Source organism: Clytia hemisphaerica, unplaced genomic scaffold, assembly GCF_902728285.1.
Source record: "Clytia hemisphaerica strain Z4C2 unplaced genomic scaffold, Clytia hemisphaerica genome assembly, whole genome shotgun sequence".
NCBI classification, from domain to species: domain Eukaryota; kingdom Metazoa; phylum Cnidaria; class Hydrozoa; order Leptothecata; family Clytiidae; genus Clytia; species Clytia hemisphaerica.
In genome coordinates this window covers 831,846-903,640 of record NW_027104293.1, presented here as the reverse complement: position 1 = coordinate 903,640, position 71,795 = coordinate 831,846, and the positions used below count along the sequence as shown (strand labels likewise).

At 36.1% G+C, this 71,795-nt stretch overlaps 6 protein-coding genes across 6 annotated transcripts; 4 read left to right on the top strand and 2 right to left on the bottom strand.

Annotated features, from left to right (window-relative positions):
• Window positions 1-24,378: 24,378 nt before the first annotated feature.
• LOC136817162 (zinc metalloproteinase nas-14-like) lies at window positions 24,379-27,812 on the top strand. Its single transcript, XM_067073501.1, has 4 exons — window positions 24,379-24,673; window positions 26,125-26,215; window positions 26,912-27,049; window positions 27,204-27,812. The coding sequence occupies exons 1-4, from the start codon at window positions 24,544-24,546 to the stop codon at window positions 27,646-27,648; spliced, it is 804 nt and encodes a 267-aa protein (XP_066929602.1). The 5' UTR covers window positions 24,379-24,543; the 3' UTR covers window positions 27,649-27,812.
• Window positions 27,813-29,276: 1,464 nt separating this feature from the next.
• LOC136817161 (uncharacterized) lies at window positions 29,277-39,295 on the top strand. The gene is made up of 2 exons (XM_067073500.1): window positions 29,277-29,575; window positions 36,744-39,295. The coding sequence occupies exon 2, from the start codon at window positions 36,753-36,755 to the stop codon at window positions 39,150-39,152; it is 2,400 nt and encodes a 799-aa protein (XP_066929601.1). The 5' UTR covers window positions 29,277-29,575; window positions 36,744-36,752; the 3' UTR covers window positions 39,153-39,295.
• A 7,152-nt stretch (window positions 39,296-46,447) lies between these two features.
• On the bottom strand, window positions 46,448-52,775 carry LOC136817180 (cell adhesion molecule-related/down-regulated by oncogenes-like). Its single transcript, XM_067073515.1, has 6 exons — window positions 52,709-52,775; window positions 51,992-52,336; window positions 50,658-50,957; window positions 49,135-49,461; window positions 47,929-48,225; window positions 46,448-46,866 (listed from the first exon to the last, which is right to left on the bottom strand). Exons 1-6 carry the CDS (start codon window positions 52,773-52,775, stop codon window positions 46,625-46,627), a joined length of 1,578 nt encoding a protein of 525 aa, XP_066929616.1. The 3' UTR covers window positions 46,448-46,624.
• Window positions 52,776-53,564: 789 nt separating this feature from the next.
• Window positions 53,565-57,064, bottom strand: LOC136817160 (uncharacterized). The gene is made up of 5 exons (XM_067073499.1): window positions 56,903-57,064; window positions 55,441-55,753; window positions 54,557-54,747; window positions 54,197-54,326; window positions 53,565-53,898 (listed from the first exon to the last, which is right to left on the bottom strand). Exons 1-5 carry the CDS (start codon window positions 56,931-56,933, stop codon window positions 53,853-53,855), a joined length of 711 nt encoding a protein of 236 aa, XP_066929600.1. The 5' UTR covers window positions 56,934-57,064; the 3' UTR covers window positions 53,565-53,852.
• A 10,061-nt stretch (window positions 57,065-67,125) lies between these two features.
• On the top strand, window positions 67,126-68,238 carry LOC136817179 (ATP-dependent DNA helicase PIF1-like). Its single transcript, XM_067073514.1, has one exon. It carries the CDS (start codon window positions 67,126-67,128, stop codon window positions 68,236-68,238), a length of 1,113 nt encoding a protein of 370 aa, XP_066929615.1.
• Window positions 68,239-68,946: 708 nt separating this feature from the next.
• On the top strand, window positions 68,947-71,255 carry LOC136817159 (uncharacterized). Its single transcript, XM_067073498.1, has 2 exons — window positions 68,947-68,999; window positions 69,790-71,255. The coding sequence occupies exon 2, from the start codon at window positions 69,797-69,799 to the stop codon at window positions 70,841-70,843; it is 1,047 nt and encodes a 348-aa protein (XP_066929599.1). The 5' UTR covers window positions 68,947-68,999; window positions 69,790-69,796; the 3' UTR covers window positions 70,844-71,255.
• The last annotated feature ends 540 nt before the right edge of the window (window positions 71,256-71,795 follow it).

The window sequence follows — 71,795 nt, the reverse complement described above, 5'->3', positions numbered from 1 at the left end:
ACTACTCTTCAATGCTCAATTGTAGGGGGGTCGAATAAGCAGGAGGGTCGACATTCCGATAGAAAATCATAAAATGGGGGGTCATAATTAAGGAAAATTGGAGTGATTTTGGTGATTTTGGGGGATCATAATAAAATTATTTTGGGGTTGAAAAAATCGAGAAAATGGAAAATGACCTCCCCCTACAATTAAGCACAGAGGAGTACCCTAAAGGGCGGCACATGCCGTAGGTCGGACCATATGAGTGCCACCCCTGCTTCAATCTGGATACAAAAGGTTGCCCCTCTGCACACTATGTATGTGTTTGATTGTGATATACTCCAGACCTTTAAAACTAAATTGGATCTTATTGGTGAAAACGATTTTGAATTTGTTCAATGTAATAAAAGAACGATCACAATACCAGAGCACCTGGAATGAAATGGAGTGCTGCTAATTTAAAGGAGCTTGTAGGTCAATGCAAATTATACTGTAGGCTGAAACACATTCCAGCCGACGCCTTAAAATCTCAAAATGTCTACATTCCAGATGATCAGCTGGAACTGGGGGAATCGCCAAACTCACACTTGATCAAATTACCTTCAATCAGCTCAATGGTCTCATCTGCCACAAGTGCATCATCAATCAATACTGTCCTACCTTCAATCAGCTCAATGGTCTCATCTGCCACAAGTACATCATCAATCAATACTGTCCTACCTTCAATCAGCTCATCAATGGTCTCTTCTGCCACAAGTACAGCATTAATCAATACTGTCCTACCTTCAATCAGCTCATCAATGGTTTCTTCTGCCACAAGTGTTCCATCAGCACAACCTAATCAAGTGAGATTTTTTATTGCCAGAACAGGGGGTCAAGCAGCGAATGCAGGGGGAGGGGGTCAGCCAAAAAGTGAACAAAAACGAACAACAGGAGGGGGTCAAGTCCGTCAAATGTACGTTCGCTTTTGGAGAGAGGGGGTGTCTAGCTTCAATATTGCTTTGGTATCGTAAATAATTCTTTCTTTTCTTTACTGACCACACTTTTATATAAATCACGGATCTGACTGACAATGATTGTTATGATTGGCGATATATTATTCTAAAAACTGACCAATTATCAAGTGTAACATAATATTATTAGAAGTCACCTTGTTTGAGTTTCCAATAATTATCTTCAAGACAACTTTTTAACTCAAAAATCATTTTCAACTTTCAAAATTGGAAGGGGGGGGGGGGTCAGAAATCTAAGATTAAAAACAAACGTACTGAGAGAGGGGCACTTCGAAACGAACAGAGGGGGGGGGTCCGAAAATAGGTGAAAATGGACGAACGTATATTTTGAATGACCCAATGTATTTACTTGTATTGAGGTCAAATTATTATACACCACCCTAAGAATAACTCAAAATACATTTTTCAACATCTTTGATGCTGAAATTGTGTTCCAAATGAAACATATTCCAGAATTTTTCTTTTTAATTTCAAGTTTGAAAATAATTTTTATGAATGTCAAAAGTTGTCTTTTATTTTAAAAAATTGAATTCTTTTCCAGAAATCACTTTTTTTCCCAAAAAGACTTGTTTTTGTTAATACACAAAATTCCTAGAAACTTTTTTGTAAATACGAAGTTTTTTTGAAAATTTACTTACAAATATCGTTTTTCACACAGTTGGTAACAAAATTTGGCAAGGAACCTCCCTTTTTTGCACGACACACCACCACGGGACTAACTGGCATGTTGTCTTGTACTAACTGCTTGACCCTTTGCGGAAATCCCTGTTTTTGTGGATTTTCATAGGACTTTTTCCTTATATGTGACTCCCCAAGCGATTTGTACATAAAAGTCTGTTAGCGGCCTAAAACTTACTATGTGGCTGCTTCACTGTGGCCGCTAGCGGACATTAGCGGTCCTTAGCGGCCATTAGAGGTCATTAGCGGCCCCTAGCTTTGTTTTCCCATTTACTTACATTTTCAACTGAACAAAGAAAGATTTTTTCAGAAATCAAAAAGGGCAAAACAAAAAAAAAAGATAAAAGGGAGGGCGCTCAAAATAAAGAAGGACCTAAGAAGCCATCAAATGTTGTAAAAACAATCAAGAAAGACTCATTCGTCAATAAAATTGATCTTTGAAGCCGGAACTTTCTAACACCGTACTAAGTGTCATGTAAAAGCAGCTTGACTCCCCTGGACTGAACCTTATTAACCTTATTGATATAATTCCCCAACCGAAAAATTTTTGTTTATAATTTCAAAATTATGAACCATGAAATTCTCTGCACATTCCTAAATTTTAAGTGGGGATCTATCTAAAAAGATCCTTCAACAGATGTAAGAATTTTCAATTTTTGGACCTACCCCGATGGAGGTCCTATAAATTAACCTCTGTTCGTTCGTTCGTTCGTTCGTTCGTTCGTTCGTTCGTTCGTTCGTTCGTTCGTTCGTTCGTTCGTTCGTTCGTTCGTTCGTTCGTTCGTTCGTTCGTTCGTTCGTTCGTTCGTTCGTTCGTTCGTTCGTTCGTTCGTTCGTTCGTTCGTTCGTTCGTTCGTTCGTTCGTTCGTTCGTTCGTTCGTTCGTTCGTTCGTTCGTTCGTTCGTTCGTTCGTTCGTTCGTTCGTTCGTTCGTTCGTTCGTTCGTTCGTTCGTTCGTTCGTTCGTTCGTTCGTTCGTTCGTTCGTTCGTTCGTTCGTTCGTTCGTTCGTTCGTTCGTTCGTTCGTTCGTTCGTTCGTTCGTTCGTTCGTTCGTTCGTTCGTTCGTTCGTTCGTTCGTTACCAACTTTTCTCGAGATTGGCTCATTAGTTTTTTCTGATTTTTTGCACAAAGATGTGTAACTATAAACCCTCGAATGTGACGAAGCCCGATTTTCGAAAAAAAAAGTTTTTGGGTAAATTTGGGCCAAAAAACGGCTAAAAAACGGGTTTTTTGGACTTTGTGAAAAATTGGATCATTAATTTTTTCTGATTTTTTGCATGAAAGTAGGGTACCATCATATGTAAAAGATGGCTCAAGCAGATTTTCGCAAAAAAATTTTGTTGGCTCAAAAAACGCATGTTTATCTATAAGAATCACTATTAATAAGCATACATCAATGTTCTTAGTCAAATTACTCAATTTTTTTTATGAGATAGATGTTTTTTTTTGCTCATGAGGGCTTACTTTTGAAGAATATGTGTGTTTAGACATGAAATTTTGGTTGCTTGGCGTGCTTTTATAGAAAAACTGATCAAATTTGATATTTTTTTATAAGCACATTATCAATTACTTATGTATTAGCTTTTCTCGAGATTGGCTCTTTCATTGTTTATGATTTTTTGCACAAAGATGCATAAGTATAAACCCTCTAATGTGACGGAGCTCGATTTTTGAAAAAAAAATTTTGGGGTAAATTTCAGCTAAAAAACGGCCAAAAGAAGAGTTTTTTGGACTTTGAAATTTTGGATCATCTGATTTTTTTGCATGAAAGTAGTTAAAAGATTGCTCAAGCAGATTTTTGTAAAAAAATATTTTTTCAGATCAAAAAACGCATCTTTATCTATAAGAATCACTATTAATAAGCATACATTAATGTTCTTAGCCAAATTACTCAATTTTTTGACGAGATGGATGTTTTTTTGCTCACGAAGTCTTGAATATGAAAGATTATCGTCCACCTCTAAGCAAAACGCACTGTCGAATATTTTTAGATATCCGAAAGCAAAATATCTCTTCTGTAGCAGCGAGCATAAAGGAAATAGTTTTTTTTGATCAAATAATTACTTAAATGTCACATAAATAAAACAGATAAAAGAAAGTTCTTTTTAACAAAAGAGAAAGGAAATTCGAACGTTTTGTAATTAAAGAGAAAAAAAAACAATGTAATTGACATCCTTAAATAAGATAGTAAAACGTTCGGAAACTCAGAAACGTTGGAAAATGTTATAAAAAGAGAGAAAGACTGAATGACAAAATAATGGGATAAAAAGTAAAATACATTTCTGCTAATTGGTGAACGATAAACCATATATTCAACGTGAAAACTTGTCGAATATCTGCTTAATATTTCAAGAGCATGAAATTTTGGTTAATGGTCACGTCACGTAGATATCAATTATATATGTTTTAAATGCACAACCAGGTAGGTCCATAAAAGTATTACTTGTTGAATTCATGATGACTCTAACTTTCGGAAATTATTTCAATGCGTTAAGTTGGTCTTTTCAAAGAATTTTAACAAAAAGCAAAAAAATTAGGAATACTTCAAGTAACCTAATGTTATTTTGATTTTAGAGCTTACTTATTGGAACATCAACAGAGCGGATGCGTATTCAGAATGAAATTGCTTAAGCTTACAATGTAAGCCTTGCTATAGATAAAGAGAAAGCCAGACAACTGGATGAACAAGAAGCCCTTCTTAAATTGAAGCAAGATCGCTCAAAAAGAGTCCTTCCTGAACCAGATTTGAGCCAAGACCATGTTGTTATATTAGTACGACATCCTGACTTAGGTATCCAGAGAAGATTCTTTTAATCACATTCCATTTTTTCAGCTGTGTATGGTTGACTGGGTGACTGGGTTGGTTCTTTGGCTCTCAAACCAGCATACTTTTCTTTAAACGGAGTTGGCGGAGAGACTGTCAAATGCTGGGAGAAAGTGACCAAATATGCGAAAGTTGTGTTGCATTTAGACGAGAGAGTAGAGCCAATGTAGTTTGAAAAAGACGGAGAGGTGTCCGTGAGTGGCTTTAAATCCTTTGCCGAGGAAAGTGATACCTTTGAATATGCTGATGAGGAGGGATTAAACTTTGTTCCAAAAAGAAAAAGTGACAATCATGACACATCTACTGCATTGTGTGACTGTAATCTTGATGAATACCTTCCACAAATGTGGTGGTGGCCCACAGACGTCCATCAACCTTTTGGAGTATAATCTTCAAAAACCACCAAACCTCAGGTTTTACTGAGAATTTCGAGTCATTTGGGCAGGTGAAATGAGTGCCGATCAAGGCGGCCCGTTTCGTGAGTTTCTTCTAAGGTCCATGGAAAATATCGACCTTTTAACCTCGTACTTCTTCGGCAAACCGAAAGAACTATTTTTTAACGCACTGACCCAAGCCATATTAGATGACCACTACACAATACTGGGACAGCTTTCTGCCCTTCCTGGGTGGAACATGTTTTAAAAAAGGAGGCTAAATACAGCAGAATTAGGGCAAAAGCAGGAACTTTCAAAAACATTCTCCCAAAATTTAATAAGCAGGGAGGGGTTGGAAAATATTTGAAAAGTTTATTAGCGGGGGACGCTAATTAGGTACTCGAGTGTAGTTATGAACCTGAAATTCCTGACTTTCACTGGGGACGATATTTATTCATATTATAAAATTGATCTCCATTCGAAATTCCGCCTGTTTATGTGCAAATATTAAAAAACTAACTTTGGAGGAGACATGGTTAATTTGTTAAATTCTGAATCGGCTTTAAGTTTCACTTAAACTATAAACAGTTTCTTTGCATGGTCAGTTTGCTGCATTTCAACATAGCTGTATCGTTCCCTGAAACAAAAAAAACTACCGCGAGTATCAAATGTTTCAAAGAAGTTTCACCGGGGCTGTGAGACAGGGTGTATAGTAACCCTATGCTATTAAAATGTGAACTCGCTAACATGCCACTTTGTTAATAAGAATGGTGTTTATCCATTTCATCATGGACATTCTGAAAATCAAAATCTAAACTTTTCTTACATGGCATTTTTGTAAAAGTTTTAGAAAATTGGAAATTTACAGTTAAAAAGGCTCCAAAATTGGCATTCTTTAAGTTCTACTGCCAAACGATATTCTGTACCAAGAGATATTCTCAGCATATCCTTAATTTTTCGGCCAATTTCATCATGAATATTCCTTTAAAGTGGGTATAAAGTATTCTTATTTAAGAAAAAACGTGTATTTGTTTCAAATTTATCAGCAAAACTTAAAGGTCATCAATTATCTATAATGAATTGCTTTGACGATATTCCTATTATCAGTAATTTCATTGTTAGCTTTATGAAAAGTTTTACTGAAATTAAAAAAATTACATACAGTCATGAGAAGAGGACACACTTTATAATATTTAAAACCAAGTAAAAGCATCAATCTAAAAGTATTTTTAATTTCTAGGAATCCTAGGATACGCTGTGTAAAACTTTGAACTTATCATTTTCGTTTTATTTAAAGCATTAACAAATTGAAATCTATTTTAAATGCTGCAATGATGATATCTACAAACACTTTTTGAACGCTTTTTAAACGATCTCATTTCTTAAGTATTCGGAGGGCGTTCTACAAGAACACTTTATGAACGCCTTCGAAAATACTCTATCTGGAAGCATTCGGAAAACGTTCCAAATGAATACTTTAGGAACGCTTTTAAAGATCTCCTATCTAAAGCATTCTGAAAGTGTTCTTAACGAACACTTTAGGAACGCTTTTAGAGATCTCCTTTCTGAAGCATTCTGAAAGCGTTCTGGGATGAACACTTTAGGAACGTTTTTTATATCTCCTTTCTAAAGTGTTCGAAAGGCGTTCATTTCGAACACTTTAGGAACGCTTTTGAAGATGTTCTTTCTAAAGCATTCTGAAAACGTTCATTACGAATACTTTACGCACGCTTTTATCTGGTCGCCTTATAAAGCGTCCCTTAAGTGTTCGCAAAGAACGCTTTAGAAACTCATTTCGACAAAAATGCATCCAAATGTCCAAATAGAACGCTTTTCCTGATAGTAAGATTCTTATTGATGATACATGGTTTCACAAGTCGACGGTGTTGAAGCAAACATTCATCGGACGCAAAGCCTGCAGAGATCGCTTGAGGAGAGTTCATGGGATGTCAAAACATCTGATCAGCAACCAAAGCAAAACTGTTGATCTAGATGATGTCGTTATGTTAGGAGACCCAGTATTGATTCTTCTTGATAAAGACAAAACTAAACTTGGGTCAATCAAGAAAATTTTTAAAGGTGGCAAACGTGTGAAAATGCTTGCAAAAGGTATGCATGATCTAAATAATGCCAACGTTATGATTTCAGTAAAAGAGTTGAAACTTGTTGATGAAGGACCTTTGCTGAAATGGAGTGGTGGTGAAGCTGAAAGTGAGACCAAGGTAAACGGGGCAAATTGTCACACAATTCAGCCAGAGGTTCGCGTTGAGGAAAAAGGTGCAGTTTATCTTTTCGACAAAAGTTTCATGTTTGATCTTAGCCTGGATATCCAAGCTCAAAATTTTAGAAAAAACAAAATTTACCTCAACATACAAAGTTCTAAAATTATAGAGCTTGGTCTCCCTAGAGAATGAAAGTGAAAACCCATGTTTCCTAGTCAACCCAGGGCAGCAAAACAGAAATTAATCAAAAGCAGTCTTACAAGATCTAAAACTATTTAAAACATCCAAAGATTACACCAAATTCCATAAAAAAGTTTGCATGCATTATCATGACCAACCACGACCAACCATGTTTTCTTGGAAAATGAACTTGCCTCTTGTTTTCTTCTTTTTCATGTTTTCATGTAACAGAAAGCCCTATCTTCACTAGCAACTGGAGGACTATCCTATTTTTGCTTTAGAATTGCTCAACACCGTGTAGATTGGCCCTTACGGTTTTAGCGAAGTGAGCGCATGCAAGCGGACTGCATTCTCTTAAAGAGAATGCAAATCGCTCTAGGGAGACCAGGCTGTAAAGCAGAACATAAATTAATTTCTACGTCAGATGGCCGTAATGTAGAGTTTTTTGATTCAATAATTATCGAATAAAAAAGCAAAGTGGAAACAAGAGAAATAGAGACAAAGTATTGAGTTCTGAAATATTTATTGTCGAAACGAGTTGAATGTAAAATGAAAATGTAATTTAAGTTTTTGCGTTGCTGCGTGGCTGCGTCTTGATGTAGGATTTGGGGTGACGTTGGGGATGTACCATGCAATATAAATGATAACTTAAACGCCTAGGGCTGCGGGACAGCCTCTGAGAAAGCCGCGGACGGCCTGAGGTGCGTAGCGGGTACTGCGTAGCAGTGTAGTGTCCTTAGCTTAATACCGTTGGGACTACGGTATGTCGTGACCTTAAAGTCCCGGGAGGACTTGTCGTGTGTGCCCGAAGGGCAGTGTGTACTTGATCTAAACTAGCCGCTAACTATAAGTGTAAGGGGTTACGAAGTAACCCACACCCCCAAAACCACCGCCAAATCTAACATAGGATCGCCATTACGCATAGAACGTTTATGATCGCTATGGGTCCCGAGACAGGTCTTAGGAGTAGATACGATGATTAGGGTCGTTGCCTAAACCAGAGGTAACGCCAAGGGTGATTAAAAAGAACGCATGATGTTGTAAGACGGCACGAAAAATTGAAAACTTGAGCCGCGGGACGGCATGATAAACTGAATTTGAGTCACGGGACGGGATGAAAATTGAAGAGCTAAGCCGCGGGACGGCATAGTAAAATTGGCAAATTAAGCCGCGGGACGGCATAGTAAAATTGGCAAATTAAGCCGCGGAACGGGATGAAAATTGAAGAGCTAAGCCGCAGGAAGGCATAGTAAAATTGGCAAATTAAGCCGCGGGACGGCTAGACTAGAGTCTACTTTTGGCTGAACTTTGCTTTTTTATAATTTTTTATGACGCTGAGTCCAGTGAAGTAGACTAGGAGCGTTTGGCGAGGTCGCCATTTTGAAAAAAAGTGTTAAAAATCCAAATAACAATAAAACTACTTGGAGTTGAAAGATATAATCGAAATGAGAAAAAAAAAACAGGATTAACAGATTTGCAATCCCTTATTCTCAAATAAAAACATTGCTTCATGCTGTTTTTACCCTCCAAAAACAACTTAAATCTGGCGGACTGTTTTACAGTCCACCTAAGCAAAAGCATATTACCATATACTACCGGGCCACTTATCGCGCCATCCAGTCTATATAAAAAGCTTTAAGTGGACCCCGGGCTACGGGACGGCATGAAAATTAAAGAATTAAGCCGCGGGACGGCATAATAAAATTGAAATTTTGAGCTGCGGGACGGCATGAAAATTGAAGAGCTAAGCTGCGGGACGGCATAATAAAATTTGCAAATTAAGCTGCGGGACGGCATGAGAATTGAAGAGCTAAGCCGCGGGACGGCATAATAATAAAGTTGGCAAGTTGAGCTGCAGGACATCACGATAAAATTAAAATTTTTGGCATGGAAATTGAAAAGATAAGCCGCGGGACGGCATGATAAAGTTGAAAATCTAAGTTGTGGGGCGGCATGAAAATTTTAAAACTTGAGCTGCGAGACGATGTGGTGAAAATGAAAGTTCAAGCCACAGGGTAGCATGATAAAACTGTCAAATGCTAACCGCACTGGCTTAACTTCAGTATCTTTGAAATCATTCGTAGGCCCAATTGTAAACTTAATGGCTTAAGAAAAATTATAGCATTTTGGGGTTTAGCCTCGTTTAGGCTAAAAACCTGTCCCCAGGCCCCAAAAACCAAAATTTTGAAAAAATGAAAAAATAATTCCCAGGGATTTGCCCAAGGATCAAGTGTGCAAAATTTCAACCCAATCGGACCAATCTTGAAGTCTCCAACCTGCCCCAAAGTTTTAACCTCGTTTTGGCGAAAAACTCGTCCCCAGGCCCCAAAATTCAAAATCTTGAAAAAATGAAAAAACTCCCCCAGGGATTTGCCCAAGGATCAAGTGTGCAAAATTTCAACCCAATCGGCCAATCTTTAAGTCTCCAACCTGCCCCAAAGTTTTAGCCTCGTTTTGGCGAAAAACTTGTCCCCAGGCCCCAAAATCAAAATCTTGAAAAAATGAAAAAACTCCCCCAGGGATTTACCCAAGGATCAAGTGTGCAAAATTTCGACCCAATCCGACCAATTTTGAAGTCTCCAACCTGCCCCAAAGTTTTAGCCCCGTTTTGGCGAAAAACTCGTCCCCAGGCCCCAAAATTCAAAATTTTGAAAAAATGAAAAAAGCACCCCCAGGGATTTGCCCAAGGATCAAGTGTGCAAAATTTCAGCCCAATTTTAACCGCGGGACGGCATGAAATTGAAAATTTGAGCTGTGGGACAGCATGACGAAAATGAAAAGTTTTGTGGTAATCAAGTTTATTCATGAATTAGACCCTCGCATAAAAAGGATAGCGACAAAATGTAATATGCCTCTAAACTGACTATGAGCACAGTAATTATCCCCCAATGGACAGTTTTCCCTAGTTAGATTGGAAGTGCTTACAACACCAGCTCAGCTTCGGCATCTTCATAGTCTCCCAGAGGCCAATTGTAAACCCACATGCTAATTAAGACTGAGGAATTACCCAAGGAGCAAATGTGCAAAATTCCAGCCAAATCGACTCACTCTAAAGTATCCTGTAAACTAAGTAAACTGAGTAATGGTGTTATATATTGGCGTTATGGGGTGTGACAACACCCTTGAATCATATCACATTGAAAATGAAGAAAAACTAACCCAGGGATTCACCCAAGGACCATGAATGCAAATTTTTGCCTTTCGAACACTTCAGAGATCCCAAGTATGTCCAAATTTCGACTTAGTTCTCAGCCTTTAATTGGTGACCCTAAAACTAAATTGCAAAACTGAAAAGTGGGGAAACGCCCCAGTGAATTCACCCGAAGCGCAATATGCTCGAAATTGAAGCGGATTCAGACAATTTCGAGGTCTCCAGCCTGCCCACTTTTTGTACCAAGTTTAGGACAAAAACCAGTAACCCCATCCCCAAAATCTAATAGAGTATGAAGCACGCCCAGGGATACACTCAAGAACTTGTGTGCAAAATTCACACCAATCAACCTCTAGGGGGAATAACAAAACACTCCTAGGATTCCAAGGAACAAGCATGCAAAATATTAACTACTTCATAGTATTGACCAAGGAATGCCAGAACCTATGAGTACGTCCCTCCCATCTAAATTCAATTAAAATGAGAGGAATGCCCCAAGGACTTATACCCAAGGGACTTACATGTACAAAACTTTAGCAAAATCAGCCACCCCCCCCCCCCAAAAAAAAAAAAAAAAGAAGAAGAATGCCCCAAGGACTCGCTCAAGGAACTACATGTACAAGACTTTAGCAAAATCAGCCAACTCCCAAGAAGAATGAAGAATGCTCCAAGGACTCACCCAAGGAACTTAAATGTACAAACTTTAACAAAATCAGCCGACCCCCAGGTCCTGAGCATGCATCCAGGTGACGACCAACATCTGCACATGCACCCACGTACACCCACACACTGACAGACACACTTTAATTCTAAATAGCTCAACTGAAGTTGAGGAAGTCTAAATAAAAAACGGGATAGTTGAACCATGTTGAAACTAGTGCAGGGAATCCAGCTAGGGTGAGGTATAATAATAGTCAGTGTGCTATTAGAGACGCATGTGGGAATGCTGGACACGTATAGATGGGACAACAAACTCTAAAAAGGAAACGACTCACCCAGCAAACTTGGAGTTATTGATGGAATCTAGGTCACAACAGGGCAGGACTGGCAGGAAGCACTCCGCTGATTGGTTTGTGGAGGTTGACAGGCAAGCCAAGGCTACGTTACGGCCACAAATGGATTGGGAACAGTCTTGAAAGGTCACCACATTTCGGATTCTCAAATCAACCAGGTCGAATGTAAACACACAAGAAAGGGAAGTTGCAATGTTCAGTATCCCAAAATTTGATTGATACCATGCACGACAGCATGCCAAATAATTTACCAAAGATGGTTCCAACTACGACAGGATCAACGAGTTACAACAGCTTGATTAAAATTACAGAATAAAATTTCCAAGAATCCACATGACTTCACTCATCAAATTCCAAAACATTATGATTTTAAAAGAATGTGTTTCGATTTTCGGTCACGGTTTATAGGCTACAATTCAAGATGGCCACCAAGCGGGCGTATGTTTGATGCGTAAGGGCGTAAGAGCCGTGATGGGCGTAGCGTTAGTCGCTTCCTCGAAATTAACATGAGCTAATGCTTAGCTCTAAATATCAAAAACTAGACTGTGAAATAGTTTACAGCCTGGATATCCAGGCTAGTTTGATCTTGGATTAACAATCTAATCTTGGTGTCTAACCGTGTTTCCTATGTCCTGAGTCCATTCCATCGGAGAAAATGAGAATACATGTTGGAAAGCACATCATTAATGGTCAGTGTGCTTGCGATAGTCCTTGTGGGTATTGTGGTTGAGCTTGTTGTGAAAATAAACTTGGCAAACCAACAAAGTAAGCTTTTTAATTGATTTGAATAGTATATACACTAAAAGTAGTTTTTCTTGTTTTTTTTTTTGTGATTAAACTCTTTAGCCTTTTTATCTTTAAAATATTTGGATATTCATATACATTCATGTATTTAATTTTATGCTTATTTTAGGACCAAAGGCATCCAGTATTATAACAAGGTAATCAGCAACTGTCCGTATTATGTTCATACACAAAGAAAAGTTCATCATTCAGAATCATCCGCCAAATATCCATGTACAAATTATCTACAAAAATGTAGGATCTGCGAAGCTGATATTTGGTTTTACAATTTAGAAAAACATTACACAGACATGCACGAGGATTTCGCTAATTAACCTAAAATTGATGATGCCGAAATTGCTTTTATGAAAAAGTATAAAATTTAATTTTTTCGGACTTTTTTTTTTGACATTCATTGAGATTTGTTAATTTGAGATTCCGTTGCCGTTTTGAATCTAATTGGTCATTAAGAATAGGTCTCTTGAGGGCAATGAGAGCAGCCTCTAAGTTTTTACGTAATCGTGTGTTCCCAAGTGCATTTCATATCATTTTCCATTGGAACTCATGGCCAGGGTGGTTTAACGGGTGTTTGGCTGGTTCAGAGTTATGTTCAATATTGTTATGCTCTGACTTTTCTTTTTGACATTCATTGAGATTTGTTAATTTGAGATTTTTTAATTTGAGATTTGTTGCATTTATATCTGTTTATATTATCAGCATTGATGACACAGAAAAGCAGTGTTTTTCCTTCAATTCCATAGGTTTTCAAAGTATCTTTTGCTCCAATTTTGCTTTACATTTTCTTTTGATCTTTGAGTCAGAAAGTCAGAAAGGTTCAATTCAAAAACTCCAGACTCATCAGTTTCATATAATTACATAATATATAAGCTAAGTTGTCAATTTCAAAGGTTTAACAACATAGATAGACCTGCATAGAGTTTTATTTTGAGGATTTTGAATTTATTAAACAGTTTCACCAAACGGAGCTTTACTTATTTTTGGTTACTTTTTGTGAATCAGAAAGGTTTAAACTCGATGAAAGTTTAGAACCAAGCAGAACCAAGGAAAGGGGTTATCTAATTAGAAATTGAAGAGATTATTTATCATTTGTTGTGTTTATTGTATATCACTAATTGTACTTATTTTACATTAGGATTAGTAATATTTCTAATATAGAAAAACTAGAACTTTAAACTAGCTTTAAATAATTGAGTGTATATACTGGGAGCCTATATATAGGAGTATTAAAAATCAGTTATCATCCCTTATAGGAAATTCTGAGACTAATAAGGGGAAGGTGTTTATGTTTCAAGGGGTTCATTTTGATCACAATGTCTAACTGTGTTAAATTTTCTCTGCCTTCTGATCACCAATTTACAGAAATCCTAAACTTTTATAGCCTGGAGATCCATGCTATGATTTCTTATTCTATATACTGATGGCGAAATATATAGCATGGTATGGGCTGACAGTTTGAATTTCCCATATCCTAATAACGGTTGAAAACACAGCCAATCAAATCTGTTATTGTTTCACTGGTCACACTTTCTTAAAGAAAGGGCAACTTCCGAAATTTGGTTTTTATTTTAGTTAGTGAGGACAGCGCTAAATTCAAATTTCCCACTGTAATTTTTTTGAGGCCAAAATCGGACTCACAGTTCTGACCCGTCAAGTATTCATCAGATTTAAAAAAAATACGCAGACGGGTTCCTGTCTAAAACTTTTATAGCCAATTAAACCAGATTTCACAAGTATTTAACTACCCATGTAGTAAAGTCTTTTCAACATTTAACACATAGATACCACCCATTTTAGTATTTAACTACCCTAGGTAGTAAAGTTGTTTTCGATTTTTCGTCACGCCACCACCGTAGTAAACGTCATTATGTCTGAGATTTTACTACCGACACCTGAAAAGAACAGGGGGAAAGACCTTTTGCAGAACACATTGTTATGTTATGTTGCATAATTAAAAACTCAAGCATCAAAACATATTTGAAAAGAATGTAAGTACAACTTACAGCTGCTTTTGTCTCCAGTCCTTTGCTTTTTCGATATTGACAATCAAACGTAGTGCCATACTGTGATCGATATTGACTACTCAGCTGCCTGACAGTTTCAATTGTCTCTTTCTGTACCTGTTCCCCGGAGGGTCTATACAGACCCCCGTCTATAGCCCTTTGCTCTCCTTTAAAATCCCTGGGATGAAATGGGAAAAGAGACCATGCAGATATTAACTGGTCATCTTTAAGACAAGCTTTACAGTCAAAAATTGAGTGCTCCGCTTTCTTAGCCTCAGAAAGATTTTTCCACTTCAAGGTACAAAACATTTCTAAGACAATCTCTTTGTCAGCAGCTGAAGTTTTGCCAATATCAAAAACTTTTAGTCAGTCACATAGCCATGCTCTGCCCGGAAAAACACTCCAACTTCTGTTTTTTTCGGTTTTCGACAGTTCAACCCTAATAGATTCTCAAGTCATCGACCGATTTTTCAAAATTTTACCCCAAATTGCTTATTTTGGGCATTATTTTTTGGTCCTAAAGTGTACAATTTAGCCTAAAACGAAAGTGCTCGAAAATCGACGATCTTGGGCTTATTCGAAAGATAATTGAAAAAGAAGTAAATTTGAGATATAAACTCGGGTCTGAAAATGTCCCAGTCATGCTGCAGATGAGTTTTAATGATGACGTCAGACTAAAGTACAATTTAGCCTAAATCGAAAGTGCTCGAAATTAAACGATTTTGGGCTCATTCGAAAGATAATTAAAAAACAAGTAAATTTGAGATATAAACTCGGGTCTAAAAATGTCCCGGTCATGCTGCAAATGAGCCTTAATGATGACGTCATTTTAGGTTTATTTTCAAAATTAATTCATATAGTGTCAAAAAACTTGAATTAAACTGAGGAATCGAAGTAACGAAAGTGCCAAATGATTTTCAAATTTTGAAATTTAAAATGAAGTAAAAATTTTCAAATTTCAAAATTTGAAAAATGAAAAATGGAAAATTTTTAGTATTGCTTAAAATTGGACAAAGCTCGTTGTAATAAAAGTGCCAATTAAAGGTTTAAATTTTAAAAATTATATTTGTCACACTTATTTCATTTATCTGAAATTTAAGAAGCAAACTAATAGAATTATCTTTCAAAAAACATATTCGTGAAATTGAAGGGACAAAATATTCACCTGTTTTTGCCTATTGTCTCAGATATTAGGCTATATCAGTCGAAAGTAAACATTGTTCTAAACCCCCATAACGTGGTTTCTTTGCCTTATATGGTAAAGTTGATTACCTAAACGTTCTTAAGGTCAAATTATGATGTTACAGTGTGTGCAAATCACACTTCTGTATACTAGGAACAAAAAGTCTATTGACGGGTCACGTGACGTTAATCAACCAATTAATTCTCTCAAAGATAGAATCACTCGAATTGCAGGGCTTTAGGTGATTATTGCACTTTTAGTGTACCTCCTGTTGACGTCAACACAGATTGCTAACCTTCTAATGGGCTATTCTAAAAAAAATTATACAGGGGTATTGACGAACTTTTTTCACTAGCCCCCCTGGAAATATTGAATAGCAAATTATCCCCTGGAAATTGGGATACAAACCCTCTGGAAAACTAACTAGACTGAGGCTAGACATCATCTAAGGGATCATTTAACAAAAAAAAAATTTTGAAATTTTGCTGACATCAGCACTTTATTGCAAAACTTCGTATTTTGCTGATTTCTGCTGACGACAGCAAAATTTCGAAAAGATCCTTTTAATGATATTCAAGGAAAACGTAAGATACAAACCTCCGAAATGTGATCCTTATCTCTGATCCCGTCTTTCTCTTTTCTGACTGTCTGAGTTTCTGAGTTTCTCATTTCTGACTGAGTTTTCATACCTGTCAATCATTTGACCATTAATTTCGACCTGTCTAATTTTCGCACCGAGTGGGATTCGAACCACCACCAAAGAAAGACCTTCGGATCCGGAAGCCAGCGCTCTATCCCTTTAGCCATCGCCGCACAGCAAAATCACGCAATTCATAACATTTTATACCAAACTGGCAAAATACGGGGGTAATGTTATTATAATATGGGTAAAAGTACCCCTTTTTTAAACCTGACTGAAATTCGAGCCGTTACTAGCAACCCTGCGGGGCCCAAGGCGCCGAGTATGCACCCGGCACAGTGACAAGCCGTTACTAGCAACCCTGACCTAAACAATCCCAAACAGCAAAACCCCCGGAAAATTTAAAATGTCGGAATGAGCAATAGCCGATCACATTTTGGAGGTTTGTCTTTTATGTTTTCCGATATTCAACGGTAGTCCAAATTTCATGTTTCTACCATTAGCCAAACTAGAGACATTTAAAAAACAAGTTTTGCTGACGTCAGCATTTTTTGGTTTTTGCGGTTTTTCGCGAAAATAAGGGCGTAAACAATTAGGTAACACCCCTACAGCGAAACTTCATCATGGTATCCTTCGTTGCAAATCATTGGTTTCCTCATTTTCTGCCGGCTAATGGCCTTCAAAAATTACGGTAATTTTCAGGTTTTTGAGACATGCCATAACTTACCTGAGAAATTTTGTGAAAAAGGGCTGGAAAACAACTGATGTCAGTTTATGAGGGGAGAACCCCCTATAAACCTTGAATAACCCCCTTGGAAAAGCTGAAAAAGGAACAAAAACCCCTTGGAAAATCAAGGCTTAGACCCCCCTTGAAAATTTCGTCAATACCCCTGTACAGTTTAAAAATGGAATAGCCCAATTTATTCATACTTAAAATTTAAAAACCTCTTTTGGCACTTTTATTACGTCGATTGGGGTATAAACAATTTTTTTAATTTCAAAATTTGAAAATCAAGATTTTTTTGTATTTTTCATTTTTCAAATTTTGAAATTTGAAAATATTTACTTCTTTTCAAATTTCAAAATTTGAAATTCATTTGGCACTTTCGTTACTTCGATTCTGAGGTTTTTCTTATTTTTTTTTCGGAGGATAATTAATTAATTAATAACGCACGCCTGACAAAGTCATCTATTGAAAAGGTGTTTTATTTTCATTTTCTTCGTGCGCTGTTACATGTTTATTTATTTCGCTATCAATTGGCAGCTGTACCATCAGAAAATAAACGGAAAACTTTCTGCATGTTTTTATATCTTCTTACATGAAAAAAAAACTAGAAGAAGTTGTTATTTATTAGTTTATGTGTGGATTTAGTGATGATAAGATGGAAAGGAAAGAAGATAAGGAAAATCGAAGTGAAAAAGTTTTTCCGAAACCAGTTTTTAAGACGCGACCATCAATTTATTTAAAGTCTATTCACGATAAGTGTGCACTCTTTTTTCATTTACCTATAACTTTTGAAGGAATTCTTCAATCTTTATAAATTTGGTATCATTGGAAAGATATTAGTAAGTGGATCAATTTGAAATAAAAAAATCTTTAAACAAATTCTAAAAATGAAGATGAAAATGAAGAAGAAAAAAATGAAGATCTTGTAGAAAGGTGCTATAACTATCATTTTCACTGAAGTAAATCCTTGATTATCGAACATCATCACTGTGAAAAAATTTCTCAAAAATAATCATTCAGTCAAAAGATATCAAGCAAAGTTATAAGCTGATTGACGTCTAAAAACGCTGTTTTCTGCTGTTTTCTGCTGTTTTTTGGGGTCAATCACTTATTAACTTTGTATCATAACTTTATATTGAATAAATATTTTAGTGAAATTTCTTCACAGTGATGATTTCCTAAAATCAAAGAATCTCTCCAGTGAAAACGAGAGTTATAGCACTTCTCTACAAAATCTTCATTTTTTTCTTCTTCATTTTCATCTTCGTTTTTAGAACTTTTTTAAAGACTTTTTTATTTCAAATTGTTCCACTCACAAATATCTCTCCAACAATACCAAATTTATAAAGATTGAAGAATTCCTTCAAAAGTTATAGGTAAAAGAAAAAAGAGTGCACACTTATCGTGAACAGACTTTAGGTAGAGTTACCTGTGCTATCTGCTTCGAAAGTTGCTTGAAGAGAAATGCGAAGCGCTGTAACTTTGAAACAGTAAGACATAAGACAAATTTCAGAACGTTTGCTGAAAATTGGACCAAATATGATCACGAATTTAACAAAGTGTTGTCATTGGTTGATTGGGATTCAGATAAAGAACTGATGGCACATAAATCATGCAAGGGTAAATTTTTAAAAGAATCTTTCATGACTTCGCAAAGGAAAGTCTCAAATCAGCCTCCAGATCAACCCGAAAACATCGACAGTGCAATCCCGAGCTCTTTAAACGCGATGCAAATGGAGGAGACAAACGTTAGACGCAGCACACGCCAGTCCTGCTCGTATGCTTCATTTAATGATAACAAGGAGAAGCTATGTATAATATGTAACGAAAATAAAAGAGGAGTAAAAGGAAAAGACCTTCCAGTCATAGAGAAGACTTACAAGAAAGAGAACGAAGAGAGACATCTTACAGAACAAACATTGATCGAATTTTCAAAGCTGCATTTGGAATATTATAATAACGAAGATTATAAGCTTGCTTCTCAAAGAATATTACTAGCAAGTACTGTCAAAAGCTTATTTGAGGCCAATGTTGCTTATCACAAACATTGTTATAATAGCTTTAGGACTCCTTATTGGCGTGCGAAGTATAAAAAAGTGGAAGACTCTAAAAACTCTGAGAAAAGAGACTTAGTTGACTTCGAGGAAGAATTTTCCACACTTATTACACATCATATCATCAAAAGACAGGAAATTTACACGCTCGCTCAGTTGTCGTCTTACTTTTCAGAACTAACACAAAAACCTAAAGTTAGAAGTGTAGACTTAAAACGTAAATTGAAGGAGAAATTTGGAGATAGGCTAATGTTCTTACAAAGAGGCAAAGGTAACGAGTCGGAGTATGTTTTGGCGAAGAGCGATAGAATCGTGTCAGATTGTTTGGAGGCTATGTCTAACTTGACAGGCATTGAAGAATCAATCAGTGTCAAAAATATTGGTAGAATGATTGGCCGATCTATTGGTTCCGCGAACAAAGAAAAGGAAAAGCTTTGGCCCCCAACACCTCAAGATATTATCAACAGCGATCTTTCACCATCCTCTGACCTATTATATAACTTAATTGGTTGGATCCGGGTTGGATTGTCTACCCAGACGCTTCATATGGAAAGGATGGAATCGTAAAACTGCCACCTTCAAAAGTGCCGAAAGTTACAAAATTATGCACAGATATCGAATCTCTAACTCCAAACGCTACACCGTCATTAAATCAAGTACTTTTATCATTATCTGAGTACAGTAAAACAGGTTCCAGCAATGTAGTTACCGATTTATCACGCCTTGGTCACGGCATCACGTATACGGACGCGAAATTCATTGAAGACAAGTGGGCTGAGTGGGTCGACAAAAGCACCAAACTCGTTCCTCCAAATGTCAAAGCAAAGACCACTCCAACTTATGTATTCGATAATATTGACTTTGACAGTAAAAACTTTCACGGAAAACAGACGCACAATACCAATAACATATTGATACAACCGGATGACTTTTATACCAAGCAAGCTGGAGTGGAAGTCGAGGCTGATTATAATTTTGAACGTAAGAACCACAGAGCCTATAAAGGAACAAAGATGGATTTCGATACACAAAAGTTTAGGAGAGCAAACAATTGCAAGAAATTCAAGTATGAAAAGGATAATGACAATACGGAACTTAATAATGTGAAAAGGAAGAGTAGCGAGTGGGCAGTTGCCAGATACGTAGCATCAAAACTTTATGTCGAAGAGGGATTGAGAGTGCCATCGTGGACTGGATTTTTCAAGCTACTTGAAGATGGATCAGATCTAGCAACAAAGGCATCTGTTGGATATTTGCCTCCGTTTACATCTCCACCGACGGAAATGGGGGTAATCAATGCCGCCATTGATAGGGCGTTGGCCATATTAGACGAGCTCAGCTTGGAGAAAATGTTTTTAGAGGTATGTCAAATTTTAAGCTTCTTTTGTGATTTGAGACTCTATTTCTGGAACTCAACTTCAATATTGTTAACTTCAAACCGTTTACTTAGCTTAAAGTAATAATCATCTTAGAAATCACACTGAGCAATACAAGCTTTCTTCTTTGTTTTTACATAGGCGGATCAAGCTATTTACTCGAAAGTCCTTGATGTCATGTTTAAGATGGATTCTAAAATTGATACCACGAATGGGCGGTTTTCATGTAATCATGTGTATGTTTAAAACAATTTATTCACGCTTTAAAGATTCCAGACTTATAACTTGGCTTGTATACAGTGGATGTGGTGGTGAAGGAACCATTACAAATGCTTTGAAGGGTGGTGACGTTAAACACGCAATCCACTTACATAAACTCATGTACGAAGCCATCGTTCGGAACAAAGTCGATCACTTGAAAGACAAGGGAGAGTTAAATCTGGACGAAAGTGGGATTGAGGAATTTTTTAAAGAATTTCTCAATGGAGATTCAGATGACAAAGATTTAGAGTTCATCATTGAATTTATACGGACTAAGATTCCAGAGATTCCAAAATTGAGAGAAGGCATGGGAGGATACTTGGAGCTCTACCTAGAAATGGTTGACCTTCTTCTTAGTACGATTCACTGTCAACGTACATCAAACTGGGATGGCTACTTGCAATGCATCAAAGAGTTTCTACCCTACTGTTTCACCCACAATCGCCACAATTATGCCAGAAATCTCACGTATTGCTATGTACATATGAAAATGCTAAAGGAAGACCATCCTCAGCTTTATAACGAAATTTTGCTACACGGTTTTACCGTCTCACTTACTGGACAACCATTTACAAAAATCCCTTGTGATCAAGTCATTGAAATGACAGTCAATCGTGCATGCAAATCAACAGGCGGTCTATCCGGTAAGACAGAAAATGTTGGCGCCAGTGAAAGATGGATGAAGATTAATCATCTTTTGGCAGCGATGAGAGACAAACTCGACAACGTTACGCGCAGACGAAGCTTTTTCTCACATAATGACTACGGTCAAAAGAGATGGGAAATATAAGAAACTGACATCCAAACAATGAAGCAAACGTTAAATGAGTGGGTGCCCAACTTATGGGAGAAAGATCAACACATTGTGAACATCGCGACTGGTAAGCATGAATTTCGTATAACAAGTGATTCCCATTCCTAGTTTTAATTAACATTTTTATATTGGATAGTCGTAGATACTCGTATAGTTCTTGAAATTCGTTCACTGTTTGGAAGTTACCCAAATAATATCATGAATTCCTATAAAGTTACTTTCAGAGTTGACTATATCGTACCTTTTCTTTCCTCATTCTAATTTCCAGGTTGTTTAGCTAGCGAAGAGATGAAAAATAACCTGGACAGTCTACATCAAAGAGGGACCGACGCCCTTGAATCTTTCCTTGAAAGAATAGTCGAAGGAAAAGAACAGAAAGAGCAAAAGGTGCCGTCAAAAACGTATTACGACAAGATCACAAAAGAAAAGATCGTATCCTTCACTACAAAGAAAGCCAAGAAAGAATTGAGTGCAATGCAGGATGAAAACGTCTCCTTTGGTGAGATTCTCTCTCGATATGAGGGTAAAAGATTGAATCTTCGTCAGGTTATGGATTGGCCAATTACAAGCAAGCCGTATGCAATCGCACCTGAAGATGGTAAAACAAGATCGAAGAACAAAAGTCTTTTCAGAAATTACCTTCAAGGCCTCAGTCCCGAAAAGTCGTCGAAAGAAGCTCCTTCTGATATCGATACCTCTATTGTTGATATGATGAGAGTGGTGAGGTTAATACCGATTAGTGAGGCAAAGCCACCCACATTTTTAGAGTGGGCAAAAAGTTTTGCCAGATACCTCCTAGCACTTCCAGGAAAGAATCTTCATTTGGTTTTTGACAACTACTCACCGCTTGAAGACCGATCAAAAGTTTTGTCTAAAGGAAGGCCAAATGACGGACAGGAAAGAAAGATTGCTTCGTTGAATCAGGTAAAAACACAAACTTCTTCCATTTTAGAGAACTTGAGTCTTCGTAATTCCTTTTGAGTGAACTTTAACCTTAACATAGCTCCTTTTACGAATTACCACGAATACTTACAATCCGTTTCTCTATTATTTCAGGTTCTACCGAAGTCATCTGACTGGCAAGACTTTCTTCACAATGAAAACAACAAATTCCGTATCTGCAACTTACTTGCCGATTATTTCAGTTCCGGGGAGTTAACTACTGACAAGACAATTTACGTGACAAAAGAAGAAACGTGTTACATAAAAGAGCCAAGCAGTGAAAGACGCGAGCTTCCCGAATTGTACTCTTGTCACCGAGAAGCTGATCATAGGTATTATTTTATATTATCAATAAGAATTGCCAAAGTACGATACATGATTGCCTAAACAAGTATAATTTTATATAAGCCCGAAAAGTGACCGATGCACAGAAAAGGTTTAAATGATGTTCACTCTTTTTGTTTCGAGTCTTTTTCAATTTTGTCAAGACTTTTCTAATTTTGTTGGTCTCTCATAGGTTAGCGTCACATTGCATCCATGCTGCAGAGTCAACGTCAAAACCAGTTTGTATCGTTGCTGAAGACACCGATGTGTATATTTTGCTTCTACATTTTTCAAGTTTAACCAAAGTAAAAATCTATTTTCGCCAAGGCACAAAATCTTCCAAGGCTGGGATCACTTATCACAACGTTTCTGTGTTAGCTGAAACTCTTGGTTTGGATATATGTAATATTCTACCGGCATTTCATGCACTAACTGGATCTGATTACACAAATCCGTTCTTTCGACGGTCTAAAATCCGAAGTTTCAAAAAACTTTTAAAACTTCCAGATAAGTGTGCTTTGCTTACAAGCATGTTGAGTGGAAAGGCCGATGTTGATCAAGTGATTGACTTTGTACTTCATATCATTTACAACCGTCCATTACGCGAGAAGACGCCTGGAGATTCAAGATATGCGATGTTATTCGTTGAAACAGGAAAGCAAACCAAATTTGCACCTACACAATCGTTACCTCCTGACTATGATTCTGTTAATCAGAAAATCATGAGGGCTAATTTTGTGGCTTATGGTTGGAGTAATAGCTTATACGGCGAATTTGATCAACCCGACCCACTGTTATATGGATGGAAATATGATAATGAATCACTGATACCTGTGTGGTATGAAGGGAAACCTTTGCCAGGTAATAAGGAAATTTTAAGATACGTTGATGATAACCAAGATTAATTTGAGCTTCCAAGTCTTCGGAGCCAGAAGTCTAACGAAAGTGACTCAGAGAGTGACTCTGATGGCGATGTGGTATCATCGGAAGATGAAATTGATTATTGATAGAATCCAAAAAAATATATTTTATAGTAATTGTTATTGTCATAAATCTGAAAAAAATGGTTTAAGTTGAAAAAGCGGGATTTTTCTTGAAACAATCTATATAATCTCTGAAAGGGTCTTGGCACATTTATGAAATATGAAGCTAGTAGGAAGCTATGTATATAAATATTTCAGTTTTATGTAAAATATACTTTCTATAGTACAGTGCTTAAAAAGCTTTATCATAAAGAAAACAGTCTGGAGTCTTTCTAGAACAAAAACTATACCCAACTTTGCCAATTGAGCAAAATAAACCTAAAATGACGTCATCATTAAAACTCATCTGCAGCATGACTGGGGTATTTCTAGAACTAAGTTTATATCTCAAATTTACTTGTTTTTTAATTATCTTTCGAATGAGCCCAAGATCGTTTAATTTCGAGCACTTTCGATTTAGGCTAAATTGTACATTAGTCTGACGTCATCATTAAAACTCATCTGCAGCACGACTGGGACATTTTCAGACCCAAGTTTATATCTCAAATTTACCTGTTTTTCAATTATCTTTCGAATAAGCCCAAGATCGTCGATTTTCGAGCACTTTCGTTTTAGGCTAAATTGTACACTTTAGGACCAAAAAATAATGCCCAAAATGAGCAATTTGGGGTAAAATTTTGAAAAATCGGTCGATGACTTGAGAATCTACTAGGGTTGAACTGTCGAAAACCGAAAAAAACAGAGGTTGGAGTGTTTTTCCGGGCGGAGCATGGCTATGTGACTGACTATGAACATTGGACTTGGGAAATAATTTTGGGTTACCTTATTTTAGCAAATTCTCATTTTATGTTTTCACATTGGACAATACACGTTCATGTCTTTCTCACTTATCGTCGAGGTAAAGACACATCCTCGATTGAAAATTATCTGATGCTTTGATTGACTCTTTTTTCAGGTGTTATTCATTCGTCGGGCGTATTGGCGGTGCACAACGCCTGAACATGGGCGAAGGGTGCAACTCAGTAGCGATTGCAATACATGAGCTGATGCACGCTCTTTCTTTTGTACACGAACACAATCGAAATGATCGAGACAAATATGTCATCGTTAAATTGGAAAACATTTTGTCGGGTAAGAAAGTCAAATATTTTTTCAGTATTTCTATTAATATTGTACGCTGGAAATTGGTTTACAACCTTGGTTTACAAACCCAATGCCTAACCCGAACTGATAATAACCGAACCCCCGTCTAAAAAGTCTGTCCAGATATAATTGGCAGTGGAAACAAGAATGCCTGTAACTTTTGATAGTCAAATATAATTATAGATAGGTTAAGAAGTCTCTTAAATTTCAAGGCAAACAGAAAAGTCCTTCGGAAGATATGGGATCCGAAATACCCCTTGGTAGCACTTTTCTGTGAAATATCAAATCTCCAACTTATTACTAAAAACGGGGGTAGTGATATGATTGATAAAACAGTTTTTCGATCATAATACATTTTACGATCTTTTTAATGACCTCATAGCCAAGCTGTGTTTAGTGTTTTGGGAATTAGCAAAGTTCTTTAATGACTTAAAAATAACAAAGGCAATATAAGTTCACGCTTATCTTTTCAATAAAAGCAATTATACTGTGATTTCACTTCGTTTCGAAATAATCAATGATACCAATACCCTACCAATAATACCAATGAACCAACACTTAACATTTTCCAACTTTTAATTGCACTGTTCAAAAAAGATAACATATAACCCCCGTTTTTAATAATAAGTTCGAGATTTGATATTTCACAGAAAAGTGCTACCAAGGGGTATTTCCACAGATATCTGTAAAGCCCGAAGGGCTAGATTTGCAGCTTTGTTCAAAAAGTGAAGCTCATCTTTGGAAGGATTTCCTACCAGAGTCACGTGACTAAAATATGCAATTTCACCGGTTTGAGAGATGTGAAATAGCGTTTGCCGCCTAATTTTTTTGATATCGCGCTCCGAAAACAATCAAAATGCTAGATCCTATCCATCGGCACGAAATTTAAAAAGTCAAATTTTAGCTTCACTTTTTTTTGCTGGAGAAAGCTTAAAGTTGCCTATCTAGCCCTTCGGGCTTAGATATCTGTGGGTATTTCAGGTCCCATATCTTCTGAAGGACTTTTCTGTTTTCCTTGAAATTTAAGAGACTTCTTAACGTAAGGTTGAACTACCACTAATGTAAAAATTAACGTTATAGCATAAGTAGAAAAAAAGCTCAATTTTTGCAATCGCAAATTTAACCACTAAAAATCGCGAATTTTTCAACCAAAAATACATTCAAATATAGCGCTTTTGATTCTCCAAAACAAGCAAAAAAAATTTCTATAAATATATTTGACTATCAAAAGTTACAGGCATTCTTGTTTCCACTGCCAATTATATCTGGACAGACTTTAGTTCCATAGATTGAAAAATTTCACTTGCATATTGACGGGTGATATCGTCTGCCAACCGCTGGAAATCACCAGTTTACAAACGAGAGGCAAGCATTGTTCTACTTTGGCATTATATAGTTTTGTATTGACTAAAGATAACTGGATTATGTTTCTTCTTCAGGGGCCGAAAAGTCTTTTGACAAATACAAAGATTTTGAAATCGATGTTTTGGAAACTCCTTTTGACAAGCAAAGTGTGATGCACTATTCAAAGTGAGTGATTTGGCACGTGTGTAATTTGGCTAAAATTTTGTACTGTTACGTTGTAAAAAGATGATTCATTAATATAATTTTTGAACAATAAACTACTTTCAGGGGGTAAACCCTTGAGTATCACAGTGTAAATATTACACTGTGACGACAAATCAAGAATCTATTTATAAGCACGTTCAATAAATACAATAGGTTATGTGCTTTCAATCTTCGATTCTTTGAAAAGTAATACGATACTCGATAAAATTCTGTCTCTATAGGTTAAGTTTTAGAGAAATCTAAAATGTTCTCTCACGGTATCTAAATTTCCCGTAAATAAAGGATCTTGTAGAAACATTTATAGTTTGTGGTTGACCAATGTTCAAGGCCGTTATTGTAATAAACTGACAGCTCCTAGTCCAAAGTCCTGCTCTTTCTGTATTTCGTTCAGTTCAAACCCAGGGGAAGGGTAGAAATGGGTGCCGGGTATGTGCGAGCCGGGTCCCTTTTTCACACCCTCGAAAGTCTCTCAAAGGAGTACAAAAACCATTAAAAAGAGAATTGAGTCTCTGCAAGGGTCCAAAAATCTCTCGAAGGGTCGTGTCCAAAATTTGGACAAAAATTGAGTGAAAATCGATAAAAGATTTGAGAAAAGTCTCTCATAGGGTCCCAAAAACACCAATTTTTTACAATGACTTTGTTTTCAATTCTTTCCAGCTTTGCATTCACCAATAAGAATCCTTTTGATGGTGAATCAGCAATGACTTTGATCAGTAAAGGACCATTGGGTGCAAATGAAGTTCTTGGGAACTCAGAGGGGTTGAGTTCTCTTGATATACAGCGTATCGACACCAGGTATGTTTTACACTAAGCATGTAGGTAAATTTTAATAGCGTTGATTAGTAGTTGATAATTGAAATATCTCGAATTGTGCTCGACTTTGATCCATTGATGTTCGTTTCCATTCGGTTCCTTTGGAAATAAATCCCACCTTTAAACTTTTTTTAAGATACTGCCAAGGTGTTACAGCGCAAACTAAAACTCCAACACAAACTCCACCAGTGACTGAACAGCAGACAGAAAACCCTGAAACAACCACCACCGAAGATCCACAAGTTACCACCAATCCTGTTACCAAAAATCCCTTGACTGAAAACCCCGTTACTGATGGCGTCACAATGGAACCTTTGACTGAGACACCGGAGCCGTTGACCAAAACAGCCGGACCAACTGAAATTCCGCCTAAAACATCTTGTCCTACAAAACGACCCAAAGAAAAGCGATGGAAAAAGAAAGGCTCGTGGTGGAAACGTATAACTCGTAAATGGTGGCAAGGGCGAGGGCGTGGTGGGCGTAAACGTGTGTATCAAAAAGTTTCAAGAAAGGGCGGCTCAAGACGTGTAATCGGGCGTCATGTAAAGAATTTTTTTAAGAAAGCAATATTTGGAAAATAAATTTTGAGAAGAAGATTGATTAATGTATTGCACCATTTTTAGTAAGAATTGCACCTTTTTGCACTTTACTTTTTATATGCACTTCCACAAGTGGCATATTCTTTCATATATTTAAAAGATTGCAGTTTTTGGGAGTGTCAAAAACACTGCATTTACAAATGGAACCTTCTTCGCATTGTTGGAATCAGTCAAAAGTTCTTTTTCAGCATTTCTGATTTCCTACCGGATTTTTGAGCTATAAGTAATGAAATTTAAAAAGTAACCCTGACTTAACTTAACCCCGAAACCCCCGAATTCCCTATTCTATCGTATCTACCTATAAACGCATTTTATCCCAGAATTTTCATAAAATCAGTGGAACAGGGGTGGTGCTACTAAAAAACGTATATGACGTCTAAAGTAGTTCAAGTTATTATAGATTACGAGACCAACGGGACTTTCGGATTCTCATTTAGTGTGATAAATATACTGAATTTTTACGTTGTGTGATTCTCGAAAAGAAATCTATTTTCGCCAATTCATGACGTCTTTAATCTTATAAAGAATGTCATCTTGACGTTTCGTGCTGGTTTACATTGCACGATTCAGACTGTAAAAGTAAGACTCTATTTACACTTTCTGAGTCGATTAATCAAATTTGATTCAATTTACCTTACTTAACTATCTAAAGGTCCCGGGGGGGGGGTACTAGGGTTGCGAGCTGACGGGGGGGTGCCGCCCGACTTTCGAACTTTGGACCCTTACCGGGACTAAAAAGGAGAAAACAAAGGAAAATTTTTGGAATTTTACGACCCTTAGCGGGACAAATTTGACCAATTTTGACCAAATTTCGATCTTTCAGGGGGTAAAAAGTTGAAATTTTCCTATTTTTCCGACCCTTAGTGGGACTGAAATTAGATTTTCTGATTTTTCCGACCCTTAGCGGGACTTTGGAAGTCCAAAAAAGGTACCCTTAAGGGCGGCACATACCGTACCCTTCATTTGCCTAAGTACCCCCCCCCCCGGGCTAAAGGTTCACTCAATAATAAACGTGAAAAAACGCAGAAATTCGAATAGCTTTGCAGTACGGTCACTTTGAAGTAAGTTAAAACCATGCTGGCAGATTTTGTTGAACACAGTTTTATGAGCCAGCTTGGTTCATATATCAAAATATTCGGTGATTTGAATTTTCAGCGTAATGTTTTTATCGGGATGTTGATCGAACTTTTGGATAGTTAGCCGTGAGTACGGTACCTTCTCTTTCCCGGGAAAACTCTCAATGTTCATTAGACTAGAGCATGCCTTGAAGAAAGAAGCGACGAAGAAACAGACGATTTAACTTACTAAAGCTGATTTTTCATCAATCCAAAAATTTGAGTCTTGGTTTTCTTCCGTTGCAAACTGGCGATGTAAAAGTTTTCCCGGGAATGAGAAAGTTGGCCTGTCCTACAGTACAGTCTTGAAAAGCTGCAATGTAGATGTACCTTTAGTGAGAGATGACATAATACCTTTATAATAAAAATCATCACAAATCTCTATTAATTATCTTTTATACCTTTCTCTCGTTTACTATTTCTCTTTCAACCTTTTGATTACCTTTGTTGCTAGCCCCACAAAGCAAGAGAAATAGAATTAATAGCTTTGTCAAAACAATAAGAAAATCCAGCTGCATTTTGAAGGAGAAATTTGGCATGATGACAAAATACTTTTAACTTTAGCTTGACATCAAATGTTATGAAATAATATCAAATGGTGTGCAAAATGTGAAAATTGTTTTTCTTATCGTGAAAAAAGTCACGCACTGGCTTTCCTTCTGCGTGACTTGTTTATTGAGCCTTTATTCATATTAAAGAGTTTTTCAGCTATGGTTTTTGAATTAACACTGGCATTGGGTTTGTTGAATTAACATTATAATATTATCATCAATTATTGGTCCATTAGATAAAAGGTAAGATTTTAATTTAGTTTGCATAAAACATTAGTCTGGGTATCCAGACTCAAAATTGTAGAAAAATTACCTCAAAATACAGTTACATAGAACAGTCTGATACAGTTACCTTATAACAGCTAGTCACAATGGTCAAAATTCTACAACGAGAATCTTGTTGTGTGCCGGAAAGTCAAAAACTAAATTCTTCTGATCCGGTGCCCTAGTTTTTAACACAATCACGCAACTTTTGTTGTCATTCACAGTCCTTTTAGATGAGCGCGGCCCTTACAAATTTGAAATTGCATATTCGTCAGATTGTTTTGTTTTCACCCATCCCTTTAGAGCTTCAGCGTGAGGGGCAGAAAACAATCACAATCTGACCTCAGGTTTGCAAGAATAGTTTAGGATCATTTCACACGAAAAAATAAGAATATCCATAACGAAATTGAAAACACCATTCTCATAAAAAAAGAGTCTACCCCGCCGGTGGCAATGATCTTGACTGCCAACGGGGACATGCTGCTGGAGTATGAAAAATGGACCCTGTCAGACATGAATATTTGGCTAATTTGGGACCTTGTCAGAAAGAAAAATCAAAAAAACTTTCCCATCTTGACCCTAAAAAGCGGCCAAAATGACTAATGTCAAAAATTACCAAAAGTCAACCCTGTCAGATACACATCTTGAAAATTAGTATATTTGGGACCCTGACAGATATCTTCAGAGCCTAAAAAAGGAACCCAGACTAGCGGCACGTCTCCGTATCCTTTTTGCCTAAGTGCCCTCCCTGGGAGTTCACATTGTTTTCGCAGGTTTTTATATACGATCATCCGCCACATTAGAGTGCCCAAATAATTAATTCGTGTGAATTATTGAGTCTTCAAAAGAGATTTTTCTGAAGAACGAAGAACACCAAAATATTGTAAAAACAAAATGGCTGACTGCTTGCTTGCATGCGTGCCCGGCATTTTAGTGTTGTTTTAGAAAGTTTTGGCAGTCTCTGCTACTTGATTATGTGCATATTTTGGTTGTTTCTTTTGAGTTTTTTTAGTCTTGAAGGGTTCTGTCAACAAGGGTTCACTCACAGAAAGTATCAAACAAACTGTATCATGATCACAAACAAATAGTCAGCTTACAAGCAAAAAACTTGATCATGATACAAGAAGTATCGAAACGTCAAGAATGAACAGGATTTTGTTTTTCGTCTTTAATTTTTTCCTGAGAATAATTTGGCCCAGAAGAAAATCTTTTCAAGTATACAGTATCTCAATCAAAATTATGACATTTTGTGGAGAATTTGAGCATTGCTGCGAGATAATTGGTAATTTGCAGGTTAAGATGCTCTAAAAACTGCATGCTTAGGTTCAGTAGCTTAGTTGCTTAGAACCGGATTTTCTTGTTTTGAAGGTTATTTGGACAAATAGATCGAAATTGAATTTTCGTTTTAAGAATGTCTTGAAGGAGTTGATCCAGTAAATTTTGCAATATTGACTTTCTTTGAGGTTAACTCAAAATGCAGATGAATTGATTTGAATAACCAAGGAGCTAGCATCGACAAGCAACATTCAAAAGCTTTTGGAAAGTGAAATCTAGAAAACATTTCTTTACTTTTACCTAATATGGTCTAACAGAGTATATTGCTTACTTTATCAAATGCATACAGTTCTTAAAGTTACTCACTATATTTTTTCGATCATTTTGTATGCTCATTTACAGCCTCTATTGCTACTGAACTCCCACTTAAAATTAGTCACTGAATTACTCATGAATGAGCGCTCTTAAGACCAATTAACAAAAAACGTTATTTGCGATAACATGATAATGTCGAGAAAAACCGTAAAACTTCTTATCTTTCTTGAACTTCCCTCAGAGTGGGTTTTCTCTCTAATCCTGTGGTTTTATCACTGTCTAAATCAAGTTTCTCTTTTAAAATCGAGTGGGATGCTCCCGTTAGAATATGAACTCAAATTAATCTAGTGCTCTCAATCTTTCCATTTTGATTTTGATTTTCTTTTCTAACTTTTGATTGAGTACTTCGTGGACTTGTTGGGCTCTGTGTATTATAGATCATACTGGCCTTGGGAGAATGGAAGGGTTTTCCGTAGTGAGCGAAAACTTAGCGAAAACTATAATAGCAACACATTTTTCATCTCATATGCGCATCATGCTTACACGTTTTTTTTATAAGAACGTCAAAAATTTTCGAAGCCTTCGGATGTTCTTAGTTTTTAGGATTTGAAGCCTAAAAATGTTCTTAAAATGTTCTTATTTTCAGCATTTTTTGAGCATTTGATGTAATTTTTTAAGAAAATGCATGTTTTTAAGTCTCCAAAGCCTTAGAATATTCTTAGAATGTTCTTAAATTTTTTGGGCCTCGAAGCCTTATGTTCTTATATAGTTTGTTCTTATAAAAAAAAAACGTGTATGCGATTCTCTTAAAGATACAGAAGAAATTACTCAATCCACCTTTTCGGCCATTGCTGCGTGGGCATTTTTTTTTCCGTTTTACCACCCTAAACTCGATTCAATCCTTTTTTTACACTTTTTTCTTTTGTCTTCAGGTGCGAAAAAAAGACTGGCCCCGACAATTGGCGGCTACGGTCAAAAAGGTGTATTAGAATCTTGTAAAATGTGCTACTTTTACACAAGCTTTGACGAAAACAATAGAAATTGTTTCAATAGGAAGAGTTTCGGTTCGTTGGAAACCAAAAATCTATCTTTTCACTTTTTAAATGGGTTATTCATTACGGCAGCCGAAAGAAAATGTTATAAAAATAAAACTTAGCTCAGTCAGTCTCGAAAGAGTCGTTTTTGGGAAATTTGAAACACGCATACGTATGTCAGGTTGAGTGTTTTACAAATTGTCTGTAAAATTAATTATCTCAAGCGGTATAGGTTTATTATTGGCCGATTTTCTCAAGTCGATGCGTAATTTAGAATGGTTTCATATGAACAGGATAATACTCTCAATGACGACAGGTTGTTGTTTCTGGGGGAGAAACACTTGAAAGAATGATGAGATTAGGAAAGGAGTTATCAATTTATAATGGGCTCTGTTAAAATGTTCGCTGAGTTTTGCCAACAATTAATTTCAACTTGCTATATTGATATATACTTTGAGGCGCGTCATGATTCATGCACAGTTGAGTATTTTGGCATCCATATAATATACCACTATTCCCAGTGTGCACGTATCAACGTCAGAGTTGATGACGTCATTCATAAAAAGTGATTTAATTGATGGCTTAATTATACGTTTGAAGTGAATTATGAATGACCCTTTCCTATCTCCATTAATCCTTATCTTCAATATCTCCTTTTAGAAATTCGCGCTCATTTTTTCATTTCAAGCCAAAACTTTAAAATTTGAGTTCCTATTATCAGTCAATAAACGTTTGAAAGAGATGAGCAGTGTTATCAAGACCCTCTGAAGTTAAAGTTAACGTAATATGGGTTATAGTAGATATAGAAATGGTACGGACGCAAGATCAACATTTAGTTCCTGTATTAGAAGAAGCTTAAGGGTAAGCATAATCATTCAATAAATTTGTCAAGAAGGTTGAAGGTTTGAATTTGTGTACCATATTTCAATTAAGTGTAACGAAGAGAATCGAAGCTACTGTTTAATCTTTGCGCATCGGGTTTTCTTTTTGTATTACCTAAGCTAGAGCCTATCAATCTTTGGTTTTTAGCCAGGTGGTCAAAACATTATCGATCGCCTTAAGACCAGCTTATACGGCAATGTGCGAATGTGTAGCAAAACAAAGAGTTTATTCCAGACAGTCAACTGTTTTTGCAATATTCCCTAATATCTCAAAGTCGATCAACCTTTGAACCCAACTGGCGTTTTGACTATTAATCCATTGTTCTCAAAACATTCTTATTGGCTAAGAAGTCTTCAAAATAGTGTTTATCTCTTTCATTTTTCTTTTTTTCTCATCAGGTGACCTGTGCATAAAAAGCTAGCCTGTAGAAGATCTTGACAGACACTCAGTCATGGCTACTAAGGAAGAGTAGTTTGGTACAGGCTTTGAATTTTGTTGATTATGATTTTCATTATAGACACAAAAGCTCGGGACAAAGCTGGAGTTTTTACAAGCTCTTATTTGATTTGGTTGGTCGTTAAGATGTAATAAAAGAATCTTATTACTTTTTCTAAAGAACGCGTCATCTCTATCACTTTAAATGACCAATTAGTGAAGTATCTTGTAAAAATCTCAAGGCTTCTTCGCGTTTCGCGTGTCCCCTACCTCTTGTTAAGCTAATAATAAACATCCACTCTGGTAGGAAGAAAATATTTGTCTCTACATACTGTGTTCTGTTTGAAAGCGAGGCCAGGTGGAGATAATTTTGATGAATTATGTAAATTAATATTCTTACTATGACCTTTTGTCATGCTCGTCATGAATAATCTCCCTTGTATTTTGTTATGAAACATTCAAAACTGTTTGGAAGCATTATTTGGTTAGAGATGTTGTTTTGAGTAGACCATCTTATTCGAAGTTTGAAGTTTCACAAAATTTCCTCAATCTCGTACACAGAGCCATTTGAACCAACTTTTTTTATTTCACTGATGATCGTGCTACAACCTTTCATGAGCGTTATCAGAATCGTGAAAAAGTGAACTAAGGGACTGGGTTCGTGTTTGAAATCCTCTGTTCTTGTTCAATATTAATCACCTCGTGTCACAAGTTTTTGTTAAGTAATGACGATTTGTCTTTTGCTAATGAGAATTTCGGTAAACGGTGATTCGCACCCCTATATTAGGTAGAGACCTAATAGTCGTGACCCATATCTGGGTTTTTAAATCTAAGTTGTTGTGGGATGGGAAACTTCTCTGTTTTCTATTCTTATAAAGAATGCTGTGAGACTGAAACTTTTAGAAGAGATTAGTTCTGTTTTTCGTGGTAACTTTAAGGTGACAATACTCAAGCATAGAGTTTGCTAGAGTAATTCGTATTCAAATCTGAAACCATAGACGGTATTTGATGAAGGGGTGTTGCATAAGATTCAACATGAAAACGAAGCAGGTAAATCGAAGCTAAAGTTCTTTAAAATCATCGTGGATAATTAGTTATAGTTAGTTTGTATAGAAAGTTTAACTTTTATCTGGCACCCAGGTACAGAAATTTTCAACCGACATGCTAAAGCTCTAAAGGTCGGTAAAAGTTTCAACATTAAGGTTAAGATTACGTAACTTTGCAAGACATTGTGAACTTGAAAAGGATTTTGCAGCGGGAGGCCTGGACCCTAGCACTTGTTTTCGGGGATTGGCGGGTCCAACCGAAATAGTTTCAGGTTTACGCGCAAAAGTATTTGAACCCGACTGAGAATGTAGCACAAAGAACAACTTTCATTCCTCTCCGATGGGAAATTGGCCCCCTCTTTTAGAGCTTTAGCGCGGGCTGCCGTCAACTCATCATCGGAATATCACCATTAAAAGTGAAATATGGTACAATTTATTCGTCAGAGGGGCGAGATTCATCCTTCAATTTCATCAAACCTTCAAATTAAATAAAAGTGAAAGTATGAATCAAAATTGAAATTCGAAAACCAGCACTACATCCGTCTCATGCTATACCCTGCTTTTTATTTTGTTTATGGCTGAAAGTAATACGCCGACCTTTCATTGAACAAATTGAATGAATCTCTTTGAACATTCTATGCACTGCTTGACATAGCATAAGCGCTTAGGCTTCCTTCCTTTACTGAGGAGTTTGATTTTAAATAAATTCACACGCCTTGTAAATTGCACGCAATCAATCGCGTTTCTTGTCTTGTGTAAAGAGTTAAAAGTAAAAAGTATTCATATAAAAAAGTATTCATTAAGGAAACTTAACCTTGAAACTTAGTTACGTTTGACACTAATTACGGTACCCCAATTTTCACTTATCTCTTTTTTTTGGGAGGGGGGGGGGTGAGGGGAATAGATTGTTAGTCTGGTTAACCAAACCCTAAGTCATAGGCTAAACTATTTCTTTTACGACTAACAACAATATAGTGGCGCTTTAAAGATTGAAGTTGGTCTTGAATTTCTGTCGCAACTGTCCATTTTCCAAAGTTGCTATGAAAAGGTTGGAACAGTAGGAGTAGTAAGATTAGCGGTTTGCCCTTATGGTAAATTTCGTAAAATGTTGTAAAGTTAACGAGATTGTTTCATATAAAGGTCGAAAAAATCGACCAGTTAACCAGACCAAAATGAGCTTTCTTTGAACTTGAAAACCCTTTGGATAATCATCTTTATTGCATTAGTTTAACCCATTACGTAATTGGTTTTATGACTTTAGATTCGAATTATATAATTGGATGAGAGAGAGAGTGACTAATTGCTGAAGGTCTGGTTTACAAACAAAGGTCTATTGACCTGAAAGGGACTTCACCGTGGAGCTTGCAGAATCATTTTGTCTTGTTTTCGTTTCTTATACACGATATCTTTTTATAAGAAAAATTTTATATAAAAGCACGAAGCTAAAAATTTGCTAAAACCTAAGATTAAATTAAGAACAATTTTAGCCTCAGATTTCAGAAATTACTAAGGAATTACTGATTTTAACCGATTTTTAAGAGATTTTAAACCCATTTTCAGTTTAAGTAAAGAAACTAAGCGATTTAAGAACATTTCATAGTATCATTTAAATTTCAAAGAATTAAGAACAGTGCCCAGCCTGATCCAAAATCTACTGTTTCTTATAGAAAAGCGTGTAAGGCAAAATATGAAACGTCTTTATTTTCCGTTTATCTGAAGCATAGTTGACAAACTGATGGTGTTTTAAGAATATTCTCGTGCTCTTTTCTCATTTACTATTCTATCTTGTCAATACTTCTTTTGATTTTAATACCCTATTTAAAAACAGACTTTAGGATGCTATAATAGACTTAAATTTGCTTAGTCACTTTGCAAAGAGGATTGATATTGATAATGCTTAGTTAAGCAACATCCTTCGTATTGTCGCATTTCGATTTTGATATTCGTTGGTGCAGGTTGACAATTGATGGAAAAAATATTGCAAGGAAATCTTATTTAGTCACAAAGATCCTTGCGAGACTATTTCTGTAATTTATTAGTAGTTTCAATCTGCCGAGCTATTATACTAGCTTCTAATCAGTAATAAAAACGTCAAAAATCAATAATCTAGTCTTAAGCTGTCTCAATTATTTTTCATTATTATTTTTCATTTTTTTTCAGAGCAAAACAATGACAGCACCAAGTGAAGAATTATCATTCCATAATGCAATCAACAATCAAAAATTACCCATCGTTCTTCAAGCGACAAAAAGTTGCGTCCTGGGTGAGCGAACCGTTCTGGAGGAAGACCAAATCTTAACTGTCTTGGATCGGGCTCACGTTGATCTTGTGACATGTAAGGACGCTGATGGGAAAACTTTCAAGATCGCCAAAGATATGGTTTTACATTCTCCAATACATTATGTAGAGGAGTTTTACCCGCGGACCACCCAAGAACTGGAGGAGATGATAGGCAATGTTAGTTATGTTCAAACTAAGAGCTTTTATAAAGACAACTTGAATACCTTTGGTCCTTTGGAAGTGTTCAAATTCACTAGCTATTTTGATGAAAAGACCATCGTTTTACAGACCAAATCTGAAGATAAGTTTTTCCTGAATGTAGAAGTCTTGTTGAATTCCAAACTCTTCGTCCTGGTCAAGATTAATGGAAACAAGAAAAGATTCCATGACTTTTTGGAGCATTTTGAATCTGAACAGATGATTCGATTGGATGATCCTACCTCCAATAAAATGATGTATCCAAACTTTTCCGTCGAATCAGTCGGTAAATACGAAGTCGCTTACACAGTTACTGATATCAATAATTCGATGGAACTCAGATACGAGACGTTCCCACTTGATCGACGTATCACGTTCCGGCGAACCGGCAAGAAGCCACCAGAATATGTCGAACAATTTGGGCGCTACAATACTGAATCTTACCTGGAGAATCTGAAACAAGTCAAGATCGCAATGAGCTATGACAATTATTTACCACGTTTCTATGGTAATCTGATCATTAAGAATCCATACTGGACTGATTTACAGCGTCCGAATAAGCTAAACCTGGCCAACGAAAACAAACCAGGCGTCCGAGAATCACTTCGCAGAGGACTCAAAAATTTCATTCGCTCTTCGCCATCCAAAGAAGATCTCCGAATTCCCGGTATCGAGAAACCGCAAACCATACCTCCTCCCAAGAATGTTCCATCTCCAACCAAACAACAAGCCCTCGCTCCAAGGAGCAGCTCAGACGCACCGCGCCCTACTCAAAGAACTGTTAAGAAGGCTGACACTAACCCAATCTACGATATCGATACTTGGAAGCTAGAGCAGCTCAGACAGGAATTTGCCAAGAATAAAGTTGACGGAGTACCCATCAAACCTCCGAGAAGAAGATTGCCGAGACCGAAATCGTTAGATATGGATCATCCACACAGTATGTTTTATAACGAGCTGAAAGAAGATAATCTCTACGAGAAACCTTTCAACGAGAAATCACCACACGGTAAACTTAAGCACGTCAAAGATCAAGAAATCTTTCAATATCAACGAAGTCCCTCTTTACCGATCCGCGTCCCACTTCAAGCCGAACGCCCCACTCAACGCACCCATTCCGCCTCTCCGCCCTCATTTTATCCGCCCTCGTCTTCGTTTGAAGGATTAGATTCAGGAGTGGACTCACCTAGTGATAACAGAAGCCTTGGTGAGATGCTCAAAAGATTTCAAACCTCTTCGCCACAACCTCAACCACAACAAGAGAATCGAACACGTTCACACAGTGCTATGGAAAAACGCAAATCACTTTCACAATTATCCCTCTCTGGATCCGACCTCAACATTTCATACCCTTTCAATTTCAAACATCAAAAAGGGCATGGTATTCCTGAGAACCTCTACGCAATACCAGGTCAACAAAGGTCAAGTTTCAACCAACTCGACGAAACCAATCAATTTCCAGATCTTGAGCAAATAACACAGAACACAAGACGAAACACCGCTTTCAGAAGCCATATCTATGAATCTGTCATTTATGCTGACGTCAAAAATGAGGTTAAAGGCAATCCAATCTTTGCTGCTGAAGTAGAAAGCATGAACTCTATCAAAGAATTTACTATCGACGATGTGAAGGAATTATTGACTCAATTAAAACTTGAGAGACATGTGCAAACGTTTGAGGATGAGATGGTCACAGGTTATATGCTTGTTGAAAAATTCACAGAATTTCACGGAGAAATGGGACTTACTCCTTTTGAGGCTCGAAAACTTTACAAATATGTTCGTGGCTGGAGACCGACGATTCTTAATTCAGGACACGAGAATATGAACTTCAAAGAATGGTCGATTAATGAAGTCGAAGCGCAACTTATTAAACTAAAACTACCAATGTTTGCAATTTTTTGTTCAGATAATCTTATTGATGGTGCTCTGTTGTTAGATATGATTCAAAACAAATTACTGACAACTTTGGAGCAGGATAAAGTGACATTAAAGAAAGTTGAGATTGCAAGGATCGAAGCTTATTTTGAAAATCCTCAACAGTATGAACATATGAGGGCCGATAGTAATTCAAGCAACTTAAGTGCTTGATTTAACGAAAACTGTCACCAAAAAAGAGAACTCGAAGTTTTAGTTTTTTTACATACGTAATATTTTTTATTAAGTTTCATTTTTCGTAAACCATAAAAATTAGTTTGCTTAATTGAGTATCTAACTATTAATTATGGTGTATGTGGGTGTTTTTTTTTAATCTCAGTCGAAAAAATATTTACACTTATTTTGATATCTTTTCCAAAGATGACTGGATTGACTGCTTTTAAAAACTAGTTCAAAATAAGTCTAGCTTACTTTAATTTAAAAGGTAAAGGTATTCCATTTGAAATCTCGATCAATTGAGTATTTAAAATCGTTAAATACCTATTAATAAAAGCTCTCTTGTGTACGTGTGGGTAGATGTTTTTATTTTCCATCCAATTTTATTTTATTTAAAGATACAAAGTTAGATAATATAAAGACCGTCTAAAATCTCACACAAACAAGTACTAGTAGGGTATTTATTAAGATGTTGACACGCCTATTTTGCCCCCGCCTGACTCTAAATAACCTTTGCATAAAGCTTTCAGTTGAGGTTTCAGCCTGCTTCTAAAAGTTGTATTAGAATGTGAAATAACATCGAACTTTTGAAAAGTTTTATTTCTAGAAATTAAAAACTCTGTTTAGGTATTACCCCCTTTTCTATCTTTACCTCGAGTGACGTCAAAAAAAGATAATTTATGTTAATTTATCCCATTAAAATTTATTTTTCATTTATTTTTCTTTTGTAAGTATTTTTCTTTTCAACATTTCACAATAGTTGAAAAAAAAAGTATTTAAAGTACCAATTACCTTCCTGATGCTTATCTGACCAATTAGCTTGGAGCACTTTCCCACCTTTTAGAAATTAGTAGAGGGTTAACTCTTGCTGTGAATCCTAAATTTACAGATAAATCTTTCGAAAATCTGGCTTCAAAGGTTTCTTTTAAAATCTAAGCTTAAGAAGCAAATTTTCTAGTTCACCGAAAACAAAGACTCTTTGAAATCCAACGCAGGATTAATTTCTCTCAAGAAAGGGAGGTTACTTTGCAACATTTGAATTCTATTTTCATTTTGAGATGTTTGATGAGTGTGATGATTTTGTATTCTAACTTGGTAAGTACGACCTTGATCTCTGCACTTAATTTACTTTTCGTCAATTTTTAACCTGAAAACCCATGTACAAATTTGATGATTAAGAAAATGCGCTCAATTTAGATTCTAATCAACATCTTAAAATCTACTCAAATTTATGAGCATCTCTGCGTCAGTGACCTGGTAAGAGTTTTTTAGCCAGTTAAAATAATAAAAATTTGGAATAAGGATTAAATACAGACAGATTGAATCACCTATTTTTCAGGCTTGCATCATCTTCCAATTACTTTACATTGGATTGGCAAAGGCACATAGACAGTATGCTCATTACAAAGGTCCTAATCCTTATCACCATTTTTAATTGTTTATTTGGACGAGTTACCAGGGTAACTAATTCTATCGAATCCCTTGGTAACTACAATGTTGTGTTACTCGTCTCCTTCAATTCGACACATGTGCCGTTGGAAATCAAACGGATGCATTTGAAGCTTCGTTACTTCATCGGGCGCCAAATGGTCTTCGCAACACAAACGTGTGTCACTATCGGCTTCGCATCTTATAACATCGAAGATCAGTACGAAAGATTACTCTCCATCCTGGTGCATATTCACCTCGGCCAAAGATTCAATACTCCAGTTACCAGACCCACCAGTACAAAATATGAATCGAACCCAAAATGTTCACCCTTTTGTAGTCTGCCAAATATTATCAGTGTTATTTCCTATCTGCCATCACGATTCACCACTCTTACCAAAAATACTCTCTCCATGGAAATGATAGGCTATTTCCCTTATACCACGGATAAATTTGACATGTCTTCAGGGCTACGAAGGCATTCAAACGATGAATCTATCTTAGACATGGACAGTGACAAAGTCTTAAGAGATATTCTTCAATTGCAAGTCTCAAAGATTCTTCTTCTCAGGTTACCAAGCAACAATCCATTACTGACTTTATATCATCGAAAGATGTATTGGGACATTCTAAAATCCTATCCACGATTTTGTCTTTTCCAATACGATCTTTTAGATCTTGTGGTGGAAAAAATGCTGGATTTGATCCATTTCATGGATGATAATGATATCAGTATGGTGTTAGGTTGGTCAGATATAGACTCTTGGTCAATCTTTGTGAAGCATTCGCAATCTAATCCTAACCGTGCTTGGTTCTGGTACCTTGAATCACCCTTAACGTTAAGCTCCTTGAACAAATATTTCATCTCCAGGTCAACCCATTTGATTCGTTTCCATCGATTGTTCGCCTACCAAAAGTTAAATCAGATGTTCCCTTACTCTTCTATAACACATTCAGTTCAATTCTCCGATTTGAATGAAATTTTAAAAGACCCGTGGTTGAACTCAGGTTCTGATGTCATTGATCTGAACAACCCTCATTTACTTGGTCCAAACAGCTCTTTACAAATTGAGCTCCTTGAATCGACGATCCTTCCTCTCTGGTGGTCACAGCCTTTTAAAAGACTTTGTACTTCGACAAGGGAATTCTATGATCTGCTTATGTTTCTCTCACATTCAACCGTTGTTGAAGTATTTACTTATGGCTTACCGTATCGTTCCTCAGACACCCCACAAATTTATTTAGACGAAGTATCACCACGTGTCAAACGACCAGCATCCGTCAAAACATGTCCACCAGGGTTCGAACCTCATAAAATGGAATTCAACGGGACACTCCCCAGTTCATTACACTTTGATTGGAGATGTTTGCCTTGCCCACCCAAATCAGCCAAAAGTACTTACGGCAGTAACGCATGCGCATTATGCGAAGGTTATCTCATCCCGAACACCAAACAAACAATGTGTTTTGATCCTTACATGGATATTTACAATACACCTGGTCGTAGCTTTGGTACCATCTTGATTTCGTTTTCAGACATAGTTTGTTTGCTCCGTAACATCGTTGTTAACGCTACTGTGTTTCGTGATACGTCGCAATACACCGGTTGTCAGGGCAACGTCTTTCGGATCATCAGTTATCTGTTTAGGATCTTACTCCTTCTTGTTGATATCTCTATTCGTTATCTACTTACAAAAACCAACACCCACCATTTGTCATGCGCAATATTTCATCCCTGGTATTTGTCTGTTGACATGTTACGTCATCTGTTTGTCCAAAACTCAACTTATCTTATACATCTTCCATGCAAGAATCCGGATCTCCCGGCGCCAAGTCCGTATCACCAAAACTATTAATATTTTCATCTGGTTTGTCTTGGTGGTCGTGTACACACTTATCACACAGCTTCTCAGTCTTTTCTACGGCTACCCTTCCGTTAAACAACAGCTCCATGAGGACGAAAAGTTGAAGGAGATTTACTGCACCAATCTGCCGCACTTTAAAGCTACCATTGTTATCTTACTCATGGTGATCTTGACAAGTGGTGTCCAGGCTTTTCGAGCACGAAATCTACCGAAAATGTTCAACGAAAGCAATCGATATTTGTATTCCTGTTTCACAATCGCTGTCATTCTATTGGTTTATTTCCCAATCTCAGCCGGTCAAAAGAATCACATAAATATCTCAATGGTCAATTGTATGGTCATGATGTTGCTCTCCTTCGTGGATGTGGTCATTCACTATTGTTCGCAAGTCTATCTCATTGTCTTCCATGCTGATGAAAATAACGCACGCGAGTTCCGCAAAATTCGAATGAAAGCTGTCGAGAAAAATGCAAAGAAGGTCTTTGCTTTTGAAAAATGAGACAAAACTTCATTGTTACTTAAAGTTCGGTGCATTTTTTTCACCCGATACAAAGAATACCAGGAACCTATCATATTTTAAAACTTTCTTTTGTCTCTGGACTTGTATACAGTTGACGCTCTCTAATTCGACATCCTACTATTCGATACGCTCCATTATTCGATAATATTGAAAGTCTTTGTCAACAAGAAACTCTTATAAACGACGCTCTACTATTCTATACGCTCCCTTATTTGACAAAAATCCTGAAATCGAGTTAGAGAGTGTCAACTGCATATTGTTTATCAGAAGAAAGGCTTACTTAACGTTTAGCTCAAGCTGAAGCGATTAATTGGATAACAAAAACTTGTAACAAATTGGTAATTGGGTTGGTTTAAGTAGAATGTTAGATGAACCTTTATCTCAGGGACATGGTTAAAACAATTCTACATCATTTACATGAACATGTATGTATTCTAAAGTTTATGTTTATTGCTTACTATAACGTAATGTAAAATATACAATAATCGCCTAACGTTGTTATAAAAAGTGTCAGCTCAGCTCAGCTCAGGCTATTCCACATTGGCGAGATAAATAGCCTAAAGTTCCTGTATTGACACTGTTTTGACCAAACTCGTAGCCTAGTCGCTTAGTTTGCTTTTTATTAATTCTTAGTTTTTGGTGCCTTTTTTATGTTAGTAAATGTTCGTTATCTGAATAAAGATAAATTGAATTGCTATGAAAAATGTACAAAAGATATTTACAAAATACAGTGTGTCCAGGAAAAAAGAAAGTTGTAAAACCTCATACCGTTGATATCTCTGGGAGACAAAAATCTTGTGTCAAGGATTTCTTTATTCTCTCATGCTTTTTTCTGAACACACCTCATTATATGACTAACTTGAATTTGTCAATATTAAACTGAAAATATAAAGAATTATCTAAATAAATTGCCACTTAAGGTGGTAGTTAACTGAGAAATGGAAAAAGTCATTTTTTTACTTTTTTTGTAATAACTTTTGAAATATCTAAGATATGTCAATGAAACTTTCCACAATGGTAGTAAAACTATTAACAATGAAAAATATGAAAAAAAAATTCTAAAAATAGCACAGACGGGGGTGATACTGACTAGGGGGTTACGTACTATAATTTTCTCCATACAGGTTTTTAAAGACTTCTAAAACGTTTTAGCAAAAGATTTTTGGTATGGTGGTTGGTATTCATCAAAGGCAGAGGATAAGTGAAAAAAAAAATTTAAATTCTTTTCCAGGGGGTCTGGAACCTAAAAAACGTAATTTTTGAGATTTAGAACCAATGACAGATTTTTTTGAATTTTTTCTTCACTTGTCCTCTGCCAAATGGTACAAGAAACAACCCCTGAAAATTTCATGGAGCTAGCACTTGTCAATCCCGAGAAAAACCTGCATAGGCGTTAGCAAACCCCCGGAAACGCGTTTTGAGAAAATCAAGGAAAAAGACAAAAATGCGTATCATTTTAAGCTTGAAAGCTCTTTTTAAAAAATTTCTTCACTGAATAGTCATCAAACCATACAGGTTTCATAAATCAAAGATAAGAATTTCATAAAAATTGATAAATTATCCAAAAATCAACAAAAACATGTTGCGCTTAAGTCACGTAAACATAATAATTAATAGCAAAGTTTGTGGTGATCTTGCGAAAACATCAAATTTGGGTGGAAACTGCCAGAAAAATGTGACCAAATGTTCATTAATAGTCCAGGGTGACTCTCTGTAGGTATAAAACTTTTCTGATGCATATTTTTATCCATATAGACTTGAATTGACAATGAGCGGACTTGACACCGAAAGCGGTTTGAGTGGTCAAGTGTCAGATGACAATGGGCCATTCCAGAAAAAAAAAATTACCCCCTAATGGATGACATCAATTTTTTAAATAAATTTTGGCACGGAATTCCAGGCAAACTTTAAAGAGAAAGTATCGGAATTCCATGAATTTTACTTAATTTTGCATTAAAGTATTGGAATTCCATGATTTTTTTAGGTTAAGGTAACGGAATTCCACTGTTTTGATAGGTATTTTATAAATTTGTTACGGAAATTCCGGACTTTTTTGAAAGCAATTTGCTACGGAAATTCCATGTCGTCCATTGGGGGGTAACGAATAAAAACTGGAATGGCCCAATGCGTGTCTCGAGAAGTTACTTCCAGTTCATTAAAAAGCACATTTCCATCTTTGTTACATCATGTTGTGCTTGGAAATATCTCATTTACATTTAACTTCACTACAAAACATAATGTCAGTCACTAAAAGCGCGATGTTGATGCCCAAAACAAAATGGCGACAAATTGAAAGTTTTTCGCAGAAATCCTACAACATAACCAATGTACAGCAACTTTCTAGCTTCCTTAGAGTCTATTATTCATTTAAATGAAACATTTCCATCAAAGAGATTAAGTTTCGATCTAAAACTTGCAGAAACTTGCCAAATATTCTGTAGAATCATGCTTACAGCTCTGTTTTTCGGTTTGTTTTGATATATTGCACTACTGAGGCTACCATCTTTAATTTTAAGGATGACGTAATGCCACGGGAAAAAACATTTTGACGCTCGAAAAGGGCGTAAAAAGAGCTTTCTTTTTGGCGTATCACATTGCTATGTTCCGGCCAAGATTGAAGAAATAAGTCCTTAGCAACGGGATTTTTTCTGTTGCTAGGGTGATTTTTCAAGCACCCAGCAGGATAAAAATGCTCACTGCGGCCTGAATGATAAAGATATCGCTCTGAAATTTTCAGGAGATGTTCAGAAAGGCCTAAGGATCTCGAAACTTCCAAAAACCAAAATTCGACAATTTTTTCGATGATTTTCCATTTCTCAGTTAACTACCACCTTAACTCCTCAAGGTGGTTTCCCACTGGAAATGCTAAAATGCTCAATATTGGTCCAATAAACTTGATATTTGGTCACATGAAAGTATTTGAGGTAAAAATAAATTTTTTAAAAAAAAAATTTCAATTTCCCTAATTTTCCTCATTTTGAGCATGATTTATTAGCCATTTAGAGGGCTCCATTCTGCAGTAAATGGAGGACGCAATTTTGATCAGAATGTTTTCAAATTTTGCAGGTGCATTTTATATAGAATTTTCCATGTTCCCTATAAATTTCTAAGAGTTTGGACTATTTTTTGTTGAGCTATGCTATTTTAAGTACGCAGTTATTAATTTGGCAAAACTTGGAGAAACTTCAAATCGTCACATTGAGCTCAATTATTTTGCTGTCTTAAAGAAATTTATAGGGAACATGCAAAATTCTAATATAAACATTCCCTGAAAATTTCAAGTGAAAAACTCAAACCGTTCTTGGGTTATTTTCTGCAGACTTTCTAAAAATTAAATGGAGAAAATCACGTTTAAAGTTTTTTCTTTACATTTTAGCCAAGAAAAGGACAAAGAAGGTCTAATTGACCAATCTTTTTGCTTTTTTCTAAAAGTTGGACATATCAGCACTCATTTAAAGTCGATGCAAAACTGGGTTTTCTCTTTTGTTAAGTAACCTGAACCTCCGATATGAGCCACCTTGAAAATTACGCCATACATAAAGATATATTTCACGGACCACGGACGTTTATCACAGACCTTTTATTTCAACCAAGGTCAAGCCATCGTCGAACCTTCCTCCGTCGACACCCATTTGATATCTCATACTCCCTTTCCTTCATACCGATGTTCTACTTGCCGGTCTGTTCATTTGAATTAGTGTTTTCTTTTCAGTACTTTTTCTCTTTTTCTGAGAACGAAATTTCTTCCGTTGCACTACAATGATTCCCACTGCACAGACGCACGTAATCAGGATGAGTATTCCGCCACCAATGGCTGTCAATGCAATAATGTCAAGACCAAAAATAATGTTCTTTGTTTTTGATTCTTCTTTTGGTGTATCTTTCTTACTGCTTTTGGCTGAAAAAGAATGAAAACAATTATTATCACATGATTCATAAAAACGAAAAATGATTTTAAACAGCCGTAATCTTTTTTTTAGCCTATGACCACAGTCGAGGGCGACCCAAAGGCTTCCTTTTCTCTTGGGTAAATTAATGCGTGGAAAGGAGGGAACGTCAGCAAAATTTGTTTTTTAAATAACTCTAGTTTGGCTAATGGTATAAACATGAAATTTGGACCAAAGTTGCATATCATTAATAAAAACATTTTTGCATAATCCTTTTTGTCAAATTTTGCTGACGTCAGCAGAAATCAGCAAAATACGAAAATTTGCAATAAAGTGCTGACATCAGCAAAATTTCAAAAAACTTTTGTTTAAAAATGATACTTTTAATGATGTGCAACTTTGCTCTAGATTTCATGTTCATACCATTAGCCAAATTGGAGTTATTTAAAAATCAAGTTTTGCTGACGTCAGATTTTTCGCAAAATTGGCAAAAACTAAATTTAAGTAACACCGATTTTAATGTTCTACATCGTAATGCGCTTCTTTAAAGGTATAATTTATTATGCTAGGAGGGGTGGAACTGCCTCCGGAAAAATAACGAAAATTTGGACACGCATTAATTTACCCGAGCTCTAGCTGTTTACCCAAAGGTAGGGGAGGGCACCACTCCTTTCCCTGAATTTCTCCACTTACCCTTGATCCGTCTCTTTAGTTGCTGAGTATCAAGCAGAGAGGCATCAAGTACCATTTTAGGAATCTTTGGTATGACCCGGCTGGGGATCGGACCCACAACCTTGCGCGCCATAGCTGGATGCTCTACCTTCATGCTACGACCGCTAAACACTACGTCGTAAATCTTAAGATCTGTATATATTCTCTCCAAGTCCACCTTATTTCTTAACAGCTAACAGATTTCTCCTGTAGCTGGGAAACAGTAGTGCATTTTAAAGGTTCGCATTTTTGTTTTGTTAATCAACTGAGTAAGGTTTTGAGGCCTCAAAATAGCCCAAAAATCAAGATACTCTGGTTTGAAGCCGAAATTGAAGTTGTGTATGGGGTATTAGATAACTTACCAACGATAGGAGTTTTATTAGTTCTCAGTTTTTGTATTTCACTGTACGCGCTTGTTCCGACCACGTTCGTTGCTCTTAGCCGAAATTCAAACAACGTATCTTCATCTAGATTACTGAAAGTGTATTTGGTAATGGCTTTGTGTACCTCCACTCGGTCCCATTCTTTTTGACCGATTTGTCGTTTCTCGATAAAAATGGACTTGATTTGACCGTTAGCTTTGTCTAGTAACCATAACAACGTGATGTGATGTTTACCGATATCTTCTGTATTGAGGAGGGCTGGAGCATCTGGGATACCTAAAAATAAAGATGTGATGTTATCGGTTTAGTTGATCCTGGAGAAATCCTATGAAATATGATTCTTCTTTTTATCTTAAATTTCAAATCCCTTCCTGTTGGTTGTAATGTAAAATTTAGCAAAGCTATCATATAAAAATAAACGGTCTTCATATTTAAGTTAAGAGGTTTTAGTCTCGTTTGGTATCAAATTGTACCATTGTAAATGTTAGCGTTGGAATCATCTTTCATTTCTTTCACTCCTCATAAACAACTCAAAAAGGTCGCGCGGGTGAAAACATATCTCAAGTTTCAATGACATTTTATAGCTTATCTTTACCAAGCAAAAATTGGGCAAAAATTAAAACCGACTACACGTTCGAAGGATGGACGATCTTATAAAAAACGCGTAGCTTGGAACTCAGCTTGTCAAAAGTTCTAAAGTAGCCTGGATTGATTTTATCTTAGCAGCCGCTGTTCTTTTTTCTTTTTCTGATGAACGAATAGCTGGTTATTCACGAAGTTGCGTAGGATTACAACACTGGGGGACATAATAGGATGGTGTTTATCAATGAAGTGTCATAATCAGTTGAAAAGGTCAATTTGTAAAAAAAACTCTCTTGAATACATATACTATAAATGTCGTGACGAAACGTCGAATAAACAATTTACAGGATACAGTTGCTTCAGAACTGTCAAGATTCGAAAACAGTTTTTGACAGGCAATCGATCTGGTGTATCTACTATCATTGTATTGCTTGTCGAGATCCTCCAAAATTATGTTAAATTTAAGTATGCAGCTAGAATACTTCCTTCTCGTGTACATTTTTAAAAAAAGAACAAAGTTGACAAAATCGAGAATCGAAGATTCTATAAAAAAGCGACTTTAAATGATTTTAGACATAGTTTTGGAAACGAAAACCAACTTACTATGGCCTTCGATAGTGAATTTAGCTTCTGCATAACCAATCTTATTTTCTGCTTGACATCGATACGTTCCCCAATGCTTTGGAGTAACATTTTCAATTCTCAACACCGAGGTGGAGCGTTCTTTGCCATCATAGTATTGAAAACGTGTTCGGGAAACAGAAAAATCACCCTTCTTCGTAGTGGGGATGAGTTGGATTTGTTCGTAGTTGTGAGTAAATAACCATTCGAAGGAGACTTTAGGGTAACCCATAGCAACGCATTTCAGCTCAACGCTTTGTCCAATGTTGACATGGACTCGAGGTTTGGGTACAAGCATCATTGGTTTTGCTGAAAAGGAAATTTCAAAATCTTTTTGATCACTGATATTAGTAATATGCTATTAGAAGAAGTCTTGAAGCAAGAGTTAAAGAGCATAATCTAGTCTTATCAATGTCGATTTAGAAATCAAATATACACTTGGAGTTCTTAAAACCTGTTTCTGGTCGGTATTGAAATTCAGTATCGTTTTCCGATAGGATGGAATTTCACCTGGAATTTACCTCCTTCGTAAATCACAAAGTATAAATCTCGAACACCTTTTTCACGAATCAAAAATCAATCAAAATGAATCACAAATCAAGAAAAAATTTGGAATAAGCCAGAAATATATCAGAAATAAATTGTTGAACGGTGAAAAAGAATGCGGCTACTATATTTTGATTTTTCCCGACATGTTTCGGACTCGGTCCGTTCTCAAGGGAATTTTATCAGAAATAAATTAAAATCTCGTACATCAGCTTGGGATCAGCTTTTGAGTAATTTGTCCATCGCAAATTCAGGGTATGTCTCAAGGCAAGGAAATTTCTGTTTTCTGAATTTTAGCAATGCTTTTTGTAGGTATTTTCTTTAAAGCATCTTTGTTATTGTTTCTGTGACAAAATGACTTTCAAAACAAGTTTAGGGAGGCCATTTGTGGCATCTGACACGAGGTTTGTCGCGTGCAAACCTTTTGAAAGCAAAGAAAAATATAATTTTATCAAAAGAAGCCATTTAAAACATCCCCTTCTCACAGACCCACTGGGAACCCTTCCCACTGGAAAAATATCGTCCCCGGGTGGAAAATTATCGTCCCATTTTTGTCGCCACTGAAAATAATCAAATAAACCAATCTTCACTTCAAAAAATTATGCTTTTTTTCTAATCCCCACTGAGTTTTCTGACTTGAAAACAAAAGAATTTAAATCCTCAGCCATAAAAAATATGGGAATAACAATCCCAATCGAGTTTCAGTCCGTTACTTTTACCTCCACGGGTCTGTGAGAAAGGGGTGTATTAATAGGAAAATTTGTAAATATCGCAAATCAATTTAAGATTACAGCCATGGATAAACACGTTCCCTTTTTTGAAGTTATTTTGCTACCAGAAATTTCACCTAAAGCTGATCTTAGCCTTGCACTGAGAAATAGACTATCCATGAAGATTCGAATTTGTCAGTTGAAAAGGTTGAAAATTTAATTTCGAGTTGAAACTGGAAATACTCTTACCTTCAACATTGACCTCCACTTCTCTTGACACCTGTCCGGCAATATTTTTTGCAACACATAGATACTGTCCGATATCATTTACAGACAAACTATTAAATGTTATGATATTCCTCTTCTTGTATTGGTTATTTGCAAAGTTCTCCTGAATATCCATGACAGTGTCTTTGGTGAAATTGCCGTGGATTTTGATCCATGTTAAAGTAAAAGGGTTCGGACTGTAGGCTTCACAGATTGCTTCTTTTTTGTATGTTAGTGGTGCAGAGACTGAGAGTGGGTACACATGCTTGATTGTTGGTGGACCTGAAAAGTAGAATTTAACGGGTAGAAGATAAAAATAGAAATATGAACAATTTATTCATTGGAAAAACTTAAAAAAATTAGAAAAAAATAGAACAGGGAAGACTGAGTCAAAATTTACTGACTCTTATTGGAAGAAAGACTGCATTGTACGTTACGCTAATGTCTTCTAGTGAAGTTATGTATCTGAAGATAAGGCGAAGTGACTTAGACGGTTTTGAACAAATCGCAGCTTTGGCCCGCAAAATCAAGGACGGCAAAAGTACTGATTCACTGTCGTTCTCAGTAAGGGTCTACAAAAATAAAAAACCGGCTGCGTTGCAGAAAAACACAAGTACTCGCTATGACAGTGGGAATATAGAAGGGCTTTTTACAAAGACGTGACTTTTTCTTCAAGATAAGTCTCCTTGCATTTGTAGATGCTCTTTTAAATGTGAATATGTGACGTATAAAAAGAATAGCATGAAAAGCTAGCTTTACAGTAATGTGTATTTTTTGGATGAAATCGTAAGTAGGATTTAAGATATAACCGTTATCAAAGTTCGCGATATTCGCTAATAAAGAACCCTTTGATGAATGTCGAGTGTCATTAATGTGCTAAGTGCTCTTCTACCAGATATAGAAATAGTTGCCCGAGACGTATTTTGTACGTTCAAAAGATGATTTTGATGGTATGTGGTAAAAAGGTGTCTTCTGTCAAAATATTGCTACAAACAAGCAGAAATATTTTTCGTCCAGGAAACAGAATTACCACTCAACGAAATGAAAACACAAAATTGTTGTCGTAAAATCCTCCAATAAATTGTTTGGAAGTTAAAAAAAAAATATGTGACAAACAAAAAAACTAAGGAATTTCTATAAGGAGCAGTAATTTTTAGCTGTGCTTCGGTTGTTCTTATTTTAAGTTTTTGTCCCTTCACAAAATTATGAATGCCGACCTTGCTTCAATAGATTGATACTCGGGTGCTGTATGCTAGTCATATAAGAACTATGAGAATTAAATATTGACCGGTGGACTGGACTTAAATTGAACTTACTGACAATGATGACATCATAATTAGCTAATGTCTTGACTCGTTTTCGTTCTTTGATTTCATTTCCTTTCCTATACGTGAAAATGATATCGCATTCCCAATTCCCAGTATCGGTCAATTTGCTGTTCAATAACTGGATAGAGGTACCACTAGCTCTGTGAATCCTATTGCGAAAGTTTTTATGAATTTTCATTTCTCCAAGATGATTGTAACTGAATGCTGTGTATTTGTAGTTTGAATATGCGTTTGTTGTCCATATTACTGATTGGAATCGACCCGCGGTATTATTCTTGCATTGCAATGTCAGCGGTACACCTTCTTTGCCATAAACTTTGACTTTGTGTTGTCCTATGAAGAACAATATATGATTTTTAAAAGCTTTTACAGAGAGATGAGAACTTTTTTCACCATCGTCAGTCATCCTTCGGTCTAGGTCTGAGAGGTCATTAGTTTCCAAGTAGTGATCAATTTCAGGGTATCTTTCTTATGGAGAAGAAGTGTGGAGTAACGAATAACGAATAACGAATAACGAATAAAGGCCCCCAAAAAACGAGAAATAAAATTCGGAAAGATACTATAATTTTAGAATCATCTGTTTTACAGTATTATTGCATTTTTAAAGATATTTCCAGATTTTTCCATTGGAAAGCTTCTTTCATATTAGCATTTATATTTAATCTTAAAAATTTAAATTAAATTCATGAACAAAATGATACTTACTGGATCCTGAAATCAGCGAAATGCAACAGATCGTTAACAAAAAGTAACTTCTAATAGAAATATCCATATTTTCGAAAGCCAAAATATTCTTGATGTTTGAAATCTTTATCTTGATAAACGATAACGTAATCAAGTCAAAAATTTGTAGCAGTACTTAGATTGTTACAGACATCAAGGAGGAAAGTTTACGAGCTTGTGTTAGTAATCCATTAGACAAACGAATTTTCTCAATAAAGTACACGTTACCAAGTCTTATATAGTGTTAAAAGCGTTTATAAAAACTACTTGACCAACTATGAAATTATACAACCGAACACGATATATCAATAAAGTCAATGAGGTTTGAAAATTACGTGTATTGAGTACACGCGCCTATCTGCTTTACACTCGAATCTCAAGAAATCCTTATCGATCACTCATATATTTTTTGACACTACTCCACCGTTTGAAACTTGATCAAAATGAATCGAGTAAGAAATTCTACTCGCGATGATATTTTCATTTGAATTGACAATGAATCTATGACTTTGTTTACAAAATCAATAAGCTCAAATGATTAAGTTTTCTACCGTTGTGACTTTTTTGTAAACGTAACTTGATAATAACACTCTGAAAGACAAAAAAAGTCGGACTTGCTTTTTATTTTTGTCAGCTTCCTAAACCTTACGTTAAATCAACAATGACCTGTTCGTTGGGTAAACAACCAAAACCGATTGACGTATCGAAGCTAAGACCTTTTGATGACTTTTTATTATCTTTATCACCATTCTAAACCTATTTTAAGACAGTAGTAAAAAACATTTCCAAAAATTATCCGCGAGGGATTAAAATAATCACTTAGAGAAAATTTCATAGATACTGTAGTCTCCAATAAAAATCAGGAGATAATTTCGTTAGTTTTACTTTCACTCTAAAACTAAAATCTAGACAATAAATTTACAAAATAATTTTAGAAAGAAAAATTATACATACTAATTTTCGAGCTAATAATTTTCATTATTAAATTTTGAAAGATAAAGGTAACGCTATCTTTATGGGTATATTTTTCAAGCTTGCCAAAGTGTACTGTCAAAATCAGCAAAGATGAGAAAAATTGCACTCGATACCAAAAATAACGTTGACATACTGAGCTATGGTGTATGATTTAGAGAACGATTGGGAAACTTTTTGGTTCAATAACAATGACATGCCTAAAAATGAAGATAGAAAGGTGAATTTCATCAACACAAGTTTCTTATAAGAACAATCTATATAAGAACAAGGCTTTGATGGCTAAATTATTAAAAACAAGAACATTTTAAGGCTTAGAACTTGCAAAGTTAAGAATTTCAATTGCAATTCTACTATAAAAGAATAATGAGACACACTGAAGTTCTCTCCCCCTGAGTTGATCGAAATGCAATATTTCTTAATTTTCTTTTTCTTCCTGGCCAAAAGGTTTTGACTGGATAACTGTGAGACAGGGGTGTGAGAATAGGTTATTCCTACCTCTCCTCATCCTGGTGGTATCGTGTTCTTCTGAAGGAAGATTTGCACGGTATAATGTTTCGTTTATAATCACGACAAGACGGAGTCAGTGAACCTTTTTTACTCTTCAAACGATCTCTGCTCGGAATAACTAGAATACAAAAGGTAGGATACAAGGTTTAAAAATACTCTTGAAAAACTCCTTTTCAATGATGCATAAATATGTTCAGCTTATCGAGCCCCACAAATCTAACGTTTAGGTATACTGAATATAGGGAGTGCCATACTTTGAAAATTCGAACATTCTGAACATCCGAAGGTTTCAAAAATTATAAACGTTCCTATAAATCAAACGCGTAATATTTGTAAAATGATTTTTACCCCATTTTTCCTTTTTGCTGAGATAGTCATCCCAAATCTTTCGATCGATTGGCATGTTGTAATCAAAATGGCCGACAAAATACACAACTTTCTTTGCAGTGTTGACGACCATGCCCATCCCATATTTCTTCACTTTTTCACCAACTAGTTGATTGATCAAGCCTTTTGATGGCTTCTTTGGGTCACGCTCCCTAAATTGTGAATAAAAATTATTTCCACCATCGAATCTGTCATTAACTTTAATAAAGTTGTATGGACATTTACTGTCTCGTTAAATCGCTACAGGAAATTAACCCAATTTCTAGCCAAGGATTTAAACTACCATACAGATTCTTTGCACAAGACATCCCTGGATGCTGGATGTTCCGAAGACTCATTTAGTATCTTCAACCAGCAAGGGAGATCTTGTACCCAGAGCCACTGGCACCACTTAGTGTTCCGTTCGAGTTTGCCAGTAATAAGTTGGAGATTTGATATTTCACAGAAAAGTGCTACCAAGGGGTATTTCGGGTCCCGTATCTTCCGAAGGACTTTTTTGTTCGCCTTGAAATTTAAAAAACTTCTTAACCTAAGGTTGAACTACTACTGGTGTAAAAATGAACGTTATAGCATAAGTAGAAAAAAAGCTAAATTTTTGCAATCGCAAATTTAACCGCTAAAAATCGCGAATTTTTCAACCAAAAATACATTCAAATATAGCGCTTTTGATTCTCTGAAACAAGCAAAAAAAAATTCCATAATTATATTTGACTATCAAAAGTTACAGGCGTTCTTGTTTCCACTGCCAATTATATCTGGACAGACTTTAGAGAAAATTCTTTGGATCGATTTATTATCAGTGACTTAAGGGTCAGGTAAAAGTGTAGGGTAGAGTGTTGACTTACTGGTACCACGCCCATAAAGGATAGTCACAAGTGATGGCGTCAATAAATTGTTCTACGGTGGAATACCAAGCTTGAAATGTATTTTCACCGTTCTTTGTATCTGCATGTTTAGAATCATCATTAGGAGAATTGATGGCTTGCGTTAGTGCCCAGTTCTCAGCTTCTAATGACAGTTCATCATCCCATGTGAGGTTTTCGTCACCAAAAGCTGCTCGTATTTTGTTGATTCCCTCAGAGCATGCTGGACCATATCCACGATATACCCAGAGGTCAGCCTCCTTTCGAACGAATACACCACCCTGAGCACTGACAACTAAAATACATTGAAAGAAACAGATAAATCACGGTTGGAGTTTAGTATGTTTGGGAATTTTTTATTTGCCATGTTTAGTTTTTTGAGGTACATACATTGAAATTGAAAGAATTCGTTCAACACATATACACAAACATGTGAAAAAATGTAGCTAGAAAACCAGTCTATATTGCTGAGAGATATTGGGGCTGTTCTAGATCACAATGAAAATGTAACATCTTATTAGGAAAGTCCGTAATTTATATATGAGGACAATGCACAACCTCGTCGTTCCCTGCGTATTTATCAGCTTTTTGATGGTGTTACTGCGCTAGATATAATCATGAACATATAAACGACTGGACATCCATCTCCTTTGTCTTTTTGTAGAAAGGGCTGCTAGCTTCGTTGCCGCCTCGTTAAAAGCATAAAATGAAACAATAGATTTTGATGATATACCACTTGGGAGTACCTTGCTAACAACGTCAAAACTTCGACAAAAGTCTCTGTTGCTCTACTCTTCTCAAGTCTTTTATCTATATCATAACAAAGATAACAGAGGCAAAATCATCGTCAGCTTGTCAAAACTCCGACTAATATTTCTAAATTTTGACTTAAAAGTGTCTAATAATTTTAGAGAGTGTCGCATTCTAATTTCGATATTCTTATAACACAGGCTCTAAACTTTGGCAAGCTATTTTTTTCAAGTCATAAAAAAAATTATTGGAGTGACAAAAGGGATTCAAAAGTATACACGCAGTTGAAATTCTGCATTTTAGAGTTGAAAATGTTGATAAAATATGTTACAAACTTGTGAAAAAAATTGAAAATAATTTTTTTGTGCATTAGGAGTAATGTTCAAGCTCTATCAATCTTTTACCTAAATAATTCAAAGAAATAAAATTATGACGGAATATTGTCGGATTTTTCATACCAATTTTGAAATACAGGCGGCAACGAAGCTCGCTTCAAAGAGACAATAAAAGGTAGATGTCCAGTCGTTTATATGTTCATGATATAATTCTCTGGCGTCAATCAGTAATGTAAATAAAGCCTGGGATACACGGGGACGAGGTTGGACAATGCAGTGTAGAAGAAAAAAAACAAAAGTTGAATAATGATAGTACTAGGACATATAGTTGCAAAGTAGTAAGAGAACCAACATCTTACTTGTCGTAATGAAGAGAGCTTCCAACAACATCTTATTCGTCGAAAGATTAAATCTCACTTGTAAATTGAGGGCAATAAAAACACAAGCTTTTTACTTCCTTGCTCGAACCTTTCTTGTTTAAGCTTGTTTGAAACCTCTTTGAAAATTTCTTATTGATTGCACTGTCAGTTTAAATCACGAGACATGTTTATTTGTTGTCAAAAGTATTCGTTGACGATTTTGCACTCCGTCTCTCTTTGGTGCTATATCTCGTCACTATAATACTTAAGCAATTTAATAAACAGCATCATCTTATATCATGCAGAGTGACATCATTGACTTTTAATTAATTCCAATCTATTTTCCTCATTGGTGCGTTTAATAAACCAAACCAAACATCAAGCTTACGAAAGAAAACTTTCGTCACCTTATTTTTAGAATATTTTCTTATTTTTAACTTAGATGATTCTAGAACCAGATCTACACTACAACATTATCTTCGGCAAGCATAAACTGCCACGTATTACTTAGGTAAAAGATATAGGTGCGGGTGGTAATGGTTCGATTATTTTTTACCTTCCCAAGACCCTCAAAGAATTACAAAACAACAAAAGGTCAAGGTAGGGGTCGGTATTTCTCACATTTTTGGTCTATTTAAGGGTAAAAAAAACATGAAATTGTCAAAAGAATCACTCTCTAAGGAAATATTATTTGAAAATCGTCTCTCTTAGGCTATGGGTGACTTTTTCCCAGAAATTTAGTCTCTAATCTAAAATGGTCGCTTTTGAGAGGTCTGTTCCGCACATAAACGACCTTCTTCAACCCAAGTACCCCCGTCTGCTCTCCCCAGAGGGACCATGCCGGTCAAACCACACCGTCCTTTTTTCTGCACCAAGCTGCTGGTACTGTCGGCACAAATCTGACAAACAGAGAGCGGGCAAATTATGACCAACGTCAAAGCGGCCATCCGGTCCCGATAATCTTCCTTACAGCCAGTGAAAACTAAAACCAAAAGTTAGTGGAAGTGGTTCTGCATAAGAGATTGATTAGCGGATACGTCAATTTGATCAAACCACTACACTACAGTATGTACCGTGAAAAGCACAGGTCGAAATCATATATCGACGCTGTGCCGACGAATCGAGATTCAATCAGCGCGCAATCAACGAAGACAAAAGTAACCATGACGACCATCCAAGATCTTGGATGAAGTTCAAAGTTGGTATTTTTATTCCCGTGGTTGAAAACACAACTAAAAAATATCATCAGTGCTTTTTAAAAAGAGTCAGTGATAGAGAATCATAACACAAAGTCTGTCATTATTTCGATTCAGTTAAAGTGACATTTCCATAATTAATAGTTTAGTAATTACTGTTATACATTTGGGGATCATCATGTAAAAGATCAATTACACTTAGAGGTTTCTGGGGAATTCGTAAATAGTAAACTGCATACTGATATCATACTAAACTGATACAGTCTGCTAGACATTATTAAGGTAATATTTGCTCTTCATCTTTGATTCTTTCTACAGTGATTAGATTGACACATGCGCGATAAAATTTCTATTATTGGTCTTCAGAGGTTAATATATTCTTTGAAAACTTAACCTCTGATACTCAGGGTATACATGTATGAGACCCCCAAGCGGCACCCCTAATCACGCCATCACGCAAAAAAATTTCTCCATCACGCATCACGAAAATCGCTAAAATTTGTCATCACGCAAAAAAATAGCCAAAAATAGCCCAAATCACGCTAGCCTATACTAGACGTCACCCGCGTTTTTTTACGCAATAAACGATAGATGAAAAATCCCGGTTTTTAGTGAGGTACTCGCTAAAATCACGCATCACGCCTCAAATTTTTTGCCTTATCACGCATCACGCCAAAACCTTGATCACGCAATCACGCCAAAAAAAATCTCTAATCACGCCATCACGCAAGAAAAAAGTCCCAATCACGCCATCACGCAAACCGCTGGGGGGGGGGGGGGGGGGCTCATGTATGCGGTTTGTTATAAATGCGGGTGGTAGAGTGGTGGTACATAAAGTCAACTCAAGGCGCAATTTTTCGTGACAAAAATACACCGCGCTTTATTCAAACGCACTTTCACTTTCGTTTTTACAAACACATCACTCTTTTTGGCCCAGCAGCGCAGCGTAGTGGGCCTTTCATCTGCACAGTGCCCGTACGTTTGTTAGTTAGTTACGCAAAGCAATTAGGCGGTGTTCCGCGAGAGTACATATATTTTCCAGGCTAAACTTAGCGCTATAATGTAGAGGGATTGACAGGGATCGTCATAGCGCTATAATGTAGAGGGATCGACAGGGATCGTCATAGTCAATTTTGTCTGTCGGCTAGCATACAATTATCTATCCTCTAGCAAAGCCGAACAAAGCCATATGTTGATATATGGCTGAAGACTGTATCTTGTTATTGTCTGTATTTCGTATAGTCTACCACCTACATAGACTATCTTCAAGTCAACGTGGAGTGTTCAGCGTGATCTCTTTTTCTCTCAAAGACTGAGAAGTAAAGAGTTCAAGAAGTAAGAAGATAGATAAATCAAGATTTTACTGTCACTGACTGCTGCTGCCATTCATAAAGGTAAATCTCTATTGTGTGCTCCAGTAGTATCATAAGAATATTGACCTTTTGCAACAAGACACTCTGCTGCGAAATACAAAAAATCTGCAAGGTTAATTCTCAAATTAAGGGCTAGGTAGGAGGGGGAAAGAATCAGGCAATTCCACTTATACAAAAAGTGCAGCGCCGGTCACTATTGGGTTGTTTGGTGTCTGCCTTTATTTTGAAAACAGCTATTCTATCGATTACGTCGGTCGGTCGATACTCGAAACCAATGATCTCAGTCGAACGGAACCAATGGCCGAACCAGATCGAACGCAATCAAACGATTAAAATTGATTGTCCTTTTGCAACAAGACACTCTGCGAAATACAAAAACTCTGCAAGGTTAATTCTCAAATTAAGGGCTAGGTAGGAGGGGGAAAGAATCAGGCAATTCCACTTATACAAAAAGTGCAGCGCCGGTCACTATTGGGTCGTTTGGTGTCAGCTTTTATTTTGAAAACAGCTATTCTATCGATTACGTCGGTCGGTCGATACTCGAAACCAATGATCTCAGTCGAACGGAACCAATGATCGAACCAGATCGAACGCAATCAAACGATTAAAATTGATTGGCCGTTTGCAACAAGACACTCTGCGAAATACAAAAACTCTGCAAGGTTAATTCTCTCAAATTGATGGCTAGGTAGGAGGGGTAAGAATCAGGCAATTCCACTTACAAAAAGTGCAGCGCAGGTCGTTTGGCGTCTGCTTTAAATTAATCGAAAATCTCAATCGAACGAATCAAATATTACCTGAAATTCTGCCGTTGGATTGAGATTTGTTTGCGTTCGACAATCGAATTTCAATTCCGTTCGATTGAGATTGTCTGGTCAAAATGAAGAAAAAAATTCTACTTGGGGTAGCAAAAACTTGAAATTCACTAATTTCAGTTCTAACCAAAATTGATTCTTGTCGTCAATCATTTAAAAAAGGTAATAGAAAGGGAAGATTTGCCTGGCCATTCGCCAAAATAAGTTCTTATCAAAATTTATAATATATTTATTCACATTTTTGCTGACTTCAGTTGTTTGCCAAAATAAGTTCTCTCGGCAAAAAATGTTCCCTTAAAGGTATTACTCCAGGTCATGCCTAATGATTGTACTTTTTGTTAATAAGAATCATATTTGTTTTTCTTTTTGTACAGTTTTGGACCATCTATCATCCATATACATCAAGACTGTTATCGTACATCATATCCAGACGGATTGGTTCCCACTGATTGATTGATACCCAATCTTAAGGTGAGTTTGAATTTGATTTTCTTCAGGATTTATCATTAAAAGGCTTGGTAACCTAATGACTTAAGTGAAAAATCAAGTTGTGTATTACCATTTACTGCAAAATCTTTGTGAGGCTGGGGGAAACGTGGTAAAGAGAAGGCCATTGTTGGCTATAGTCTAGAGAAGGATTTCTTTTTTGATTCGTAATTTTTTGTCCTTTTTGAAACTTTTAAAGGGATAACAAGATAAAATATGAAAATTGGCTAAAAGATTCTTTCCATGGTCCTTAGTAAGCCCTCCAAATATTTAGAGAAATAACATTCCAGAGTCAAGATATGACAATTAGAAATCTCAGTTTTTCGTACCTCACACGTACCTCACGTTGAAATTCTTCTGTTTTTCCAGCAGAAATTAAAAATTACAAACCTAAATATTTCGACTTTGAAAAACAAGTAGCCTGTAAAATTTGGTTTGCTAAGGACTATGGAAGGAATCTTTGGGCTGAATTTTATTTTTTATCTGGTTATCCCTTTAAGGTAGCTTGGAAATGAGATTTTCACTTGTATTTGTAAAACATCATGATCAGATTTCATCTCGGGTTCTTTATGTTGTGCGAAAAAATTGTGACCTATAAATGCTTGCATGCCTCAATTTTCAACAAAAAGCAAGTGTCTTCCTGAGCTTTACGATTTATGAACATGGTAGTATACTCCAGTTGAACGTGACTGTTTGGGTAATTTCGTTTTTGTTTTTATTTTTCAGGGTTCATGAAGTCCACATCATTCAGTGTATAGCTACTACTCTGGTCAATCTGGATTTACATTAGATAGCTTGGTTATAAAAAGCTAACTTGGATTTACACAGTTAACTCAGATTTAAAGGATTCCCCTCTATTCACTTGGCTCACCAGAATACACTTCGAATACTTTGTTTTACTCAGTTTATTTGGTTTTACTAGGCTCAATTGATATTACTCGGCTCACTCTCGGCTCACTTGATATTACTCGGCTCACTTGATATTACTCGGCTCACTTGATATTACTCGGCTCACTTGATACTACTCGGCTAACTTGATATTACTCGGCTAACTTGATATTACTCGGCTAACTTGATATTACTCGGCTAACTTGATATTACTCGGCTCACTTGATTCTACATAGTTCACTTGATTCAATTAACTTGTGTTTCATTGGCTAACCCGGTATTTATGATTTTTTTGACATTTCATTGTTTACCACTTACTTGCTCAGCTTTTTTTAACTTGTTAAAAAACAATAGGCTATTAAAATAAATATACATTATATTTGAAACTGACGTATTTATCATTTTTTTACATTCCCCTTTTCAAAACATGATATCAATCGAAGCATACCGTAGTTCAATCGGCAACTTTAACGGGACAAGGCAATATGATCTCCGCTCAATTTATCGTCATTTAGTAGTCAACTCTACTATTTCAAGCAACGGGGTTTCACGATTATTTAAGCCCTTACCCTTTTTAGCCATTGCTTTATATATTTTTATTATGCTTCTTCGATCGGGTGATGTAGAACATAATCCAGGCCCAGTTACAATATTTAAGGTAGTAAAAGCATCGACCCACCAAGGCAATGCCGTTATTTTCGGTAGGACTGCAGGCTCCCAATGTACATTTATGTCTCTCTCAGCAATTGTTTATTCAAACGTAAAATCGCTCACTTACTGGACACAAAACGATTTAGACGCTATTCTTAATACCGGTAATGATTTGTACTCTAGTTTCGGATATGTCGATACATTTTTAGATCTCCGTGAGTTGCCCCTTCAAATTCAGATAGAAAATACAAAAATCGAGTTTGAACGAACAGTTCCTAATGTTTCGTCTTTGTCTTCGGAAAGTCGAAATTTCATTGATATACCGGCTGGCTACAATAGCGGGATAATATTAGCGGGCTCAACGAGTAGGGCTTTCATATTCTATAAATCTTCTTACTATCTATTTGATTCCCATAGTCGAAACGAGGAAGGTATGTTTGGTGGAAGCACAGGGACGGCGGTTTTGCTTGTATTCCAGACTAAATTTGACCTTGAAAACTACTTAACGGCGTACCATGTTGATCAGTTTCCAAGGAGTTTGAAGGTATTGAAATTCAATATGTGAAGGTTAACGTTACCGTTGATTCTCTTCAAAATCTGAGAACCTTTTTTCGTAACGTGATTAGGTTTAGAAACGCACAGCCTCAAGCATTCCTAGTGCATACCAGACTCCTGAAAAAAAATCTAAGATAAACGAACATAGCAGATCAAGAATGTCTAAATTTCGCGCAACTTCTCACCTGAGAAAATAACTACAAATAATGAAAATTCTCGAGAAAAAATGGCCGATATGCGCGCAAATCTTACACCTGAGAAAAAATCAGTCATCAATGAAAAATCTCGTGAAAGTATGGCCAATATGCGTGCAAATCTCACACCTGAGAAAAAACAGTCACCAATAAAAAAGAACGTGAAAGAATGGCAAAAATGCGCGCAAATCTCACACCTGAGAAAAAAACAGTCACCAATAAAAAAGAACGTGAAAGAATGGCAAAAATGCGCGCAAATCTCACACCTGAGAAAAAATCAGTTAACCAGAAAAGACAGAGGACACGAAGATCCACTAACAGAGCAAGAGGTAGGACATGTGCGACTAAAATAGAAAAATTTAGAACGGAAATACGACAAGGCCCGTTTTATATTTGCGTCATTTGCAACAGACTCCTGTATAAAGTAACTGTCAATTTATTTGACGAGAACAAATATCGTGGTGTAGACGGAGAGGTTTTTCAATATCGCGTTCTTAGTTTCGATGGGAAAGAATACATTTGTAACACATGTAATAAAAAGCTAGCTAAAAATAACATTCCTTGTCAAGCTGTGGTTAACGACTTGCAAATCATTGATCTACCAGAAAGATTCTCGGATATCAGAAAACTGGAACGTGTCATCATAGCAAAACGCCTTTTGTTTAAGAGAATAACAATAATGAGTAAAGGTCAAGCGCCAAAAATGAAAGGAGCTATCTGTAATGTACCTATTAAAGCTGATGATATTTGTAACATTCTACCACGTGGTATGGATAATAACGGTGTAGTGCGAGTTGCTTTAAAAAAGAAATTGAGCTTCAAATCGAATGTGTACTTTGAACCAGTTAGACCCCAATTCATAAGAGAAATTTTGATGTACTTAAAAAATAACAATCCTTTGTATTCTGACATTGAGATAAATGTCGACGATATTCCAAGATTTTGGATAAATATGATCAATAATGAAGATGATGACGAAAGTAATGATTTCGTTAATGAAGAAGATTCAGAGCACGTAGACAAAAATGATAATGTCGAAGAGAATGATAACCCATTAGATCGTTTCCGAATTCCAGCTTCCGAAACTGTTTTTGTGCCAGAATTAGCTCATCATATTATTGATGACTCAAATGTCACCATAGCGCCTGGGGAAGATAAAGAACCTTTGCCAATTATTTGCGATGAACAATGTGAAATACTTGCACATCCTTATTTATTTCCTACAGGTAAATTTGGATATACCTATAAACGCGATATCAAATTAACTCCATGCAAGTATTTTAATCAGAGGTTACTAAATTATACTCAAAAGTTCTCCTCAGATTCGGACTATATATTTTACGCACAGTCTGTAATGCAACATTTGAATTTGAATAGCAGCATAAACACAGCCTTGAAGAAGATTCAAACTGAGGGATTAACTGCTGGTCGTTTGTCACAGAATTTCAAAGAAACAATATCTAATCTAATAGCTAATGATGACGCTTTTAGATTCATGAATAATTTGAAAGGAACTCCAGCTTACTGGAAAAGGTTTATATGAAACGCTTGCTATGGTAAAACAATTAGGTCTACCAACCTGGTTCATGAGCTTTTCTTGCGCTGATTTGAGATGGCCTGAAATAATTGAGATCATTCAAAAGATAAAGGGTAATGAAATGACAGAGGAAGAAATAAAAAATTTGACCTACAAGGAACGAACAGAAATTCTTCAGTCTAATCCAGTTTTAATGGCGAGACATTTCCAATATCGCGTTGAATGTTTTTTCAAAACTATTTTGGCGAAAGACACTCTGGGAGGTACACTTAAACATTATTCTATCAGGGTAGAATTTCAAGCTCGTGGTAGTCCCCATATTCACTGTCTTGCATGGATAGAAGGAGCTCCAACATTAACACACGAAAATATAGATGAATATCGAGATTTTATTGACAGAGTTGTTAAATGCGATCTACCAGAGGATAAGGAGAGTGAGTTATATAAATTAGTGACAACATATCAAGTTCATAGACATTCGAAATCCTGTCGGAAATACAAAAACCAACCATGCAGATATCACTTTGGAAGGTTTTTTACTGAAAGAACTATCATTGCCAAGCCTATTGACCCTAGCGTTAGCAACAGAGATGAGATATTAAAAGAAAGAAAAACTATTTTGTCCCCGGTTAAAGAATACATTGACGATCATTTTGACCCAAGATACAATAACACACTTGATCCTTTAAAGGATAACTACAAAGAACCGAAATCAATCGATGAAATCTTAAATGAGCTAGGAATACCGAAAGATGTTTATTACAAAAATCTGGCTATTTCAACTGATACGGGATTTCAAATACACTACAAGCGCTCCCCAGCTGCATGTTTCATAAATAACTACTTCGAAGAAGGTTTACTAGCATGGAGAGGAAATCTAGATATACAGCCTGTCATGGATTATCATAAAGCAGTATCTTACATGTGTGCTTATATTCAAAATCTGAAGATCAAACTACTGAAGCTATGAAGCAGGCGGCAAAGGAGGCTATGAATTCAAATCATACCCTTAGAGAAAAAATGAAATCTGTGTCAAGAGCATACCGAACGTCAAGAGAAATGTCAATTCAAGAAGCTGTGGCAATAATACTTCCAGAAATTTGGCTGAGAAAAACCTCACCAGGTGTAATTTTTGCAAACAGTAACTTGCCAGAAAATCGTTATCGTGTATGCAAAAGCGAAGAAGAAATTTTAAATATGGATGATGATGATACAAATGTTTTTAAAAAGAATATGCTGGACCGATATATAGATAGACCGAACAGAGCTTTCAAAAATGGTAGATATGCTGCAATGGACGCCTTATGTTACGCTCAATTTTTGTCGAACTACTATTTAGAACCTAAAAAGAAAGAAATTGAGAATGACTATCAACCAGAAATTCTCGACGAATTAGACCCAGCTGAAGCTGCAGACCTAGCACTGCCCAACTCGGTACCTTTGATGTCAAGTAAAGAGCGTTTGAAATTACGAAAAAATAAATCTGTTTTACGGTATCATGTACCAAGTAAAGAGAAAAAACCCGAACATCACGCGCATCATCTACTTTTCATGTTTTATCCTTTTAGAAACGAAGAAGAGCTCAAAAATACACCTTCAGGATCATTTACTGAGAAATTGTTCTCACCCGAAGTTATTGAAATTGTCAACAGAAATAAAGCAATTTTTGAACCCTATGCCGATGCCGTAGATGGTGCCATGCTAAATTTTCGCGAAAATGTTAGAGGATTTGACATTTACGGTGAGCAGGAAAATGATGACGTAAGAGAAGAAGAAAGAAATTATGCAAGCGGAGAAGAATTGGATAATGAAGAAAACACTGAAAATGTTTATAGTGGTGGAGCACCTATTCAGCCAATAGAACCTTTAATATCTGATAATGAACTAAGTAGGAGAATACGATCCCTCAATGAAAAACAGCGGGAAATGTTTGACTACATTGTAAAATGGTCTAAAAAGACCTCGCAAAACTTACGAACAAGTACTGCTACGAAGCCCGATCCGTTTTATATCTTTCTAACTGGTAGTGCAGGTTGTGGAAAATCGTACACTTTAAATACGATCAAGTATTATTTGCAGAAAGCGTTATCTTATGGATCAAGAGATGCCTCAAAAGAGCGGTTACTTACCATGGCACCGACGGGTGTGGCCGCAGTGAATGTAGCCGGTTCAACTATTAATTCTGTATTTAGCTTACCCCTGGCTATGAGTTTAGTAAACATATAAATAAACTCCACGACAGTGTCCGTTCAAGCCTTCAAAAGCGGCTTTCAGAACTACAGGTCATTATTATTGATGAAATTTCAATGGTTTCAAAGTATCGTCTATTACATATTCATCAAAGACTTTGCAATATCTTTGAATGCACTGAGAACGTTCCATTTGCTGGTATTTCAATAATAACTTGTGGAGATTTTTATCAATTACCTCCAATCAAAGGTGGTACAATATTTTCACTTTTTCCGGATGCCCTTTTGAATATTGATCATTGCTGGAGACATTTCAAAATAGTCGAGCTCACGGAGGTTATGAGACAACGAGGCGACCAGGTTTTTATAGATATACTCAATAACATTAGAATAGGCGTCGTCGATGAAAACAATATTGATATCTTAAAGGAAAGAATCGTTAATAAAGACCATCCTGAATACCCTAAGGATGCCGTACATTTGTGGGCTGAAAACCAACCAGTTAATGATCACAACATGCTAAAATTGAGTGAGTTACCCGGCGAAGAAGTAAAAGTAGACTCAATAGATAAATTTCCCGACAAAATAAGTCCAGAAGATAAGGCTAATGCATTAAAACGAAGTCAAATGCAAACTGGAGGTCTAGCCCATAAGTTCACTTTTAAACTTGGTGCAAAGGTAATGATAACTTCAAATATCGATGTCGAGGATAAGCTTTGCAATGGTCAAATGGGTACTATACAATATATAAAGTTAAACCTCGAGAGGAAAGTGACATACATTTATCTAAGAATGGATGAAGATGATATAGGTACAAAAGCGAAAACTAACGATACTTATGGACGCGAGAATAACCTAGTGCCGATAGAAAAAATAGAGAAAGAGTTTGGTGTTAAACCAGGTAGACATCGCCCTTCAATCAAACGAATTCAATTTCCACTAATGCTAGCGTGGGCATGTACCGTACATAAAGTTCAAGGACAGACGTTTTCAAAAATTGTTTTCAATTTTGATTTATACGGCCAAAGATATTTTAATGCTGGTCAAGTTTATGTAGCCTTAAGCCGTGTTACTTCATTGCAGGGTTTATACCTAATGGGGAAATTTAATACAAAAGCAATAAGATGTGACACTAAAGCCACAGAGGAATATAACTACATGAGAGAAAATTTGAGTTTGAAAACTACAACTGATGAAGAACTGCTTAATGAGAATGGACTCAAGATTTCACTTTTGAATGTACGTTCACTAAAGAAACATGCCATTGATATAAAGCATGATAGATCAATTTCTGAAAGTGGTTTAATATTTATGACAGAAACTCAACTAGCAAATAACTCTGAAGAAGTTGAAAATATATTAACACCTTTATCATTACATACAAACAATTATGATGAACACATATTTCTAATACTGCTGCTGCATACAATAAAAATCAAATCCGGTTACTAGATGCCCACACATCCCTGGTGCCACTTTATACAGTTTTAAACATTCCATGGTAAATTTTCCACTTAATATTATTCTTCTATATCGTCAACAAAATCTTGAAAATGATCATTTTCTTTACAAAATTCGGCATTTACGGGACATAGTTGAAAAAACCCATATCATTCTCGGAGACTTTAACAAAAACTATTATACTGCGGAAAGTAGCTTTTTAAAAGAATACCTAGAAGAAGAGTACGAGATGATTGTTAAAGAACCTACTCATATTTCCGGTTCATTGATCGACCATGTTTACGTCCATAAAGATTTAAAAACAGAATTTGGAACTCGAACTTCCATACATAGTATATATTTTTCAGACCATGATGCAATTCAAATAAAATTCAAAGCCTTATTCGAATAAAACCATTATTATTATTATTGTTATTTTTATTATTATTACGGAGTTTCTCTAACCAACCCACCACCACCTCTACTCATATTTCTGGCTCATTAATATAACGACTTAAATTATCATAGTGAAAGCTACTTGCTAGTATTAACAATTTATCAGCATGAATCCTCAGGTAGCGTGTCCTGCCGCCCGGCGCTCGCACCACTATTTTACGCCCGCCATCCATCCGCCGCACGCCCATTGCGTAGCGGGCGTGATGTACCTGATATCAAATGTGCCCAACGCCAAATTTCGAGATATGAAAGGATTCACGAAGATCAAATGGCCTTTCACTCACAAACTACGAATGCAAAGTCAGAGAAATCAATCGGTAATTATCTTTCAATTACTTTTTCTAAGATTACTTTCACTGATAATCGTTTAATCCTAGTAAACCCATTTAGTTATAACATGTTTTATTTCTGTTGCTAGTAAACTAAGGTTTCAGTGGATTTTCTGTAGGGTTCCCACTCTTGTGAAATCAAAAAGTGTTTCTTTTGGCACTTTTTTGAAAAGTTATTCTTTTTATGTTATTCTTTTTGCACTTTTTGTGAAAAAAGTGATTCTTTCTGAAAGTGACCACTTTTTGATTTCATAGTGCCAACAGTCAGGGAAAACCAGGAAAGAGGGTTATTTTCACGAAAGTTCAGGGAATTTCTTTCCAGAATCCTTTGAAATTGACGGTTTGTTGCCAATCTTGGAATCCCTATTTTTTTTAAATTTTCCTTGTCAGGCTTAACCATGATGGTTGGCCCTCAAATAGTATAAATATTACTGATATCGGTCAAAGAAAAAAGTCTATTTTCACCTTGATGTCAGGAAAAACTACACTTTTTCAGTACTTTTGTCAGGGAAAATACTTCTGGGGAACTGCAGGGAACCCTGTTCTGAATTATCTATCCAAATCCTGTTTTGTTGCCTCGAAGCTATCTTTCATATAAGTTCAATGATAGGATTTACCACAATTTCCCAATTTACGTACCAACAATTGTTGCAATGAGCTATATTTAACCTTTCAACCATATTTTGTAAGGGATCCAGACTTCTATAAAATAAAGTTAGAGATATATCACACTTTTCTCTTCATGAGTTTAAAGCAGCTGTCTTTTTTTTAATTTTAGAAACAAAATGGCATCAAAGCGCAAATCAATAACATGTTACATCAACCAAACAAGCCCTATGAAAAGAAAACATATTAATTTTAAAATGCAAACATCTTCAAATCAATCACTGAGACGTGGTATATGTTTCAACACTGACTCGTGTCCAGAATTTAAATCGCTTGAAAGTTCTGGGAAAGCAATAACACTGCGAAACGTTAAAGAGGTTGTTCCTGATAATCCAAACTTTGCGGAAATCATCTTTGATGATCATTCCACCATTGAAGTTATCGCGCCAGGTAGTATGTCATTTGAGCGACATGAATTGAAATCAGCACCCAAGAAAACTGTTAATGAAATAGCATCTCAGCCGTTTGATCCTATGGACAACTCTGTAACCGTAAGAGGTGTCGTTACTCATGACAAGAAAGTGGTAAATCGTGGTGGTTTTGAACTCCTGGAGGGAATATTTGCTGACTCAACCGGTCAAATGCCAATCTCAATTTGGTCATCCAACATAGAGATCTTCGTTAAAAACAGTGACAGCTGTTTCGAAATGAAAAATGTAGCCATAAAAGAACGAAACGGGATACTGACTCTTACAACAAATTCCAACTCTACAATAACAGCGAACAATCCAGACAAAAAATTTAAAGTGCTGTATGAAAAACTCCGCAAGACACCAATCAAGCCAACTGACACCATTAAAGGCAAAATAAAATTTATGAAAGACTTCACTTGTGGGTCCAGATGTTCCATTTGTACAAGATTGGTTCAACATGCCCTAACCTCGCATAAATTCAGGTGCGTTCCATGCAATTCAATTCAGCCCGTCGAATCAGTGTCAAAAAAGGTTATTCTTGGAGTCGACCATTTGAATTTGATACTCCACAGTGAAGTGTGGAATTACACTTTATTTGGAGAAGAAGAAATTTCAGATTTCCTTCTTGGAAAATTTGTTGATGTAACCTATGTTGTAGAGTCAAACGAAATCACTATTATCAAACTAGCAGATCAAGACACCAGTGGATCAGGAAATCTTGAAATTGTTAAAACTGCTGCAAAACAAAAGTGACAATTTATATTTTAGTGGGTTTTCACTTATATAGTTGATATTCTTTTAGTTTCGTTTAATTTCTTTGTTTACTTTTTGAAAACATAACATTTTTGAAGTGACTGTACTTTGGCTTTGCTTCAAGTTGTCTTTTAAAATTGACATTTGTAGTACACTAGTCAACCTAAAGGTGCACATTTGAATATTGGAGGATGTTTGCTTTTCTTCAGCTTTTTAGGATTTTTTTGTACATTTAAACAGTTCTTGACATTTTATTTTACCTAGACATTTGAAGAGTTAACCCTTGATAGTTTTGTTAATATTTTATTAAAAAAAAGATTTTTAGACATTTTGAACTTAGATATATAAAACTGAAAAACCCTGTACAGTACGAGTTTATATAAAGATTCATTTTACACATTTATAACAAACTCTTGACATTTTTTTAACTAGTTTACTTTAGTTATATATATTTTAAAGCTTTTTGACATCATTTTAACCTATATTTTTAAAACTTAAAACCCTGTACAGTAAGAAGTTGCTTCATATATTTTAAATAAAAACTTTTAAAAATTTTTGAACCAAGATATTTAAAACTCAAAAGCCCTGTACAGATAATATGTCTACCAAGATTTTACTTTTTGCATTTATGAAAGCTGTTTTAGATTTTTAACCTAGCTACATTTATTTTATTTTTATGATACGATGGAAAACTTTTGATTTTGCTTTTACCATTTATAGTTAGAAAAAGTTATCAAAATTTAAAATGCAACTTTTTGTCAGAGTATTTTTCTCACCAATAAAGCCCTAACTATTTTAAAGAAATCTCTAAAATCACAGACAGGTCTTGGGGATTTCACTCCATTTGTTTTTCCTTTGAATCTTCAAATCTTTCTTTGAGGCATTATAACAGGCTGTTATGGGAACCACGACACCATTCATTTTGCAAGTTATGGAAAAAGGTTAAAAAATA

What these genes read in the sequence shown, in the direction of transcription:
- LOC136817162 (XM_067073501.1), top strand. Translation starts at nt 24,544, where the DNA reads ATGGGCGAAGGGTGCAACTCAGTAGCGATTGCAATACATGAGCTGATG. An exon ending in ATTGGAAAACATTTTGTCGG is followed by an intron (nt 24,674 to 26,124) that starts GTAAGAAAGTCA and finishes TTTCTTCTTCAG; the next exon opens with GGGCCGAAAAGTCTTTTGAC. An exon ending in AGTGTGATGCACTATTCAAA is followed by an intron (nt 26,216 to 26,911) that starts GTGAGTGATTTG and finishes AATTCTTTCCAG; the next exon opens with CTTTGCATTCACCAATAAGA.
- LOC136817161 (XM_067073500.1), top strand. Translation starts at nt 36,753, where the DNA reads ATGACAGCACCAAGTGAAGAATTATCATTCCATAATGCAATCAACAAT.
- LOC136817180 (XM_067073515.1), bottom strand. Translation starts at nt 52,775, where the DNA reads ATGGATATTTCTATTAGAAGTTACTTTTTGTTAACGATCTGTTGCATT. An exon ending in AGTGGAGGTCAATGTTGAAG is followed by an intron (nt 49,462 to 50,657) that starts GTAAGAGTATTT and finishes TTTCCTTTTCAG; the next exon opens with CAAAACCAATGATGCTTGTA. An exon ending in ATTCACTATCGAAGGCCATA is followed by an intron (nt 48,226 to 49,134) that starts GTAAGTTGGTTT and finishes CTTTATTTTTAG; the next exon opens with GTATCCCAGATGCTCCAGCC.
- LOC136817160 (XM_067073499.1), bottom strand. Translation starts at nt 56,933, where the DNA reads ATGTTGTTGGAAGCTCTCTTCATTACGACAA. An exon ending in CCTTTATGGGCGTGGTACCA is followed by an intron (nt 54,748 to 55,440) that starts GTAAGTCAACAC and finishes TTCACAATTTAG; the next exon opens with GGAGCGTGACCCAAAGAAGC. An exon ending in CAGCAAAAAGGAAAAATGGG is followed by an intron (nt 54,327 to 54,556) that starts GTAAAAATCATT and finishes TTTGTATTCTAG; the next exon opens with TTATTCCGAGCAGAGATCGT.
- LOC136817179 (XM_067073514.1), top strand. Translation starts at nt 67,126, where the DNA reads ATGAGACAACGAGGCGACCAGGTTTTTATAGATATACTCAATAACATT.
- LOC136817159 (XM_067073498.1), top strand. Translation starts at nt 69,797, where the DNA reads ATGGCATCAAAGCGCAAATCAATAACATGTTACATCAACCAAACAAGC.